The 67062-nt window shown below is 58.2% G+C and overlaps 5 protein-coding genes across 7 annotated transcripts; 2 read left to right on the forward strand and 3 right to left on the reverse strand.

Moving 5' to 3' along the window:
* Positions 1-249: 249 nt before the first annotated feature.
* CSK (C-terminal Src kinase) lies at positions 250-11509 on the reverse strand. Of its 2 annotated transcripts, none has more exons than XM_082291029.1 (13): positions 11353-11509; positions 5254-5329; positions 4923-5036; positions 4295-4407; positions 3430-3649; positions 3005-3098; positions 2862-2927; positions 2619-2718; positions 2379-2469; positions 1884-1957; positions 1589-1784; positions 1267-1353; positions 250-1172 (listed from the first exon to the last, which is right to left on the reverse strand). In XM_082291029.1, exons 2-13 carry the CDS (start codon positions 5266-5268, stop codon positions 990-992), a joined length of 1353 nt encoding a protein of 450 aa, XP_082147155.1. In that variant the 5' UTR covers positions 5269-5329; positions 11353-11509; the 3' UTR covers positions 250-989. The 2 variants fall into 2 exon arrangements, with proteins under 2 accessions (XP_082147155.1, XP_082147154.1); XM_082291028.1 differs by lacking the exon at positions 11353-11509 and adding an exon at positions 9971-10117.
* Positions 11510-18249: 6740 nt separating this feature from the next.
* Positions 18250-21497, reverse strand: LOC309578142 (cytochrome P450 1A5-like; the record flags this gene model as incomplete). The annotated part of the gene is made up of 6 exons (XM_082290553.1): positions 20634-21497; positions 19904-20030; positions 19302-19391; positions 19091-19214; positions 18810-18896; positions 18250-18556 (listed from the first exon to the last, which is right to left on the reverse strand). Exons 1-6 carry the CDS (start codon positions 21492-21494, stop codon positions 18250-18252), a joined length of 1596 nt encoding a protein of 531 aa, XP_082146679.1. The 5' UTR covers positions 21495-21497.
* Positions 21498-27193: 5696 nt separating this feature from the next.
* Positions 27194-31210, forward strand: LOC309578404 (cytochrome P450 1A4-like; the record flags this gene model as incomplete). The annotated part of the gene is made up of 6 exons (XM_082291027.1): positions 27194-28057; positions 28238-28364; positions 28591-28680; positions 28768-28891; positions 29328-29414; positions 30904-31210. Exons 1-6 carry the CDS (start codon positions 27197-27199, stop codon positions 31208-31210), a joined length of 1596 nt encoding a protein of 531 aa, XP_082147153.1. The 5' UTR covers positions 27194-27196.
* A 3214-nt stretch (positions 31211-34424) lies between these two features.
* EDC3 (enhancer of mRNA decapping 3) lies at positions 34425-54031 on the forward strand. Of its 2 annotated transcripts, none has more exons than XM_082290592.1 (7): positions 34425-34470; positions 37060-37263; positions 38469-38782; positions 42553-42888; positions 49648-49801; positions 51190-51407; positions 52641-54031. In XM_082290592.1, exons 2-7 carry the CDS (start codon positions 37100-37102, stop codon positions 52973-52975), a joined length of 1521 nt encoding a protein of 506 aa, XP_082146718.1. In that variant the 5' UTR covers positions 34425-34470; positions 37060-37099; the 3' UTR covers positions 52976-54031. The 2 variants fall into 2 exon arrangements, with proteins under 2 accessions (XP_082146718.1, XP_082146719.1); XM_082290593.1 differs by having other exon boundaries at positions 34444-34470; positions 37082-37263.
* A 2012-nt stretch (positions 54032-56043) lies between these two features.
* CLK3 (CDC like kinase 3) lies at positions 56044-64918 on the reverse strand. The gene is made up of 13 exons (XM_082290968.1): positions 64805-64918; positions 64434-64582; positions 62021-62228; positions 60002-60095; positions 59670-59736; positions 58643-58759; positions 58203-58369; positions 57977-58071; positions 57553-57682; positions 57261-57343; positions 56858-56937; positions 56649-56739; positions 56044-56446 (listed from the first exon to the last, which is right to left on the reverse strand). The coding sequence occupies exons 2-13, from the start codon at positions 64580-64582 to the stop codon at positions 56261-56263; spliced, it is 1467 nt and encodes a 488-aa protein (XP_082147094.1). The 5' UTR covers positions 64805-64918; the 3' UTR covers positions 56044-56260.
* Between the last annotated feature and the right edge of the window lie 2144 nt (positions 64919-67062).

A 67062-nucleotide genomic window follows, 5' to 3' on the forward strand; every position in this document is an offset into this window, starting at 1 on the left:
CATCAGAAAGTAAAGCCTGGACTAGAGGGCAGCTTTGGCGTCGCTTGGCAGTTTCACCGCTGTCACAGCCGTGCCAGTTCGCATAGGCAGGATGGAGCCAAGTGCTGCCCAAGCTACTCATCCCCACCGATTTGGGGACCCTGGGAGGAGGGAGGGGCCTGTCCCCCCTTCTTCCCCTGCCAGGGGGATCCCAGGACCCGCAGGGAGCAGCGCTGGCAACAGAGGGGGGCTGAGGCGGGATGTGCCGCGTCCGTATGGAATGGTTTTTTTATTACAGTTTTTTAATCTCACAGTCGGTAGCATTACATGAGAATAAAGCACTGGACAGGACTGGAAAAAAAGGCCTCTGGAGACAGCATGCAAACATTGCAACGAGTTTAAAGCAAAACAACCCAAAAAAAAAAAGCGTCTGGCGGGGACGCGGCCGCGCTCTCCCGACCGGGCGGCGAGTCCAGCGTCTCCCCGTCAACCATCACTTCTGTCGCTGGGGGTTTCCTTTTCATGTGTCCATTTCATTGGTTTATTTATTATTATTCTCCTTTTAGCAACCTTCTTCTCTCATTCTTTTTTCTTGTCTTTTTTTTTTTTTTTCTTCTTTTAATTACATTAAAAAATAAGATTCGTACTTTAGTAAAACGCCCAACACTCAGCTGGGCCCTGCTTGAAATAATAAAAAAACAACAACAACAACAAAAAAAACCCCCAAAACAATAAATGCCCCCCAAAACTGAGAAAACAACAAAAAAACACCCACAAAAATTAAAAAAAAAAAAGAGCTTGGGAGACCAAAACAAAAAACAACCCCAAACCTAGAAAATAAAAATAAAAACTGACAGATTTGGAAGTTTGGAAGCAACCGGGGGAACTGGGGTGGGGGGGACACACCCCCGGGGCTCCCTCCTGGTGCCGGGGCGGGGCAGGGGGGCTGCCCACGCCCTGGTCCCCCCCAGCGTGGGTCCCCTCCGGCTGTGGGGTGGCAGAGCCCCCCCTCACAGGTAGAGCTCCTTCTCTTTGATATGCACTAGCTGTTCTCGGAGCTGGTGGAAGGACGGCCGGTGGCCGGGGTCCAGGGTCCAGCACTTCTTCATCACCTCGTAGACGACGGCCGGACAACCGTCCGGAGCATCCATCTTATAGCCCTTCTCCACGCGGGGCACCACGTCCTTCAGGGGCTGGGGGGATTCGGGATGTGAGGGAAGGGCTCCCCCCACAAACAGGGGCTCAGCTCGCCCCAAACCCAGCCCCGAGGGGGTGCTCATCACTTACAATTCTCGGATAAGGCACTCGCCCGAAGGAGTAGATTTCCCAGAGGAGGATCCCGAAGCTCCACACGTCCGACTTGGTGGAGAATTTCTGCAGGGAGGGAGGGAGGGAGGGAGGGGAGAGAAGCCCCGTGAGCGGGCTCAGGCAGGGATGGCAGGCAGCAGATCTCCCCCACCCTCAGGGCAGCTGCTTTTGGGGTCAGACAGTGGGAAGCGGCGCTCAAGCGCCATGTCTGCATGGAAAATTTGGGGCAGCCTGGAATGTTCCTCCCCTCCTGCAGCTTCCACCGTATCCATGCGCTCCAGGGCCCCCTCTGCTCCCCCACCTTTTCTCTAAGTGCTTCTGGCGCCGTCCACTTGACCGGCAGCTTCCCCGTGTCCTGCGTGGAGGAGGCTTCCTTGGTGAGCCCGAAATCGCTGACCTTGGCGATGTTGTCCTCCGAGACCAGCACGTTCCTCGCCGCCAGGTCCCGGTGCACGAAGTTGTTGGCTTCCAGGTACTCCATGGCTTCACACACATCTCTGGGAGGGGTGGGGAGCACAAGGGGGGTTGGCAGGGCGGCCCCAAAATGCAGGTAGGGGTGGGCCAGGGTGGCGGGCATGGCTTTGCCCGGTACTTACAAGGAGAACTTGAGCAGGCAGTCTGCCCCGAGCACCGACCGCCCGCGCGACCGCAGGTAGTCTACTAGGCTGCCCTGGGCGCAGGGATGGAGAGAGAGATGGGGTCATCAGGGGCAGCAGCCCACCTGCTGCCCTCCCTCATGGGGCAGGACCCTCCTTGCAAAGGGATGATGTCCCTTTAAGATGGGACAGGACCCGGGGGATGTCCCTCCCTCATGGGGAAGATGTCCCTTTACCATGGGGCAGGACCTGGGGAAATGTCCTTTCAAAGGAGGGGCAGGACACAAGGAATCCCCTCCCTCAGGGGCGGATCCAGGGATGCCAACCCTCCCTGGAAGCCAGGATGGGACAGCAACCTCCAAGCCCCACTGTGGCTCCAGGGAGACGCCACCCGAGTTGGGATGACCCCGCTGGTCTGCCAGGGTGAAGCCCCAGGACTGTGGGGGGGACAAGGGGACAGAGTGGGGGGGCAGGTGGCCGGGGCGGGGGTCTCACCTTGGCCATGTACTCGGTGACGATGTAAAGGCCACTCTTCTCCTCCACAATCACCCCCAGCAGCTGCACCAGGTTGCTGTGTCGGAGCTGCCTGCGCGGCACAGGAGGGCTCAGGGCAGGGCTTTGGGGACAAGAGGGGCTCCCACGGTCCCCGTGGGGTATCAGGGAGCACCCCCCCAGCTCACAGGGACAGAGGTGCCCCCTCCCTCGCGCTGTGCCCCCGCTGGTGGTGACACTCACGTCATGACGGACGCCTCCGCCAGGAAGGCCTGCGCTGTGGCGTCGTTTTTAATGCACTTCACGGCGACTTTGTTCCCCCGGTAATCCCCCAGCATCACGTCTGCGGGCCAGGAGAGACGGGCACAGGAGGCACTGGGGAGCATCCCAGCCTCCTGGGGCCCCACCATCACCCTGGGGGGGGCTACAGAGAAGCCAACTCCCCCCCCACTTAGGGCCACCGCGGGCTGGGGACAGCGGGCTCACCTCCGAATTCCCCTTTGCCAATGATCTGTAGCAACTTGAGGTCCTTCATGTTGAGGGCCCAGCCGCCTGCACGGGGGACAAGGGGGAGTGAGGGGGTGCTGGTGGGGGTGCCCAGGGACCGGGGCTGGGGCACGGCCACTCACTGCGGGAGAACTCGTCCTGCGCTGCCACCGTCCCCTCCATCAGCTTCGGCTTGATGAGGCGGGTGCAGAGCCCGTCCGCGTCCGTGGTGTAATGCTGGGGGACACGGTGCGTGGGTCGGTGACAGCCTGGCCCGGGGGTCCCGCCAAGGCGGTGCCGGGCTCCGAGATCCCACCAGGTGGCAGCACGAGGCCACGGATGCGCCTGGTGGCGGACGAGGGTCCCCGTCCCTCCTCCTGCCGGTCCCTCTGTCACCTGCTCACCCCACCGCCGGCCCCAGGGGTCTGTCCCCAGCACCCCCACCCCAGGGGGTCAGCACAGAAGGTCCCAGCACCTCCCAAGCTCCAGGCCTGCAGCCCCCACAAGCTCTGATGTCCCCGTATGTCCCCCTGCTGGGGCTGGACAGAGAGGACAGCTGAGGCCTCACCTCCACCAGCTGCATGAGGTTCTCGAAGTAGACCTCCTCGTCGATGCTGAGCTTGCTGGAGGAGTAGATGATGCGGTAGTGCTCCACCTTGCCCTCGCAGCTGACGCACAGGGTGTAGTCCCCGGGGTAGTTGGTGCTCTCCCGCACCAGGAACAGCCCCGTCTCGGGGGGGTACAGCAGCCGCTCCGCCTGCTCCCGCGTGATCTTCCCGTGGAACCACCTGCAGTGGGGCACGGAGCAGGGGAAGGGCTGGGGATGTGCTGGCTGGGCCCCCGTGGGGCTGCGTTTGGACGTGGAACAGCTTTTGTCCCTGCCTGCACAGGGACGGCCTGTCCGAGCTCTGCCTTGCTGTCCCCACCCAGCCCACGACACAGCTCCTTCCACGGCATCCTGCTCCCCTCCTCCTGGCCCCGAACTGGGATTCAACCCCTCTCATACTCCTAGGAGGTTCCTCCCCTGGCTCCTCCAGGCTGGGAGTCACTGGCAGCTCTGGGATGCAGCAGGAACATCAAACCCATCCATCTCCCTTCCCTCCTGCACCCCATTCCAACCCTCCCTCTTCCTCCCAGAGCAATCTTTACAACCCCAGCTTTGGGTAAAAAAAAAACCCCAATTTAAAACGCAACCCAACCAGGCATCACCCTGCAGGCAGCTCCCAAAACACTCAGAGCTCTCCCCAGCAGCAAATGCCAATCCCAAATCCACGCTGCTGGGAAGCCCGAGCCGCTGCCCCTTGTGCCTTCCGACCTCGCTGCGCCCTGTGAGGAACGTCCCTCCTGCTGGGACACAGCTCTGGCCACACGGGTGCTCCAGCCTAAGCCACCTGCCCCCACCCACCTCGGCAGAGTCCTGCTTGGATACTCACGGCATGAGGCTGAGCTTGATCCCAGCTTTGACCCCTTCCCGCTTCTGGACGTAGTTAGCGGGAATGATGCCCTCCCGGCCCACCTTGTTCTTCGCCTTGTACCAGTTGGGATCCTGTGGGGACAGTGTCACGTCACCACGAGCCCGCGGCCTCTGGGCACGGCCGCATCCCACCCAAGGAGCCCAGGGTGGTGTCAGCGCTGCCCTGGGGGTTCCCCAGGCACCCCGGTACCCCCTTGCTGGCTGCAGGAAGGGTGGGATGAGCAGGGGATCGGGGTCGGTGCTGGGACCAGCAAACCCCAGTGCTGGTGGCCCCACAGGGCTCATTGTGATCCCTCTCCCAACCTGCCGGGCATCTTGGAGCCTCCCAAACCCACAGCCCTTCTTCTCCTGCCCCAGAGTGGAGCCCAGCACCGCTGCCTCTCCCATCCCTCCTCCACCTCCCGGGAGGCGCTTACATTTCAGAGAAACCTTAACTAACGAGGCCATGAATTAATTAACCGAGCGCGTGGCCCGATTCCCACCCAGCGGGACTGCCAGGACCAGGGGCTGCCGCCGGCCCGTGTCACGGGGTGCAGGGATGGCATCCCACGGAAATCCCGGCGCAGGGGGCGGCGGGGACACCTCACCTTGGTGACAGCGACAATGGTGAGGACGTCTCCTTTGCTGAAGGGCAGGTCCTGCTCGGCGGTACCGTGGAAGTTGTACTTGGCGATACATTCTGTACCGGACGGCCACACGGCCTGGCGGGGAACAGGGAATGCCATCAGAGCCTTGCACGGGGGTCTCACCCACCCCCGGCACTCCCTGACCCTCAGGGGATCCCCACCCCCTCACAGTGGGTCCCTCCGATGCGAACCCAAGTGGGATCTATTTAAACCAAGTGTACCCGGGTCCCTCCTGAGCGCTGGGGCCGCCTCTGGAGGGCTCCATCCCTGCCTCTCCTCAGCCAGAGCTCACCTGCATCCCTGACATCTTCTCAGGAGGTTGGGGCGCGAATCTCACAGGGGGGACGCGTCACTCGGTACCATGAGACCTGCACGGGAGAGAGGATGGCTGAGAACGGGGCAGGAATGGGGTGTGAGGAGGAGGCAGCGGGAGCAGCCCCCCATGAAGGACGTCTCGGGCCAGGTGAGTGTCTCTTCTCCCGCCAAGAACAGGTCCTGCCCGAGGTGCTGCTTCCAAAATACCCCCAGACTGAGGAGGAAGTGGGAGCTCCGGGCCTGCTCAGCCCCTGCAGTCAGGGGCGGGAGCAGCGCGGAGTGGCTCACCCGGATTAGGAGGCATTTGCACGGATACAGCTTCTTAAGGACGGAGTTTTGGAGTGCAGCATCTGCACCAAGGAAAAATCCAGCACGGTGTGGATGGATGGAGATGCCCAGAGAAGGGAAGGGAATGGAGATGACCTCCAGGAGGCCCATCCCACTCCTCTCCCAGGCTACACAGCCAGAGCCCTGCACTCCCTGGTGACCCACACATGGAAACATCCAGCCCTGAGAGCTTCCCAGGCCTGGGATCCAAAAGAAATAAACCAAAACTGCTCCCTGCAAGCTAAAAGCCACTGGGACTCTGGAACGTGCAGCTCCCAAACCCCAGGGGGATGCACTGACCGGGGGTGCCGTGCTCTGGGATGGGTGTGTGGGAGGGGAACAAACCCGGCTTTATTCCCGCTGCTCCAGCCCCCAGGAAGGGATGAAGTCACCGGCCCCAGAATCAAACCAGGCTTTCTTGGGCTGGGGCAGCAGGGTCGTGCCGGGCTGGGGGCACAGAGGGGGACACAGGCAGAGCAACCCCCGAAGCCCACCCCAATATTTATTAACTCATGTCATCCGCCGGGGCCATCGGCGGTCACTGCTGCCAGCCCCGCCGTCAGCAGCTCGGAGTATTTTGGGAAGGAGGAAGTGAAACAGGGGGGCAAGGCTGAGGGACGGGAGGAGGAAGGAGATAAGGGGCACAAGAGCGGGGAGGAAGAGCGCGGTGAGAACGTGGCCCTGGTTCCACCACGTGCCCGCAGCATTCCGGAAAAGGCGTCACGCTGCCACCGGCCACCTTCCTCACCTTCCCCCAGGGCAGGGACACGGCACGCGTCACTCTATTTTTGGCAGCAGAGAGGAGAAATCGAGGCTCGGATGTTCACCCCAAGGACAGAGTTCAGGGACCTGAGGGGTTTCCATCACCACAGCGTTGGGATGGTTTCCTTCCCAGCCAGCTCAGGAAAAGCCTCTGGAGATGGCACCCAAACCCAGCCTGATGGCACCCGTGAGCCTTGGGGACACTGCCACGGAGTGCTGGGACCCAGGGGAGGGCCGAGCCGGGCGCTGCCAGGCTGGGGAGCACCAGCTGGGAGTGCAGCCCCCCAGCACAGCTCCAGCTCCACCTCCCTGCCATTCCGAGCTGATTTTTGCTTCAATTCTGGATTTACACCTGACACGGAACAAAACCCTCAGCAACGGGTCTGGATCCCACCAGTCCGAAACGCAGCTCCAGAAAGCCAGGGAGGAAACGCCACTCTCTCAGGCCGTGGAGGGATTTAGGCGGAGCATGGAAGGAGCTTTGAGAAGGGAATTTCCCATCGCTGAGGCTTTCAGCCCTGTTCCCCATCCAGCGTCCCGCGGGGACTCCGAGCACAAGCCGGTTCCGGGTGTTGCTCAGGGAGAGCTCGGGCCCAAAGCCCTGAGTCAGCGCTTCCCACCGGCCAGGCCTTGTTTTCAAATACCCAAGAATCAGCAGGATGGAGGTTTCATCCCAGCTGTGACTCCAGCTGGAAAAGCCTGGAGCCAGGTGAGGATGCTGGGGATGCCCAGAGGTTCACCCACCACCACAGGCTGGAAGAGCCGTTTCCCACCCCGCGCAGGAGCTTAATCTTCCCAATCCCAAAGGCCGCTTGTTTGGGCTTTCAGCTCACGGATGTCACCAGCATTTATATTTGATAAATGCAGGGAGGATACAAAATTCATAGCCTGCCTTCATAAAGAGAATTTTTTTTCCCTGCTGAAGAGGAAACTGCCTCAGCAAACCCCACCAAGAACGCGCTCCAGCCAGTCCAGGCTTTTTTATCTTCCCGGATCGTGGATATTCATGGCACCGGACCGTGGCATTGTTATAATTGCACACAATGAATTTGCCTTTCAGTTTTGAAGAGGGAGGTGTTTACCACACCAGCGGCTGCCCCTCACCCCGACACAGACCTTCCTCCTCTGAGCCTCATTTTCTTTTCAATCGGTACCTCATTTCTGCCTCAAAGCCAAGACTTTCCGAGGAGGAGGAGGAGGAGGAGGAGGAGGAAACCACACGGGGCAGCTGCCAAGCAGCCCCCCGAAGGCCTCATGTGACAGCCAGCGGTTCCTGCCGCGCGTCACCCGGGCCAGCCCCAGCCTCGCGCCCGCTTCCGCCAGCCCCGCACGTCCCTGTGGGATGCTGGGCTGGGAGAAGGATGTGGAGATGCCGGTGGAGTGGATCCACAGCTTAAAAGCAGCATCCTGTGCCTTCCGGGAAAACATGGACATCGCCCCTTCTCTCCTCAAGGAGGATGTGCAGCAGCACATGAAAGAAATTAATAATAATTAACAAAATTAGCCAGGGAGCAGCCCGGCTGATTGGACAGAGCAGAGTGCTGGGTTTGGCCGTTTTCAGCCCGGCCAGGCGAGGGCTTGCTGCCTCTGGAAGCTCCCCATTCCCGAAGTGGGGCTCAGGAGGTGCTCAGGGGAACGCACCCCCTGCCAAAACCCACCTCCCTTTTTTCCCAGCAGAGCATCCCCGGAGCCGCTCAGCGCAGGAGCCCAGAGATGGATCTGAGCCCGACGCTGCGCCCGCGAGGTCCATCCCCGCCGCCTCCCCCACAGCCCTGCTCCTGCACTTCCCTGCGGGAAGGCCGGCCCGGCAGCCAGGAGCCGGGGCAGGCGGGCAGGGCAGGTACAGCCAACACCTCTGACAATCCAAAGGGCACCAGGGAAATGAGCCGTTCTTCTCATTAATCACCAGCCAAAATCGAGTTGTGCCAGACCCACGGGCAGGGTGGGAGAGGAATGTGGGACCCCCCCCGAGCGAATCCCACCTGAGGAGCACCATCACCGTGGGATGGGGTGGGTGAAAGATGCTGCATTTCCGTTTCGAACCCAGCCAGGGGCGGGGGGAGCACCTGCCCAGCACCAGGATGACTCTGTTCTAAATGAAGTTCAGTCGTTGATGGCAAAGAACCCTCATTCCCAACGGAAACAGGTGCGTGGGCGCCATCCACATCCACCCCCTTCCGCTCATCCATCTCCCAACGAAGCCCTTTAAACTTCAAAAAAAAAAAAATCCCAAACCAACCCCACACCAGACAACATCCTCCGTGCCTCTGAAAGATCTTATCTCCTGTTATTACAACGAACACCTACGATTACGCTAATCGAAAGAAAAATGTTCCTCCTCCATCTCACCCGCCAGCTCGCAGCGTTTCAGAGCTGCTGCCCCAAACCAGCCCCAGCCGGGTGCCCTGCTGCAAAAGAGGAGGAAAGGGGGGGGTCCTGCTTCTTTTTCAGAGATCTTTAATTTCTTTTAGAAGAGAAAGAGAAGATGCTGCTGGTCAGAGAGCTGGAGGCACACAGAGGACAGCTGGAGGCCTGGGGAGAAGCTGCTCCTGGCCCCCCGTTGTGGAGAGGTTTTCCTGGTCCTCCTTTATCCTACAAAAACCTCAGCAGGGCGATTTTCCACCCACAAATCACCCCAGTGTCCCCTTCCCAGTGCTGGAGCGTGTCAGGGCGTCCCCAGGGACGGGCACATGACGTGGAGTGGGGCATGGAAGCGGTTTTTTTTTGCAAACACTCACTCAAAACCGAAAAGGTTGGGGGAGGCAGCGGTCACAGGGCAAAGAGCACCCCAAAACTCCCCGGCTTTGCAGGGGTTATCCCACAGCTTCATCACTCCCGTCCCGCTGATGTTCCATGAAGGAGGATGGGGATGCTCCCAAAACGTCCCGCATCCCTCCAGGGACCTCTCTGGACACTCCCTGCCTTGCCAGGACGGGGCCGTGCTCCTGCGTGGCTCCACTGGGAACAAACCGCTGTCCCGGGAGGAAGGCTGCCATCCTCCTCCCGCCCCCTCGCCCTCACACCTTCCATTCCCCCTCCCCCTTTTTTTTTTTTTTTTGACTTTTTGCTCCTCGTTTTGATTTTTTTGGGACTTTTTTTTTCCGCCCGGCAGCACGGCCCCTTTCGCTCTCGCTACACCAACGAGCAACAGCCGCGGCTATAAATAACCCGCCGCCGCCTTATTGCCCAAAAGAGAAAAAAAAAAAAAAAAAAAAAAAAAAAGCCCCAAATTTTAAAACATTCAAACCAACAAAGCGCCGCCAAGCCCTCTGAGCAGCCGGGTGCCCCTCATGTCCCCGAACCCCCCGCTCCCGCGGGCCTTTGTACGGGATGGGGATGCAGCGGCAGGGGGAGGCGGTACCCCCGGCGGGGCTCGGGCGCGGCGGGACCCCGCCACAGCAAGGGGATGCTGCGGGGGTCCCTCTCCGCCTCCCCGCAGGATGGCGAGGGGGCTGAGGGGTCCCCGGGGACCGCGGCGGGGCGGGAGCGGCTGTGCCGGGGTCACCGGGGGTCAGGCGGGGCCGGACCCCCGCACCCCCCCCCCCCCCGCCGCCCCATTGTCCGCGCCCCGCTCGCCCCCCCCGCCCCGCGCCGCCGTCACTCACCTCCCTCCGGGCACGGGCTCAGCCCGCCGCCGGCTGCTCCATGCGGCGCCGCCGGGGCCTCCGGGCTCGGCTGGGCCGGCGGGGGGGCGCGGGGGGGGCGGAAGGGGCGGGGGAAGCCGGAGCCGCCGCCGCCGCCGGAGCGCGGCGGGGCCCAGCGCGGCGCGGGGGCCGCGGGGGGCGCGGGGCGGGCGGGGCGCGGGGGGTCCCGGGCGGCGGGGCCGGAGGGACGGACCGAGGGAGGGACGGACGGAGGGACGGAGGGAGCGGCGCCCGGAACCGGAGCGCCCCGAGCGCAGCGCGCATGCGCCGCGAGCACCGCGCCGGCAGCGGGGCGGGGGCACCGGGCGGCGCGCGGCGCCTCCTGGCGGCCACCGCCGGCAGCGCCACAAACCGGGGACAGCGGGGACAGCGGGGACAACGAGGGACAGCGGGGGACAGCGGGGACAGCGGGGATAGCGGGGACAGCGGGGACAACGGGGATAGAGGGGATAGCGGGGACAGCGGGGATAGCGGGGATAGCGGGGACAACGAGGGACAGCGGGGACAGCGGGGATAGCGGGGGACAGCGGGGACAGCGGAGGACAGCGGGGACAGCGGGGGACAGCGGGGGACAGCGGGGACAGCGGGGATAGCGAGGGACAGCGGGGATAGAGGGGATAGCGGGGGACAGCGGGGGACAGCGGGGGACAGCGGGGACAGCGGGGATAGCGAGGGACAGCGGGGATAGAGGGGATAGCGGGGGACAGCGGGGATAGAGGGGACAGCGGGGACAGCGGGGATAGCGGGGATAGCGGGGACAACGAGGGACAGCGGGGACAGCGGGGATAGCGGGGGACAGCGGGGACAGCGGGGATAGCGAGGGACAGCGGGGATAGAGGGGATAGAGGGGACAGCGGGGACAGCGGGGATAGAGGGGATAGCGGGGACAGCGGGGACAGCGGGGACAGCGGGGACAACGGGGATAGCGGGGATAGCGAGGGACAGCGGGGATAGAAGGGATAGCGGGGGACAGCGGGGATAGAGGGGATAGCGGGGACAGCGGGGACAGCGGGGATAGCGGGGATAGCGGGGACAGCGGGGACAGCGGGGACAGCGGGGATAGAGGGGATAGAGGGGACAGCGGGGGACAGCGGGGATAGCGGGGATAGCGGGGATAGAGGGGACAGCGGGGGACAGCGGGGATAGCGGGGACAGCGGGGATAGAGGGGGACAGCGGGGGACAGCGGGGACAACGGGGATAGCGGGGATAGCGAGGGACAGCGGGGATAGCGGGGATAGCGGGGATAGAGGGAATAGCGGGGACAGCGGGGGAACAGCGGGCACAACAGGGACAGCGGACACAGCGGGGACAGCGGGACCCGCACTGGGAACGGGACACGCACCGGCAGTGGGACCCTCACTGGGAACGGCAGCGGCAACAGCACTGGGACCGCACCAGTACTGGCACCCCACAGGCACCGGAACGGGGGCGGGACCTGCACCGGCAGTGGGAACGGCTGCCGCACCGGGAACGGGAATGGGAGTGGGACCGCACCGGGAACGGGAATGGGAGCGGGAGCGGCAGCTGGACCCGCACCGGCAACGGGACTGCCACCGGCGCCCGCATGGGGACCGGTAACGGGACCCGCACCAGCACCGGAACGACACCGACACCGGGACCCGCACTGGGAACGGGACGGGGACCCACACCAGTGGCAGCACTGGGACGCGGACTGACCCGCCGGTTCCTGCCCGGGCCGTGGGTGCCTGCTCGGTGTGTGCTCACGTGGGCGCAAAATAGTACTGAAATGGTGCTAAAATGCCAACAAAATAATAAAAATCATTACAAATATGGTAAATAACGATTAAATGGTCGAATGACAATGATTAGAATAGAATAGAATAGAATAGAATGGAATAGACCTTTAAGGTCCCTTCCGACCTAGCCCATTCTCTGATTCTGTGGTCCTAGAAGATATTATTATTGTTAATAATAAAAATGCAATATAATTGCTCAAATAACAAAGTAATAATCTATAACATGACATCAGATAAACATATCAGAGAGCAGAACATCATGATATGGCATCATAATATAGAATAGAGTGAACAGAATGAATAGGTCATCTTTAGGGTACCTTCCAACCCTACCCATTCCCTGATTTCTTGGTTCTATAATATAATATCAGCCACAAGAAAATAATGACAATGATAAAAATGATGCTGACGGGGGAGAGGGAGGGTCTGGCTGTAGCAAGGTGGGCAGAGAGCAGGGGGTTTGTCTTGGGGTCTCCCCTTGTATCTCCCACCCCGAGCTCTCCGAGGAGCCACAGGGATGGCATCACTCCGCTGCACCCTGCAAACCTTCCTTGGCTGCTCCAGGAGGGAGCAGGATGGAGAGAGGGATGGGAGGGAGGAAAGGGCCGTGGGGTGTCCCAGCACTGCTCCTCATCCACCACTCTGCTCCCTTGGCATGGTCAGGTATCGGCTGGGCCCTGGCGCAGCCGTGCCCTGGGAAGGGTGCAGGCCCATGGGTGTGTTTCCACTGTAACGCCGAGGCGACACAAGGTGACACCGAGGTGTTTGTCACTTCCTGCCCCCGTACTGGTACCTGCATCATGTATGTGAAGCAGGAAGTCTGGGTACCGGCCTACTGCTGGTTTTTGGCTGTGCCTTGCTTCTCCCCAGCCTTCGGCATCCCAACCAGAATGCCATGGCATGGGAAGAGGTTGTGACCGCTGAGAGTGACGCCCCATGGATGGATGTCCTGGTGGATAAGGGGTGAGGACTCAAAAACAAGTGCTCAGCCCTGGTCCTGTGTGGCTGGGACCTGGAGGGGATGAGGGGACTGGGGACAGGAGATGGAGATGGGTCTGAAGGGGGCAAAGGGACTGCAGGGGACAGGGAAAGTCAGGGTACAGAACCAGGGAGATCCCAGCAGCCACGGGAGCGGGCTGCAAAGCCCAGCTCATTTTTAGGAAGCACACCCTTGCTCCAAGAGCGTGCAGGAAACATCCAGGGACCCGCTGCTGGAGTCAGGCACCCCTTCACAGCCCCGAGTTCCCCCCGGGTCTGGGATGTTCCTTTGGCCTCGGGGAGGTGGGGAAGGGGCTCATCCTCTCCCAGCCTTCAGCAGAGCCGAGCAGGGAGGAACCGAAAGCAGCTCGTGCACCAGAAATACACCTGCAGTCACAAAGCCACGGACGCACGCCCCAGTGCCCCCACCCAGCTCTGCCCTGCCCGCTCTCGGCGTGTTTGGGGTGACTGTTGACCAGGATCCCACAAATACCCTCAGCACGGCACCGCGGGAGCCACGAGTCCCCTCCCCGGGGCTGGGGAGCAGCAGGAGGCTGGTGGGTCTCAGCTCTTGGAGGAAACACCAGGCACGAACCCAGCCTGGTGGGGAATCTTGCCCTGTGCCAGGTTTTCCCGGTCCATCTGACCTAGGAATAGGGAAACACTCTGCCATCGGGGTTTCTTCTTCCCCCTGAAGCCCCAGGACCATCGGCACCCCCAGGGATGGCTGGAAGGACGGTGCAGTGGTTTGGCTGCGGCTGGTCTGTGAAGGAGACACGGAGGGGAATCCTCCGGGCGCAGCTGCTGCCGTGTCCCGGCTGGAATTTTTCCCTGGAACTGTCTTGGTTTGAGGGTGGGTGGGCTCCTGGCTGGAAGGGAAAGATGGACCTGCTCACGGCGAGGCACGGATGGCCATCTCCCTGCCTTGCACCAGGAGAGGGGGCCCTTCAGCCGGCTGCGATCGGCAGGAAAACGGAAAATAAAAGAAAGGGGGGAAAAAATGCAGCAGAGGAGGAGCTGAGGGTGAAATCCCGAGGGAGTGAAGGATGGGAAACCGCCTGCCCTGTCGCTGTGCCGCTCCTCTGCATCCCCGGCTGGCTGGCTGGGTTAGTCCCTGTGGAGCAGCGGGCTTGGAGCCTCCGAGGGATTCCGGCAGCGCGGGCGGGATGAGAAGTGGTGGGCAGGGAAAGGAAAGCGTTCCTGCCTGGGATGTACGAGACGGCGCAGGATGCACAGGCGGAGGCTGGGAACATCCGAGTAAAGCCAGCGTGACAGCTCCCGGCTCATTCCAGCCCGGAGAATTCACCTTCCAGCTGAAACCCCCGAAGGGAGCCGGGTTTGGCTGGTTCTGCGGCTCCCGGGGCGCCGGGGGCCGTGAGGGGTGCGGGATGCTCTGCAGGAGGGTCCGTCTCCTACAGATGCCCCTCCCCAGATGTTCCTTCCCCCAAAAGTCTCCCAGCGGCGGCAAACCCCGGTGCCCAGCAGCCACGGGCAGCGGCGGAGCGGTGCCACAGGAGCCAGCGGAGGGCGGTCACGTCCCAGATGGCAGCGGGAGGGGACAACAGCGCTTCAGTGAATGAGGATCCTGCTCCCTCCACCCCAGAGCTGCCTCTCGGGGCGCTCTCCGGCCATGCCAACCCCAAAAGCCCCTCGGCTGTGGAGAGCAGCCTCATTCCAGGTCTGTCTCGGGCAGCCCTTGTTCCCAGCATGTTTTTAACTGAGGGGGAGCAGACTGGGCACACTGGCTCTCAGCGGGTGGCTTTTCACCTCTGCGGTGGGATCCCCCGCTCTGCCTGTGTCCCCCACCCTGACGGCACCAGCCCTGCTCTGCCCACCCTGCTGGGGTTCAGCGAGCTGATTTTAGGGGTGTGACAGCGGGGCAGACAAGTGGGACCTCTTGCTATGGGGCCAGGGAGCAGAGATGTGAGGGGGACACGAGAGCCTGTCCCTCTGTGTGACCCCACCAGCTACACTGCCACCAGGGCCAGCTTTGGGGACATAGAGGGGACAGCCAGCCCTGAACTCATCCCGGCTCTCCAGCCCAATCCCTGCTGCCAGGGCAGAGTTTGAGGAGCATCCACAGTCCCCGGGGCTTTTGGCTCACACTGCCAGTGCTTGTGGGACCGGGTGGTCCCCACCTTCACGGGGCCTGCTCCCATCTCTCACCCCACGGAAGATCCTGCCAGGGTGGGTGTACATTCAGGTTTGAGGGAATTCCTGGGACCCTGGAGCTTTTCCTGAGCAGAGCTTTGCGTGCAGGAAGGAGCTATCTCCGCATCTCTGCAGTTCCCTTGTCAGCCTGGGGACAAACTCCATCCTTACCCTGTGATTCACAGGTACCTTGTACCTCCAACAGTACAGGGCGATCAACCGGCCCAAATGTGGCCCCTTCCCGCCGGGAGGAGGGAGGGGGAAAAAGGGTTCACACTGATTTGGGAGCCCCACTGGAGCGGAGCCATGTGCCAGGTTTAATGTGCCCAGCTCCTTCAGGTCAAGCTCAGTTGCATCCACAGGTTCAACCAGCATGGATTGGCGAACCAGCATCTTCCTCACCCACCGCAGAGGGAAGGGGGAAGGTCCTCACCACTTTGCCCGGGGAAGGTCCCACCAGCTTGTGGAGGCTGAGCGGAGAATTTTTTTTTTCCCCAAAAAGACAGAAACCAACGTGGAACTCAAGGCATGGCAGAGCCCAGTGGGGATGCAAAGAGAAAGATGGTGTTGGGGGGTTTCCTTCTGTCACCAGTGCCGGGGACAACCAGCAAAAGTGAGACACACATCCATGGGGAGATGGCTCCTGATAATAGACCTCAAACAGCCAAAGGAACGCAATTAGAAATCAGATTCACTTTCAGTCAGGAGGGCCATTAAATATTAGTGCAACTCCTCTCTTCCAGCCATGAGGAAGAGACACAAATGGTCGTTCTGGCCTGTTCTGGGGCTGGGGACTGACTTTCCCAGCGAGGAGATGCCAGCAGCCAGGGTGTCTCAGCTAGGGGGAGAGGTGTGTGTGTGCCCAGACCTCGTCCTGCAGGAATGAGGGTGCTGGCAGCGTTGCCCCGCTTTGGAAGGGGAGCTGCAGCCCTGCTGCCATGGCTGGCCTCATGACTCATTCAAAACCGACCTTAACAGCAATTGGCCATGGAGTGATCAAAGCTCCCCTGGCTTATCACCACCCTATTCCAGTAACGAAATTCCAGCTCGCAGACTGCCCGGGGTGTAATTGGAGGGCTTAATTGAGGAAGGTCATTAGGGGCAGCAAAGATACGGGAACTGGAGCCTCTTACCCACTGTGAGCTACTGAGGCTTTCACGGATGTGATGGTGAAAAGGGGAGGTTCAGGTGGGATACCAAGGAAAGGTTCTTCCCCCAGAGGGTGGTGGGGCACTGAACAGGCCCCCCAGGCTGCCAGAGCTCCAGGAGCGTTTGGACAATGCTCTGAGGCACAGGGTGGGATTGTTGGGGTGTCTGTGCAGGGCTGGGAGCTGGACTCGATGATCCTTGGGGTCCTTTCCAGCTCAGGAGATTCTATTGTATGATTTTATGGACTCCAGCAGGAAAACTGGGGCCTCACGTGGGGTCTGGACTGCTGGACGAGATGTCCAAGGAGAGGTGAGTATGCAGGGACACCAGACCGAGGGCTCAGGGGTCCCTCCTGCCTTTGCAAAAGGCCTGGAAAGGTCTTACACAGCTCCGTGGGATGGTTCCATCAGCATCAAGAGAGGGAGAGGTGCTGAATGTAGATGGGGAGTTACAAAGTGGCTGCTCTGCCTCCGACCCCATGAGGAGAAGGGAAGGAAAAGTGCCTGCCCATTCCTCTCCCCTCCAGCCTCTTCCCTTCCCCTGCTCCATCCTGACACAGAGGTGACTTCAGCCCTTGATGAATGGATCTTGGGGAGACCTTCCACCAGCAAGAGGCTGTTCCACCCCACTAATGTTAATATTAAGCTGCTTATCTGCCCCGGGGCTATAAAACTCTCATCTCCAAAGGGGGAAAAAAATTCCTGCTGTCATTTATATCTGCTCCTGCTTATTGCAGCCTTATCAGCACGCCCAGCCAGCCTGCAGGGCAAGGGAGTCACGCAATGGCTGCAGCAAACGAGGCCTGTGGTCCCACAGCGGGCCCAGCACCGCGTGTCCTTGCTGCAGCGGAGTCGCCGGGCCAAGTCCACCCCACGGGGACAGCGTGGCACCGAGGAGTCCCTGGCAGTCCCACTGCTCCTCTGAGCCACCAAGTGAGGCACTGAGATCCATCTCCAGGGGATGGTCCAGTTTCCCCTGCAGCAGGTGAATGCTGGCTTTGGGATGTCCCTTGTGGGAAGTGGATTTGTGACTCTGTTGCATTGCTCTGTGTCCTTTTTGTAGTTGGTGGAGCTGTTATTTGTCTGGTGAACCTCGTGGGTTGTCCTAAAGCAGGACCTGGACACACAAAGCCAATCCTTTTCCCCCAGGCTGGTTTAGCGGGTCTGGACAAGCCGGAATCTCCCTGAAGTCTTGGGCAATCGACTTCCCCATTCTCATCCCCACCACGCTTTAATTTCTGCCTCTTCTGGGAAGTTTTTGTGCAACGTGCGATGAGTGATCGGCATTCGGACATCGCGGGAGCTCTGGTTGGAGCCGCACTGCTCGGGGTCTGGGGCTGGGGGGCAGAATCCTCCCTGGGATATGGGTTCAGGAGCAGAGCGTGCTGCGCCGGGGGCTGTGCTCGTTCCCGTGCCATCGCTGCCGGGCTGGCTGGCTGGGTGGCTCTGCGTGCAAGCTGCAGAGAAGGAGGCATCTGCCTCTGCTGGCATGGGCTGACTGGCGGCCAATGTAAACTCTTGGGTTTGAGCTGGAGCAATTCCTGTTCTCATTCTCCTCCTGCCATGAAAACACCTTTGTTCCAGCCCGGAAGAGCAGCAGCTTGGCTTTCTCAGCAGCAAGGGCTGAAGGTGTCCTTCCTGGTGTCCTTCAAGTGACCTTCCTTGTGTCCTTCAGGACCAGCACTGACTGTGGTGAAGGAGGTGGTTGAAGGCTCAGGTTCCACCTAGGGAGGTTTTGGATATTGGGGAAATTTCTTCACCCTAAAGGCAGTCAGTGGTGGAGTCACCATCCCTGGGGGTGTTAAAACATGTGGATGTGGCACATGGGGACACGGGTTAGTGGTGGCCTTGGCAGTGCTGGGCTTGATGATGTTAAAGCCTTTTCCAACCTGAAGAGTTCTGTGATTCTGTGATTCTGACACACTGATGGGGGCTGTGGGGTTACGGCCTGGGTTGGCTGTCCTTCACCTGCCCGAGAGCCGTTCCGAAAGGATACAGTCTGAGACTAGATGTGGTGGAATGGCCAACATTTAATGGAATATCCAACACTAGGAACACCGGGAAACAAAAAAGGCAAGAATTGCTACAAAACGAAGCAGATAAAACAGGAGTCCCGATGGTTTCAGTTTATTACATTGCCCCCACAAATTTGTTCCAGACCCAGCTCTGCCGCAAGGACACCCTGGAGATGTCTGCTCCCACCGCTCAGCTCCTGCTCTTCACAGGGAAGCGCTGCCTGACCTGGAAGTGCTCACACCTCTTGTGCTTCAGGGCCAGGCCGTAGAGCGGGGTCATGTCCACCTCGGTGCCCTCACAGACGCTGAACTCCAGCTGCTGGAGCAGGGTGGCCAGGAAGAGGAACACCTGCCACCTGGCGATGGTCTCCCCAATGCACTTCCTCTTCCCCAGCCCGAACATCAGCACCTTCTCCCCGTCCTCTTTGTTCACCTTGGTCCCGTCAGCACTGAGGAAACGCTCAGGATTGAAGGTTTCTGGGTCTTTCCAAAGCTTCCTGGAAGGGAAAACATCAGGTGTTGAGATGGTTTCTCCTGGTCATGGGTGTAGGGGGGACACTGGAAGGAGGGAACTGGCAGGAAGAGCATCCCTGAATTCAACAGGGCCCTCAGTTTGCTGCCTTTTCTCTGCAGGCAGGCTGACCCCACTCCTGCCCAGGAAGAGAATTGTGTGGGAAGGGACCTGTTTGTGACTGCAGGAAGGGACCTGCTTGTCACCGCAGGAGGGGTGGTGCCTCACAAGGGACTTACTCGTCGTGGTTCACTTGCCACTGGTTGATGAACACGCAGCGACCCTTTGGGATGTAGAACCCGTTCAACACCGTGTCCTGGGTCGTGCTGGGGAGAGAAAAGACAGAGAGCTGGGCAAGGCCAAAGGTTCTCCTGCATCCTCAGGGGACTGCCAGGCTGCTCCTGACGCTGCTGAGGGAAGGGTGTGACCCACGGGGGTGGTTTTGAGTCCTTCACGAGCCTTAACAAGGTGCCTCAAGGCCACCTCGTCCCTGGAGCAGCTCTGCCAGCCCAGCCCGTACCTGTGTGGGATGGCGAAGGGCACGAAGGAGGAATGCCTGAACATCTCCAGGATAAAGGCTTCTGTGTAGGGCAGCGTGCCCCGGTCCGACAGCCGCGGCCGCCTCTCCCGCCCGATGGTCTGGTCTGGGGGAGGTGGAGAGCGGGAAGAGGGTCAGGATCAGGGCTGACCAGAGAGGTTTGGCCCTGTAGGAAGGTGGTTCATGGGCTCACCGAGCTCTTCCTGGATCCTCTTCTGGATGCTGGGGTCCGACACGAGATACATGAGGCTCCAGGACAGGGCCGTGGCCACAGTGTCGAAGCCTGGGCAAAGAGGACAGGGTGTGGGTGAGCTCAGTGCAACGCCCACCCTGGCCCACGGGCTGACCATCACACGGGGCAGTCTGGAGTGGCTGAGGAGGCAGGGGACATCCCGGACATGCAGCGAGGCTTGGGGCTTTATTCTGCCACAGAAAACTTGGGTAAAATACCCTGCTCTGTCAACCAGTCTCGCTGCTGGGTTGTGTCAGGTTCGTGCAACTCCTCCAGAATTGGGGGAATTTCCACAGCAAGGTGAATCAGCCCACAGACATCTCCCTCAGCCAGGAACCCTGGCTTGTGAGGCTTGGCTGAGCTATAACCCTCGCCCTTCACTTTTCCCAGAGCTGATGTCCCAGACTGGTCCCTAGAGGTATCCCTGGAAGGTCCAGTGAGCAGGAGAGCGAGTGCTTAGACGCACACCAGCTGCCAGGTGTTGGAAAAGGAAGGCTCAGACAGGAGGAGCCAGAGAAAACCTGAGAGCGTCTGCCACAGCTGAGGAAAGGTGGAAAGGATACCTGCTCCAAAGAGGTCATTCACGAGGTTGACGATCTTCTCCTTAGGGATCTGCGCGGCCGCGTTCGTTTCCACTTTTTTGTCCAGGCACTGCTGAATGAGGGAGTCGGTGATGTCCCGGATGTTGTTCTGAGAGGAAGGGGAGACAAGGTCATGGCAGCAGGACTGGCAGAGGAGTGGGTGGGAGTTCCTGAGCAGCCCCACCCGGTGCTGGGGGAGTCCCTCAGCTCCCGTGGCCCCCATGGAAACAAGGAGAGAGTTCTCCGAGGAACATGAGCACAGAGCAGATGTTCAACCACTGGACTGGCTACATCACACAGGGAATGCAGGAGAAGATGAGAGGCTCATGAAACTGAGTCAGGGGAGGTTCAGGTTGGATACCGGAAAAAAGGTTCTTCCCCCAGTGGGTGGCTGGCACTGAACAGGCTCCCCAGGGAATGGGCACAACCCCAAGGCTGCCAGAGCTCCAGGAGCGTTTGGACAATGCTCTGAGGCACAGGGTGGGATTGTTGAGGTGTCTGTGCAGGGCCAGGAGCTAGACTCAATGATCCTGGAGCCCCTTCCAGCTTAGGAAATCCCATGATTGTACAATATTCTATGATTCTGTGAGGAGGACTGGGGAGAGACAATGGCCACTGCTGCTTGGCTGCAAGAACAAAAACACCTGCTGATAGAGACGGGAGGAGAGCAGGGACGCACCTTGGTGCAGGTGAGGGACCTGCAAGCCCTTACCTCGTTGTAGGTCTCGTAGTGCTCCTTGACCCTCTTCTGCAGGAAGCTGAGCAAGTACCTGTTGAAGTCTATAAACAATTTCATGCTGCGGCTGGGGAGGTACTGGAGCAGGGGGATGAAGTCAGCAGGGTTGCCAGCAGCAGCCACATCAGTGAACTCCTGAGCTGAATTCACCAGGCTGAGCAGCTCCTGGTCGTCGTGCTCGTAGCGCTTGCCGAAGCACATGGCACAGATGACATTGGCCACCGACACCACCAGGTACCGGTGGGGGTCAAACCTCTTCTCCTCCTCCATCAGCTGCAGGAACTTGGTGACCAGGTACTCGGCCTCCTTGGACACGTGCTCCTCCAGCAGGCACGTGGAGGACGAGGTGGGGCTGGGGGCGATGGAGAAGCTCTTCAGGGCGCTCTGGGCCAGCTTCCTGCGCGCTTTCCACACCTCCCCGGAGTCGGGGCTGAACGTCAGGCTCTGCCCGTTGGAGATGTAGTGGAAACTGGGCAGGTCCGGGCGGCCCATGAAGTCCTCTCCTTGCTTGACCAGGGCTTGCCTGATGGTGTCCAGCCCGCTGAGCACCAGCACGGGCCGCGTGCCGATCCGCACCTCCATCACGTCCCCGTACTGCCGGCTCAGCCGCGTCAGCGCCAGGTGCGTGTCCTTGCGCAGCTCCAGCACGTTCCCCACCATGGGATACCCTCGGGGGCCCGGCGGCCTCTGCAGCCCCTTGGGCACGGGCTGCTGCTGCTGCTGCAGCCGCTGGAGCAGCAGGAACACAAGGCAGAACGCGGCAGCCACCAGCAGCACCTCGCTGGCCGACACCGCACCGTGGCTCCCCGCCGCCAGCGACATCGCAGCCTTCAGCATCGCCGCCGGTGCTTTAGGGAGCCGCCCTAAAGGAGGCAAGCAGAGCGAGGGGAAGGGCCCGCATCAGCGAGGGGCTGCGTGCTCTGGGTGCTCCTGACACCGGCACGGGCAGCGACAGCCCTTGAGCAGCTCACCGGGGCTTTCCAGGGGCACAGCTGGAGACCTGAAGAGACTCCGAATACACCCACCCATCCCCTAAGGGGCTCATCGACTCCCTGGGCCTTCAGTGACACCCCTCTCCCCATAGAAGACTCAAGCCCCCAGTGGCGCAGCCGTGCCTCCTGCCCTTGTCTCGTGAAACAAGGCATGGAAAACTGCAGCTCAGCAAATCCCAGGGAAGCAGGAGGAGAGGAACAGCGGCTCCTCTGTGAATGTGGTTCCAGGACTACCAAACCCATGAGGAGTCACAGCCACGAGGATGGACCTGCCTGGGGGACACGGGGAGCAGGGGTGCCGCAGGGCTGCTCTGTGAGAGCACACAGCTCACTGGGTGAGCAGGGAGACCCAGACATGGCCTTCCCGGTCCTGTATCCATGTTCTACCCCCCCCCCCCCCCACACACAGGCTGTCTCCTACCTGCAGGTCCTTGGGTTGGTTTCACTGCCCAGGGCTCCCAGCACAGATTGGCAGAGAGTGCCTGGCACTGCGAGCAGGGGGGATTCTCCTCTGTCTCCTGAGCCTTCTTGTCCTGTCACTTTATTCTCCTCTGCCTGGCCCTTCTTCTGTCACCTGGAAGTCCACGACTCTCCAAGCTCTCCCCTCACTGCACCGCTGGGTATTTATCTCCAGAGGGGCTGCAGAAGCCCTTGGGAATAGCTACCCATTAACAAATGGGGCCGAGCCTGGCTGGAGCCTGCCCAAGAAGCCAGGGAGGAGCCTTTCTCCTCTCCAACAGGCTCTGGGGCATGAATGGTGACTTCTCCTCCTGCCCAGGGCCCTAGAGCCTGCAGGGGGGAGGCAGAAGGGGGTCCCTAGGACAGGGCGGAAGAAGGGGGTCCCTAAGCCCTGCCTTGGGGAGGATGTAGGACATGCTCTCAGCATCGCATCCCTATGGAATGTGGGTGCCAGCATTTCCCCAAAAAACTTTTCTGGGCTGGCCAGACTGTTCCCAGCAGCCAGAGAGGGCTGTCACCTCCATGGCCACTCTGGAGGTGCTGGGAGCTGCAGGCTGTGAGTGAGGGGAGGCGTTTGCAGCAAGGCATCCCCAGCCCTCCCCATCCATCCCTGGGGAATCATCCGGCAGCTCCCACGTCCCGGTAGCGGTGGCAGCAGGATCATCCGGGCCGGGGGCAGAGCCAGGGCCAGGTTAACGATTGCCCAGGTTTGCGTGAGAAGGCGGCTGGCTCGCTTCCCCCGGCTCCTCCGGGGCAAACAGGCAGCGAGGAGGAGGAGTGGCGGGGCAGAGGGGAGGAGGTGAGCCCGGCAGATAGGAGAGGTGAAGGGGCAGCACGGGGCAAGGCTGGGGCAGTTCATCCCCCCGAAAGCACTGGGTGACACCCGATGGGGAAATGCTCGAGCCAGCGGGGCTGTGGCTCTTGCCTGGGCAAAATTCAGGGGAGTTTGGCAAGTGCAGCTGGGATGAGCAGGAATGAGCCAAAGCTTTTGGGGTTTGGCCCGAAGTTGCACTCAATCTCTGAAAATTCCAGTGGGAATTTGGCCCAGGTAAAAGCTGAGCTAATATTTAATAAAGGCTTTCAACATCTGGTCTAATCGGGCTCGTTAATAGCAATGACGCCGTTCATTAATGTTTGTCAGGAACAGTTACAAAACCTCCGCTGCTCATATTCCTGCTGATAACTCCCAGTAACGCTGCAGCCCTCCCTTGGGAACGCTTTTGGGGAGGCAGGCTGCAGGAGCAGGGCTTGCCTGGCAAGCTGGATCCAGCCGGCGTCTCCCATCCCCGTGGATCTACCCTGATCCATGGGGCTGGGGGTGGAGGGGCTGGGTGAGTCCCCCAGCAGCATTTCAGACCTTGGTGGCCCTTGTGCTGATGCTGAACCCACCGACTCCCCATCCATCATATCCCAAAGCTCTGGAGAAGCTGGGGAGGGTCCCGGCGAGGTTCTCCAGGACCCACCTGCCCCTCCTTCTCCCCTTCCCAGCCCTCCCCGGCTCCTCGGTGGCTGCCAAGCCCTGCGAGGGCAGGGTGCCTCCTGATGGGAACAGCGTTAAGAGCGGCTGCCTTGCGTGCCAGGCAGCCTCACACCCCAAAAACACCCCCTCACCCCGGCTGCCGCCCCTCGCCGAGCCCGCGGATCCCTGGAGCCGCCTGGCAGCAGCCGCGGGGACGCTGCCGGCCCCCTGCCCCTGGTGGGTCTTGCGCTCCCGTCCGTGGGCCACCATCCGGCGGCACCGGCCGTGCCAGGCTGTGCGTGCAAGGACAGGCGGCAGCGGGACGGTGACGGTGCCCGCGCACGAGGGACACGGACCTGTGGGGGACACGGAGGGTGCGGGCATCCCGGAGCGCGTCCCCGCACACGGATGCGGCTCCGTGCGTGCAAGGCGCGTGTGCAGCCTGTCCGTGCGCAGGGACAGCGGGCGGGCGCTCGCACCGGCGCCGGAGGGACGTGGGGACACTGGCACAAGCACACAGCGTGCCCACGCGCGTTGTACGAGGTGCCTCGGTGCCAGAGACATCCCCGGCCGGGGTTTAGGGACACCCTGACGCGTGTCCCGAGCCGTGGGGCACGTTTGTGACACTTGTGGTCAGCCCTGCAGTGTGGGGCACCGGTCAGTGTGGCCTTGGGCTGCGAGGGGACGTTTCAGGTGGCACGACTGGCACCTCCCCGCTTTGCACTCCCCTCTATCCCACTCGTGGCTGGTAAGGGCTGGGATGACATTGTCCTGTCGAGGGGACACAAATGACAGGGGCACTGCTGTCCTCTTGCGGGTCATGCCGCATCCTGTGGCAGAGGGCACCCCTCTTAACCCCGACGATGTCCCCGGGGCTGGGGACCCCTCACAGCCTCCTCAGCACCCAGCCAGCCGGGGGGGAAACTGATCCTGAGCTGATCCTGAGCTGCTCCGGCGCCGCTTTGACCCCGGGCCAGGCTCCTGGACGTGAGGCCACCGCCCTGGTCCTTTAAAAACCATTTCCCCCCCACACACCCATAGCGTGACTGCGAGTGACCGGGGCGGCCCTCCCGGGTCTGGCCGGAGCCCCTTCGCACGCGATGTCCCTAATGTCACCTCTGAGACCCCCCGGCGGGGCGGGACCCCCTGGCCTATCTCCCGCCTCGCGGCAGCTGGGCTGGGAGCAACGATGCGGACGGAGGGGGGCAGGATTTGGGAGCGAGCTGGTTCCCCTTGTCCTCCTTGAAGGGCAGGACCCGGCCTGTCACCCCGTGGGGACCGAGGTTGGGGGCTGCAAACTCTGCCTGAGCCCCCATTTGGACACCGAACATCACCCCCTGACGTGCCCCCCGTCCCTTCGGCTGCACCCTCTGCCCCATCCCAGCCCCACCTCGCCCCTCGAGTCGCCCTGTCCCCAGGGAACAGAGGTGACAGAGGGCACGGCGGCTTCTCACGCGAACCTGGACAATCTTTAACCGGGCCGGGGCAGCCAGGACCGTGACCCCCGGGGCTACCCCGCCGCTCACGTCCCCACGGGGACCCTATGGAGTCTGTGGGGTGGTCCCGCAGCGTGAGGCGGGGGGACACGCTCGGAGCCGGTGGCCCCCGCTCTGCTTTACCGGGCGCACCGGCGGCGGGATGGCCAAAGCCCCCGCGGAGCTGTGCGATGGCTTCGGCCCCGCGGCGGCTGCTCCACGCTCATCCCCGCGTGTACGCGGAGCCCCGCGGGGGCTGCATGCCCCGGTCTCCCCCTCCTGCCCGGCACCGCGCGCCCCGGGGCGCTTTTCCCACGCTCCCGCTGTCCCCACGGCTCCGGACACCGCGGATGTCCCGGGGCTGCGGGCACCGGGGCGGGGGGCGCGGCTGGGGGTGTATGGAACCCTCCGGGGCTGGGGGGGAGCAGGGCAGCCGGGGCACCCCCCGGGGGGGTCCTGGGGAGCAGCGGGGCGCGGGACCGGCGCCTTTAAGATCCTGCCGGTAGCGTGACTGGAGTGACCGGGGCGGTGCGGGTTTGCCCAAACATCCCGCCCGCTTCGCACGCGATGCCCGCCCCGGGCTGGAACCCACGGGCGGCACCGATACCACCCCCCCACCCCCGCACCCCACGCCACGACCTCTCGGGACCCCCCTCCCTCCCTCCCTAAGCCTCGCCCCGCCCGCCTCGCAGCCTCCCCTCAGGGGGATGCGCGGGGGTCCCGCAGCCCACGCGTGGGGGGAGCCCCGGGGAAGGGGGGGACCGGCCGTGGGGGGGTCTGGGGGGGGGGGGGGGGGGGTCCGGGGTGTTCTTGGGGAGTTGTGGGTCACGTGACGGGAGGCGGCCGGGCCAATCAGCGCGCGGGGCGATGCATATAAAGCAGGAGCCGCGGGGAGCGGGCACCTGCCGCGGGATCGGGCCCCTCCCGCCGCTCCGAGCCGAGCCGAGCCGAGCCGAGCCGAGCCGAGGTGAGTACCGGACGCGGACAGGGCCCGGGGGGCACTTCCAGCTCGCCCAGGGCACCGCCGAGGGCCCCACCCCCTTTCCGAGCAGCAGCATCCTTCCCCCACCTGTTGGAAGGTGGCTTCTGGGGGGTGCCGGGAGTAATTCTCCCCTCATGGGTCTTCCCGCTGCTGAGCGCTGGGAAAGGGTCCCAGCTGGGCTGCAGCCACTGCGGTGCAAGGTCCCAACAGCCCCCCAGAATCCTCCCGCTAGGGGTGTCCTGTGGGGGGCTGTGGCACCCCGCCAAACCTAAGGGGGTGTGGGATTTGGCAGCCAACCTCCTCCCACCGCTGCTCGGGGTTTTCTGAAGGATTTAGTGCTATGAGGAGCTGGGAGCTGGACCCGATGATCCTTATGAGTCTCCTCCAACTTGAGGGACTCTATGATCCCCTGGTTCCTGGCAGAGCTGGGAGCGGGGAGCACCCATCCCGCTGGCCCCCGCTGCAGCCGGGGTTATTTCTCACAGCCATCGATCTTTGGGACGATTCCTGGCACTGCTGTGTTCAGCTTGCTGGCGAGTGGTGGCTCGGTGACTCGAATCAGGATCAGCTCTCCTCTAGTCATGCACTCCGGAAAAGACTTCGAGGAGAAAAGAGAGGTCCTGGGGTTAAGAGATCACCTTTGCTTCCCTGGCACGCATAGAAAAAGTTGGGGGACCTATTCCTCCCAGTCCTGGCTAGCAAAAAGCCTGCTTTTTAGTGCAAGGAGTTTTCCAAAGTGCAGAAAAGTGTGGCAAGTGTGGATCAGAAGTGAAGCCCAGCTCTGCTGCTATCCTGTCCTGCACTGCCGCTGCTCCGAGTGTCTCAGCCCAGAGACCTGCCCCAGTTCCTAATGCCTCTTTGGTTTATTCCTGAGGGCTCTGCGTGCCAGTCTAAGGATCTGCTGCGGGGAAAGGGGTGTCACTAAGCCTCTGGGGGGCTGATGAGCCCCTTAGGGGATGGGTGGGTGTATTCGGAGTCTCTTCAGGTCTCCAGCTGTGCCCCTGGAAAGCCCCGGTGCTGCAGGGGCAGCTCCAGCCGCTGAGCTGCTCAAGGGCTGTCGCTGCCCGTGCCGGTGTCAGGAGCACCCAGAGCACACAGCCCCTCGCTGATGCGGGCCCTTCCCCTCGCTCTGCTTGCCTCCTTTAGGGCGGTTCCCTAAAGCACCGGCGGCGATGCTGAAGGCTGCGATGTCGCTGGCGGCGGGGAGCCACGGTGCGGTGTCGGCCAGCGAGGTGCTGCTGGTGGCTGCCGCGTTCTGCCTGGTGTTCCTGCTGCTCCAGCGGCTGCAGCAGCAGCAGCAGCCCGTGCCCAAGGGGCTGCAGAGGCCGCCGGGCCCCCGAGGGTATCCCATGGTGGGGAACGTGCTGGAGCTGCGCAAGGACACGCACCTGGCGCTGACGCGGCTGAGCCGGCAGTACGGGGACGTGATGGAGGTGCGGATCGGCACGCGGCCCGTGCTGGTGCTCAGCGGGCTGGACACCATCAGGCAAGCCCTGGTCAAGCAAGGAGAGGACTTCATGGGCCGCCCGGACCTGCCCAGTTTCCACTACATCTCCAACGGGCAGAGCCTGACGTTCAGCCCCGACTCCGGGGAGGTGTGGAAAGCGCGCAGGAAGCTGGCCCAGAGCGCCCTGAAGAGCTTCTCCATCGCCCCCAGCCCCACCTCGTCCTCCACCTGTCTGCTGGAGGAGCACGTGTCCAAGGAGGCCGAGTACCTGATCACCAAGTTCCTGCAGCTGATGGAGGAGGAGAAGAGGTTCGACCTGAACCAGTACCTGGTGGTGTCGGTGGCCAATGTCATCTGTGCCATGTGCTTCGGCAAGCGCTACGAGCACGACGACCAGGAGCTGCTCAGCGTGGTGCACCTCAGCAATGAATTTGGGGAGGTGGCTGGGGGCGGCCACCCCGCCGACTTCATCCCCCTGCTCCGGTACCTCCCCAGCCGCACCATGGAGCTCTTCAAGGACATCAACAGGCGCTTCAACGCCTTTGTGCAGAAAATTGTGCAGGAGCATTACACCAGCTTTGATAAGGTAAGGGCTTGGGTGCTCTGGGATGTGGGTGGAGATGTTTGCAAGTCCCCCTGCCTGGCCCGGTAAAGGCCCTTGGAGCGCTCCGAGCTGCGGTTATTCCCCCCAAGCCAGCACTATCTAGGGCAGGTTTCCCCGTCCCTGTGTGTCCGTGGTGTCCCTGAGCTGCTGCCTCTTCCCCAGGAGCACATCCGGGACATCACAGACTCGCTAATCGGGCACTGCCAGGAGAAGAGCGTCGGGGAGGATGCCCACGTCCAGCTCTCCAACGAGAAGATCATCCACATCGTCAACGACCTCTTTGGGGCAGGTGGGAATGGTTCTGAGGGCACAGCTGGAGGCTGGGAGGGGACATGGAGCTGCTGGCGTTGGCCACGTTTGGGCGTGTGGAGCTGCTGTTGGGCGCCCTCCTGAGAAGTGACCGGAGCTTTCTGGTGGCAGCTGATGGGGGAACAAACATCTGGGGTGGTGAAATCTGAAACACCCCCTCACCTGTGCTCTTGTGGTAACTAAATGCCTTGTCCATGCCCATCCAGGCTTCGACACTGTGGCCACGGCCCTGTCCTGGAGCCTCATGTACGTTGCCTTGTACCCCGACATCCAGAAGAGGATCCAGGAAGAGCTCGGTGAGCCCATGAACCACCTTCCTACAGGGCCAAACCTCTCTGGTCAGCCCTGATCCTGACCCTCTTCCCGCTCTCCACCTCCCCCAGACCAGACCATCGGGCGGGAGAGGCGGCCGCGGCTGTCGGACCGGGGCACGCTGCCCTACACAGAAGCCTTTATCCTGGAGATGTTCAGGCATTCCTCCTTCGTGCCCTTCACCATCCCACACAGGTACGGGCTGGAGCAGCTGACACCTTATTTGGGGGTTTTTTTGGAGTGGTTTTCTGGGAGGTGCCATTTTGGCAGGGAATCGATCCCTGTGAGGGGGAAATATTCCAGCTTGTTGCCCTTTTGTTTTGAGGGTGGTTTCACCCCAAAAATCTTTGCTGGCAGAATGCCCCTGGGTTTATATTTCTTCCTGCCTGGGCAGAAACCACATCACAACTCCTCTGGAATGAGCTGTGAAATGAAACTGGAATTTTTCTGCTGGAGGAAAGTGTAACCAAGACTATTTAATCTCCCGAATATAATCTGGGGTATTTCCTAGCCAGTCCTAAGGGCACAAATAGGGCTTGGAAGCTGAAACCCTGGCAGGACTCGCCAGGCTTCGACTTGTCACGGAGCTGTGGTCTCCTCTAACGTCCCTTTCCTCCTGCGTCTCCTTCAGCACGACAAAAGCCACGGTGCTGAATGGCTACTACATCCCCAAGGACACCTGCGTGTTCATCAACCAGTGGCAAGTGAACCACGATGAGTGAGTATTCCAACCCCCCCTGCTCATCTGGGCTGCCCTGGGTTCTCTTGGCACTCAGATCACGCTGATCCTTGTGCCAAAAAATGACTGGATCATGTAGGAAAAGGCAGGTTGGACCAAAACCAGTATGGGTTTGAGGCTGAGCTCAGCCTTGGCTCTCCTGGGCATGGAGCTGGTCCAGCTTGACTTGGCCCCCTGTTCAGCAGCTCCCCAACAGCAGGGCTTACCCACTTTATGTGGAAGCTCAGGCTGCTGGATAGTCAGGGATCAGTCGATCCTGCTGCCAAGCAGGTCCTGTGATCTGAGCTGGCAGCTCTGGATGTGCTCAATGGGAATTGCTTGGTTCCCTTTTGAAGGGAGAAAAACGTTGTGACGTGACCCTGTTCCACTCGATGGGCTCATGTTGTGATTGCTGATAATCAGCTTTGGGAATGATGGGGGGGGGGGGGGCTGGAAAGCAGAGCCCCATCCTGCCCCTCCACCGCTCCCCAGCAGAGACATTCCAGGGGGAAGTAAGTTAAGGCTTGGTCCAGGAGGTGATTCCCAGATGGGGTATTTGGATCAAAGCTCATGATATTCATATCCAAATACCCCAAGAGGCTGGAAAGCTTCCAATATTCCTTCTGCTCCTGCAGGAGCATGGAGTGGGAATGCTGTCCTTGGGGCAGAGAGGATTCCACACATCCAAGCAGAAATTCCCCGCTCAGCCACTGTTAAATCCCTCCTGGCACCTCCCAGCAGCCCATCTGGGACAGGTTGGGCAGTTCTGCCGAGAGGATTCAAAAAGGGAAAGCCCTCTGGTCTCGGTTTCTCCTCTCTGAAGGGCTGCTGGCTGATCCCTGTGCTGAAGCTGCAGCTTCTCTGGCTGTTGTACACGGAATTAAATCCACCTCCGGTGCCTGCCCAGACAAACACAGCCTGAGCCTGAATCAGAGGTTTCAATAGGCTGAGCTGATGGAGTCTGACACGGAGTTGGCATTTCAGATCAGGGAGGGAGCTTGCCAAGGGCTGTTTGGGATGGTGGAGTGGGGCAGTGCTGCATGGCTTCTCCCTGCAAGGACAGGCTTTGTCACCGACCCCATTGCAGGGGGTCAGAACTGTCACACTGCCCGAGGGCTGGAGCCCCTCTGCTCTGGAGCCAGGACCTGGGGAGGCCTCAGAGCCCCTTCCAGGGCCTAAAGGGGCTCCAAGAGAGCTGGAGAGGGACTGGGGACAATAAGTACCAGCACAAGGAAGAATGGCTTCCCACTGCAGAAGGCAGGGTTAGATGGGATATTGGGAATAAATTGCTCCCCGTGAGGGTGGGGAGGCCCTGGCACAGGGTGCCCAGAGCAGCTGTGGCTGCCCCTGGATCCCTGGAAGCGTGTGGAAGTGGAAGGTGTCCCTGCCCATGGCAGGGGGTGGGATTGGACAAGCTTTTATGTCCCCAAACCATTCTGCGATCCTGTGACCAAACAGCTCCCTCAGGAGTGTCTCCTCTCTGCCCCAGGACCCTCTGGAAGGACCCCTCAGCCTTCAACCCCGAGCGGTTCCTGAACCCCACGGGGACAGAGCTGAGCCGGACAGAGAGCGAGAAGGTGCTGTCCTTTGGCCTGGGCAAGAGGCGCTGCATCGGGGAGGCCATCGGCCGCTGGGAGATCTTCCTCTTCCTCACCACGCTGCTGCAGCAGCTGCACTTCAGCCTGCGGCCCGGCGAGCAGGTGGACGTCACCCCCCAGTACGGACTGACCATGAAGTACAAGAAGTGCGAGTCCTTCCAGATCAAGCAGCGTTTTCCCATGAAAAGCTCTCCGTAAGCTGCTGAGGAAGCGATCCTGGCAGAGGGGATCGCCCTGGAAGCCGGACACTCGGCCTTGCTTTTGCTGAGGCACAGCCCCGCCTCGTGTGGCTTCACTGGAGGCTCGTTCCTCTCCTGGGACTGGGAGCTGGGAGGGATAAAGTTGGCTTTGTGGGGCTCTTCCTGTCCCTGGAGCCAGCTCCATCACCCCTTCCCACGTGGATGCTCACCAGAGGTCTCTTGGAGAGATCCAGGGGATGTTGGAAGGTGGGATGTGGTGGGATGTCCTCCATCCACCACGGACAACCCCCTCCATCCAACCATAAATAAAGCTGCAGGTTCCTCCTGCCTGCCCAGCCTTATCCCACAGGCTCAGAGCCTCTTTTCCAAAGCCTCCAGCTCCTTGTGCCAAGGGGAACAGATGCTTCCCGCTGCCTTCGGAAGGGCTCTTGAGGCTGCACCAGCACCCACCTCGAGGGGACCCGTGCTGGGTGCACCCACACACCCCAACTCCTTGAATGCAAACTCATGGAATGAACTCCTGGGTGCTCCTACCAATAAAAAAACCCCCAAAATTCCACCAGCAGTGCCACTCACAAACTGAGACCTTAAATCCATCCCTACCATGAAGCCTCCTGGAAAATATCAAAGGACTGGGAAAAAGGGGCAGGGGCCAGCAGGACACTCCTGGCTTTCAGACTAACTGCGTATTTGCTGCCTTTTTTAATATCAGGGTTTGTTTTATTTTACCTTATCAAGCAATAGATTTCTATACCCAGACCGGTTAAGGGAACAAGGGTTTGAGGACTGCAGGAGGTGCCTTTTGCTGCATTCAGCTTTAGCCAGTGGGAAGGTGAATGGAGCAGCAATTCCTGCCTGTTTGTGCCTGTGTGGAATGCAGCCGTGTGCTGGGATGGAAACCACACAATATTTCTAACCCAATAAATACTTACATGAAAATTTCTTAAGTCTCTTTCTGGTCTTATTCCACTGGGAAATGATTTTTTTTTTTTTTGGGGGGGGGGTGGTAAAAACACCCTACGCCTCCCTATCGTCCTTAAAAATCTGCCTTGGTGTGTTGGATTGGGGTTTTTCCTGTGGGAAATGAGAGGGCTGTGACACCAGCGGCATTGGGGGAAGTTTTTTGTCCCAAGGGGAGTTGATTCTGGTCCTTCTCCTGTGCAAAGTCTCAGCTGGGATCGGCAGAAAGGTGATGCCAAGCTCTGGATCAGTTCAGGGCTTCACTAAAAATCAGGAGTAGCTTTCTATCCCTGAAAAAATGGAAGCAACAGGTCAAACCCAGCCTTCCAGGGAGCGAGCTGTGGGGGGATGTTTCATGCCATCCATCACCTGCTTCACTCATCCCCATCTCACAGCACAATTAAATCTGAAGCTTTGCACAACTTCCCTTAAAAAACCAACGAAAAAGGCAATAAACATCAATTTCCCACAGAAATGACGAGGGAGTATACGGAAAGTTGGAGTCTGCTCATCCCTACGTGGCATCCCTGCAGGGATCAGCCCTCCAGGCTTTCCAGCGCTGCCGGAGCACGGAGTTATTGTTAATTTTGGTGTTGTGGCGTGGAAAGCGGCCATGGAGCAGAGGACCTCGCTCACCTCCGGGTTATTTCTAGCGGCTGCCATCGGAATTATTCCGTTTTTAATTGGTGTCCGCAGCCCAGCCCGTATTCCCAGCCTCGGGAAGGTCAGCGGCACAAGGATCCTCCCGGCGATGAGCGAAAGAGCCCGGTGCTCACGGAGCCCGGGAGAAAGCGGGAGCTGGACGCGTCCGTGTGTCCGACGGTGGGCTGGAGGGAGGGGGGGAGGAGGTGGGGGTGATGGGGGTGATGTGGAGGTGTGGCACAGGGGATTAGGAGGACATGGAGGGAACGAAGAGGGTGGAGCTGATGGAGGGGATGGAAAGCTGACAGAGGGGATGGAGGTGCGACAAGTGCTGGAGGCATGATGGAGGAATGGAGCAGGGGACGGGATGGAGGGGATGAAGGGAATGGAAGGCGTGAAAAGGTGCCAGAGGTGATGGAGGTGTGACAGAGTGACAGAGGCACGATGGAGATGACGGAGGGGATGGAGGTGGGATGGAGGGATGGAGGGACAGAGGTGGCAGGTGTGTGACAGGTGTGTGATACAGCTGGGATACGTGTGGGACACGGCTGGGACAGGGGTGGGACACGGTTGGGATACAGCTGGGACACGGGTGTGACACGGGTGGGACTCGGGTGTGACACGGGTGGGACACGGCTGGGATACAGCTGGGACAGGGGTGTGACACGGCTGGGACACGGCTGGGATACAGCTGGGACAGGGGTGTGACACGGGTGGGACTCGGCTGGGACACGGGTGTGACACGGCTGGGACAGGGGTGTGACACGGGTGGGACACGGCTGGGATACAGCTGGGACACGGGTGTGACACGGGTGGGACTCGGGTGTGACACGGGTGTGACACGGCTGGGATACAGCTGGGACACGGGTGTGACACGGGTGTGACACGGCTGGGATACAGCTGGGACACGGGTGTGACACGGCTGGGACACGGGTGGGACACGGCTGGGATACAGCTGGGACTCGGCTGGGACACGGGTGGGACTCGGGTGGGACACGGCTGGGACAGGGATGTGACACGGGTGTGACACGGGTGGGACTCGGCTGGGACACGGGTGGGACACGGGTGGGACACGGGTGGGACACGGCTGGGATACAGCTGGGACACGGGTGTGACACGGGTGTGACACGGGTGGGACACGGCTGGGATACAGCTGGGACACGGCTGGGACACGGGTGGGACTCGGGTGGGACACGGCTGGGACAGGGATGTGACACGGGTGTGACACGGGTGGGACACGGCTGGGACAGGGATGTGACACGGGTGTGACACGGGTGGGACTCGGCTGGGACAGGGATGTGACACGGCTGGGACACGGCTGGGACTCGGGTGGGACACGGGTGGGACAGGTATGTGACACGGGTGGGACACGGGTGGGACACGGCTGGGACACGAGTCGGACTCGGCTGGGACTCGGCTGGGACTCGGCTGGGACTCGGCTGGGACTCGGCTGGGACTCGGGTGCCGGAGGGCCCGGGCTCCCTCCCGCGGCGGGCGCTGCGCATGCGCGCAGCGCGGCTCCCACGCCATCTCTATGGCCCCGCCGGCGGCCGGAGCGCCGCACGCGGGGGGCGGGGCCGGAAGTGGCGCCAGGCCGAGCGTCGCTGAGGCGGAGGGGCCGCGGTGAGGCGGGAGCGGCGGCGGCGGCGGCGGCGGGTGAGGGCCACGGGGGAAACGGGGGGTCCCGGCCCGGCGCCCTGGGAGTTCGGAGGGAGCGGGCTGGGCCGGCATGGGGCCATCGCAGGGGGCTGGGCCTCTCTTGGGCTCCCGTGAAGCGCGGCCGCGGCGCCAGGCCCTGCCCGGCCTGAACGGGCCGTCGTGGGGAGGTGGGGCCGGGGGAGCCGCGGAGGGTGGGAGGCCTGTGGGGCGCCTGTGTTTAACTTGTGGTCCCCACGCTTACCTGAGGGGGCCCTGTGTTTACCTATGGGGGCTGTACTTATTTACGGGGGGCCTGTGTTTACCTGTGGGGCTCCATGTGTTTACGTGTTGGGGGGCCTGTGTGTACCTGTGGAGATGCCCTGTGTTTATCCATGGGGAGGGGGGGGGGGGTCTGTGTTTATCCATGGGGAGGGGTCTGTGTTTATCCATGGGGGGGGTCTGTGTTTATCTGCGGGGGGGTCTGTGTTTATCCATGGGGAGGGGTCTGTGTTTATCCATGGGGGGGGTGTCTGTGTTTATCCATGGGGGGGGGGGTCTGTGTTTATCCATGGGGGGGGGGGTCTGTGTTTATCCATGGGGAGGGGTCTGTGTTTATCCATGGGGGGGGGTCTGTGTTTATCCATGGGGGGGGGGGTCTGTGTTTATCCATGGGGGGGGGGGGTCTGTGTTTATCTGGGGGGGGGTCTGTGTTTATCCATGGGGAGGGGTCTGTGTTTATCCATGGGGAGGGGTCTGTGTTTATCCATGGGGGGGTCTGTGTTTATCCATGGGGAGGGGTCTGTGTTTATCCATGGGGGGGGGGGGGGTGTCTGTGTTTATCCATGGGGGGGGGGGGGGGGTCTGTGTTTATCCATGGGGGGGGGGGGGGGTCTGTGTTTATCCATGGGGGGGGGGGGGTCTGTGTTTATCCATGGGGGGGGGTCTGTGTTTATCCATGGGGGGGGGGGGGTCTGTGTTTATCCTTCGGGAGGGTCTGTGTTTATCCATGGGGGGGGGGGGGGTCTGTGTTTATCCATGGGGAGGGTCTGTGTTTACCTGTGGTGGGAGCTCTGTGTTCACCTATTGGGGATCCCCCTTTTTACCTTGGGGGGCCCATGTGTTTACCCTTTGGGGTGTGTACCTATGGGGGGGCTTGCATTTACCTGTGGGAGCTCCACGTGTTTACCTGTGGGGTGCCCTGTGTTTTCCTACAAGATCAGGCTGGACACAGCCCCCCTCTGATCCAACCCTGGGATAGTTTCATTTATATTTGCACGCAAACATAGATTTATTGGTTTTTTTTTTTGTTTTGCTCAAAGGCAGCTCTTATTTTTAGAAAGAATCTGTGGAAGGTGGGGATGTGTGCTGAGCTCTTTCACGCGTTTCCTAAGGGAGATTAAAAAGAAAACAGGAAAGGGAATGAAGTTTCAGTTTTCCTGTGGATACCCAGGGATGTGTTATCTGTGTTTTGAGAGTGCTTTTTATCAGCCATCTCCTTGGAATGCAGACATTGTCATCATGGGTTAATACAAACACACATCCACAGGAAGGAGAGGAGGCTGCTCCTGATGGATTTATGGCTTAGTGACCGAATTTCGTGTTTTCTTCCCTTTGAAGCATCCCCTGTTTTCATTCCTGTGAAAGTTGGGGGAAGTGAGATTTTTTTTTTTCCCTGATCCAGGTTTGTTTTTTTTCCTTCCATCTATTTCCAAAAGGCTGGGCTTGCAGAGAATCCAACTGCCTCTCCCAGAAACGTGATTTATATGTGGATGTTGTTCTCCCTGGGCTGTCTCCTGTGTTTCTCTGTGCTGCTCACAGTAAATATCAAACATTCCCCCTCTTTGATTGCAGCATGAAAGGCAAATCTATACATTTAGGAGCTTGTCACGGCTCTCGCTCTCTGTGATGCTCGTGAGCCTGTCACTAGGAAATCTCAGATCAAAGGAGCTGTTTAGCTGCTTCCAGGAGCGTTGGAAACATGTGTCTAAACAAATTGGAGTCTTTCCTCCCTGATTCTGACAGAACTCGAGTGCTGGGAAGGAGAGCAACTGTCTCTTAATTAATTGATCTAATTGTGACAGTGATGCTAACCCTGTCTCTGCAGAGCGTGGGTGCTTTTGTCCTGGACTCCAGTGTTTGGGATTCTCCCCCCTTCTGTGTTTCTCTGTTCCTTTAGAGGTGTTGGCTGGGGTTCCCCTCCCGCCCTGTGTCTCTGTTCCCTGAAAGGTTTTGGTTTTCATTTGCACGTGCAGAGATCATTCCTCTCACTGCTGAATGTTCACTGGAGCTGTTCTGCCCCGGCGTCCATATGCCCAAACTAAATTCCCAGTTTGAAATCCCAGGGAGAACATCCACAGGCAGGACGCAGTGCTAAATATTTCTCTTGGAAGCATCAGCCAGACAAAGATCTGCTGCTCAACGGGAAAGGCAAAGGCCCATCCAGGGATTTCCACTCCCGCTGGGATCGGTGGTGTCCGTAGGGATGTTATTTCCTCCCCACAAAGCGGAGAGGAGCTGACAAAGCCGCAGCCTGGGAGGGAGCCAGGGCTGTGGGCCGGGGGTGCGCTGATGCTGATTCAGGTTGTCACTTTGTGCATCTTGTTACAGCCAGGCCTGTGTCTCTTCACAGCAGCTCCGTGCCAGAAATATGGCTACGGACTGGCTGGGCAGCATCGTGTCAATTAACTGTGGAGAGAGCTTGGGAGTCTACCAAGGCCGAGTGTCTGCTGTGGATCAGGTCAGCCAGACCATCTCCCTGACGCGGCCCTTCCACAACGGGGTCAAATGCCTCGTGCCAGAAGTCACCTTCAGGTTAGTGCCTGCCTTTTCTCCCCCTGCCTTGGCCCATGCAAGGGCTGGGGGTGCTTTGGATGGGGGTTTTTATTCCCTCAGACGTGACCTCTTTGCCCTAAATTTCCTTGCTGCTGCTGAGTGCCTCTGGTGTTTGTGTTAGTTTGTGTGCAGGAGATTAATTCCTGGCTCGGATCCTGGAGTTGGAGGCGGGTAGCTCAGGCTCGGGGGTTATTTTGGGGTCAGACTGCGTGTATATATACACAAATATATATTTATCTATTATTGTGTGTGTACAGTCTGTTGTTGGGGTTTTAGGGGGCTGAAATACTTTTTTAAAGCTTTGCCCTCTCAGCAGTTCTTTCCCACCGACAACTCTGTGCTTAAAAAATAGAAATAAGAGTCACTCATCACTGGACATTTTCCTGTTCCCTAGAATGTTGTTGTTAAGGCTCTGAGTCACTCATTTTTCAATAGGATTGACTCCACAAAGTCAATACTCTTAATTTATTTGTTTTCTCTTGGATTTTCAAGAGAGACAGTGGGGGAGGACAACAGCCACATCCTTCCAGGGGATGTGTGGAAGTCTCTCTGCTTTCATATCCCACTTGAACAAATGCTGAGTCAGAACTAGAAGAGCCTAATTCCTGATGTATTTCTTGCAGTCAGTGCAAATGGAGGTCTTTATAATCACTCCTTTGTTTCCTTTTGGCTTGTACCCAGTGCTAGATTAGGTTTCTTTATCCTTTTTTTCTGTGGAAGTGGGAAGTACCGTCCTTGTCTGAGCATGAACTGCACTTGTCTGAGGGTAGCTGTCTGCAGAAACGGATTAAAAGTAACAGTAGCCTCGAGGTTGAGAGCAATTAATTAGCTAGAAACTGTTAAATTAATGCAGATTTCTGCAAAGGTCTGGGCCAGTTGCTTCCATTTTTTGCTCGACTGATTCCTGTTTCAGCTGGAGACAGAACCTTTCAAACAAAATCCAGGTGCAGTGTAGGAATACTGGTTATTTTGAAGATTTGCCATTTCAGTTTAACATTTTGCTGCCTGTGGAAACGCCCTGTGTGTTTGAGTATTAAAATCCTTTTATTCCCTTGTTCCTATTGATAACGGCATCGGAACAGTCCCACTGGACAACGCTGGATGTTTTTCCTCAGGAGTTTTTTTTTTTTTGCCAGGGTGTGTGCTAAACTCCTGACTGTGGGGTTTTCTTGTGCTGCTTTTAGGGCAGGTGACATTACTGAGCTGAAGATTCTGGAGATCCCGGGGCCGGGGGACAGCAGACAATGTGGGGACTTGCAGCAGATGGAAACGGGAATCCCCGGGGTCGGCTGCCAGGTGGGGCCCAGCCAGAATGGCACTGGGAAAGTCCTAAAGAAGCCAATGTCCAGCAGTGCCCCACAGAACATCCCGAGGAGGACAGATGTGAAGGGCCAGGACATTGTCATCTCCCCACAGCAGCAGTGCTCCAAGAGCTACATGGATCGACACATGGAAACGCTGACCCAGTCCAAAGGCTTCCGTCGGAGGCACAATTCCTGTGAGTATGGGGACATCCCAGAGCTTTCCTGCTCCAGCATCTTCCCTTCTTCAGCAAGAGCTTTGCCAGCAGGGCTGGAAACTTCCCCTGTGCCACCTGTGTGTTATTCTGACACAGGATGTATTTCTGTCTGCATAGACAATGTCTAATGCCAAAGATTTCTTCAGTTTGCTGTATTTCCTATTCGAAGATTGCCCAGCTTCCAGCCTTTTCCTCTAAAAGGAGCTGCAAGCAAACTGCAATATTATCAAGCTTTTCTATTTAAGGCTTGTGTACCATAACCTATTACAGCAGCACCCCATACAGAATTACAAATGGGGTCTGGCTGTGTTGTTGAAAATACAGATTAATGAGGGTGATGTAGGATACAGTCAGAGCATCCCAAAGTCAAACAGCCATTACTTTTATTTCTCTTGATAAAAATCTTCAAAACTGGGCCAAACCTGCCTTTGTTCACTTTTTTTTCCTCAGAGCTATCTTCCTTTGCAGATCTTCATAATCCAACTCCTGAAATGTCAGTGTGTGTCCAGCACATTTCCATGACTTCACTGTTGAAGCCTCAGTATGCATCCCTCGTAATTCCATGACTTCGTTTTTTCCCTCCTTGCAGTCAGAAAAGAAACAACCTGAGGTGGGCCAGGCCAGTTAAACAGGTCTAAGGCTGTGGTTTTGGGGAGAAATTCCTAGACCTCTGGAATTCTTTCTCACCCACCAACAGCTGGGTTATTTTCACCCCTTTTGGGGTGTTTGGCAGATCTGGGGTGAGCAGAGAGTGCTTCAATCCACAAACAACTCGTGTTGGGTTCACATGAGCACAGCAGGTCACTTTTACAGCCTTTCAGGCAGGTTGAGCGAGGTCCTTGGTGTGGATTGTTAGCTTGGGTTTCTTTTGGGATGAAGGAGGTGCAGAAATGGTGTAAAATGTGTATATTTGGAGCGTAGGGTAAGTGCTGTGTGAGTTTTGGGAGGGGGATGGAGTTGGGCCTGGCTTTGTGCAGGTGGTGGGTGCAGGAGTCCAGGGAAGAATGGGCTGAGATGTCATCCAGAACTTCAGTCCTACAGCTGGAAGTCGACCTCTTGTTGGCCTCTAGCGTGCCAAGTCGGGGCCAGAATTCCCCTTTGGAGCACTGCTGTGACAGGAATCAATAAACAACAAACACCAGCGCAGGTTTCCCAACAATGGCTCCAGTGCTGTGCTGGCAGCGGGCTCGTCGTGCCAGGGCTGGCAGCACACACTCCCACAGGGATCTCTCAGGAAGGCAGCCAGCTCGCTGGAGACTGTGTTTGCTTGCGTGCTGTACGTGAAAGGGTTTTTATTCCTCAGAAATGAAAAAAGCCCGGGAAGGATTGTTTATCTTGTGAGGGAGGTGCTTTTCTGTGCGCCTGAGGAGCTGCTCCCCTCAACAAGCTCCATGCAGGGCAGAGGCACTGGAAGTTGTGATCCAAAAGCAGCTGGAATAGGAGATCTGACTTTGCTTTCCTCCCCTTGCCCTTTTTTTGGCTCTCCTCTTTCCCCTGAGCAGAACCAGCTGTCATTTTTCCTGTCTCGAAGGCGGTGCTTGAAGAGGAACAACTCCTAACTTTGCTCCCAGCTTGCGGGAGGCCTGTGCCATGTTCTGTGCAGCCTCCGTTGGGGGGCTGTGGGGCAGGCAGGGCAGAGCTGTGGGGTCAGCAGTATTCCAGAGCTGGCACCCCTCAGGAGGGATTAGGGAGCTGCCCACCACAGTGCCAGTGGGGCTCATTTTGATGAGGTAGGCTCCTGGCTCCCTTTGTTTGTGGCTGCAGGGAGCTTTCCAGCCATTGTTCTCCAGCTCTTCTGGTGCAGCTCTTTATTCCATCAGCATTTACACACTGCTCACATCAGCTGCTCCTGTCCTGCTGCACGGCAGTGTCTGGCCTCACATTCTGAGTCTCAGGGCAGCTGAGGGGAGTGTGGAGTTGTTTGCAGAGGGATCTGGCAGGGAGTGTGACAGGAACAGCTTGAGCTGGCCAAGCACTTGACACTGACACAAGGAGCAGGCCTGGTTTGCCTTTGTGGCAGTGCAGGCTCCGGCTTGTTCATCTGAACCCTGAGAGTCCCCTGGCTTCTGCTTGACCTGCAGTTCCTGGGTGTTGGGAGAACTCGACCTGTTGTGTTTCCATTCCTCATCTTCCTCCTTCATAGCTGCAGCTGTGGCTGTGATTCCCTCAGCAGTGGCAGTTTAGTTCCAAACCAAGTCCCGTCCCGCTTTGGAGTGGTTTAAGTGTCATCTTTGGTTTGGGAACCCTTTATCTGGGACAGAGAGGAAGTTGTTACCAAAAAGCTTTCAAAACTATGCACAGAAATGAGTGTGCCTACTGAAATTATCCTTCCTGGGAAGCCTTACCCTTTTCTCTCTCCTAAACCCTGTTTTGTCACCAAAATTCTGGAATTCTGCTGTCTGTCCTTCTGAGACAAACGGTGCATTATCATAGACCCTTCTCACTTGAGAAGGGTGTTTGGGGTTTTTTCTTAATGGGAAATTAATGCAAAGCCTGGAAGATTTAGGATGTTGCTGTGGGAACTGGGAAAGCTTTTGGGTTAGTCATCAACCGGTTCTCCAGAAAAACCAAGTCCCACAGTGTCTGAAATGAATCCTTGCTGAGACAATGCATCCCTGACTGGGAATAAACCAAGTTCACATCCTCAGCAAGTCGCCTTTCAGCATGGCTGAAGGTGGACGTGCTGAAACTGGACCTGTCTGCACTTAGAGAGGGGACAGCTGACTTGAGGGGTGCTTGTGGAGTCTGTGCTATTGCAAATCTTTCGGGATGTTTGCTGAGTCTCCTTGGATGGCTTGAAATTCCTTGTTCCTGTGTTATCAAACGGATTCTCTCAAACTCGTTTGTGTGAATCCCTCACAAAGGGGATTATCTTCAACAACAGGAAATAGTTCAGTAGAGCAAGCAGTTCTGGCTTGAGAACTTACTCCATCTGTTGGCCGCTGTAGGTGATTCCTGTAACTGCAGAAATTGGCATGAAATATTTTCTAGTAATTGCAAATGTAACACTGGGAATGACAAATTAATACTGTCTGGACCTGAAGAATAATGGAAGAAATAAGCAACTAGAGGATAAGGTGACCTCGTAATTGTATATTTGGATCAGTTCTTAATCTCCAGCCCTAAGCAGGAGATGTTCATCAGTCTCACTCCAGAGAATTTGGGTTTTCCCAGTGACTTGTGATTGGAAAGAAGTGTATTCCAACGTACAAGGTGATGGATAAGGAGGAGAATGAAACAGGAATGAGAAATCGTATCAAGGGTGAGGAAAAAGAGATCCTTTACATTCAGGGTTTGAAGTTCTCCCTTAAAGACCATTAATATGGAAGAAAACACCTACAGTAGTTTCTGAAATCTAGGGAAATTCCAGAGAGTGGCTTGGGTCACGCTCCTGTCTGAACACGAGCTCGGGATAGGAGAGCTCCTGGGTCACAGCTGATAACCTTGGTGCTGATGTGACACTGGCTGGGGTTAAACAAAACATGGAGAAGCAGCTCCTCTGCTGCCGTGGACAAGCTTGTTTTTCTAACCTTGCTGGTGGGAAGTCCCCAGAAGTCTCTTTGCTGCTGCTCTTGTCCTGTTCTCTGCTGGCTCAGCTGAGCATGAGTAAAGCCAGGGATGAGTTCCATGGCGAGTATCCCTTGAGCAAGGGCACTGTAAGGAGGAGCTCCCCTCTCCCCCAAAATTTGCTGAGAAAGTGCCTTTTTCCATTTAGGACACGCTCTCAACTTGCTTTTCTTTTGGCTTAGGGTCGTCCAGCAGCCGCCACCCGAACCAGGTGACCCCGAAGAAGAGTGGGCTGAAGAACGGGCAGATGAAGAGCAAGGACGACGAGTGCTTTGGGGACGACATTGACGAAATCCCAGACACTGATTTTGATTTCGAGGGCAACCTGGCCCTTTTTGACAAGGCAGCTGTGTTTGAAGAGATCGAGACTTACGAGAGGAGGAGCGGCACCCGCTCCCGAGGGACCCCTAACGAGAAACCTGCTCGCTACCGGCACGACGAGAACATCCTGGAGTCGGAGCCCATCGTCTACAGAAGGATTGTGGTACCCCAGAACCCTCACAAGGAATTCTGCACGGGTATGCCACCTCCCTTCCTCATAAGGACCCAAACTGCTGCTTTTTGGGGGGGCACACACGGTGGATTTTTGCTCCAAGGGGTGTCTGTCAGCTTAATGTGGTCCAAGCAAGGGCAGTGTTCACGTAAGGTTGGATTTGTGAGTCTACACAGAGCCTTTATTTGCAGTGTTTCTGAGATAACAAATACTCAGAGAGGCCAGCAAGGTAAGGGTTGCTCCAGTAGGGAACAAAGCTGATGGTTGGGAACTGAGTAAGAGGTGTTTGAATCCTTGCTTGGATTTCAGTAGCCTGGCGAACCCACGTGGACTTGATTGCTGGCTCTGCAGAGGGATGGAGGGATGGTCTCAGGATTTGTGCTTTCATGGTTTCAGGAGATTTTCTGTGCTTCTGGCACTCTTTGGGTCGTAGTTCTCCCTTTCTGCGTGGGTTTAAATACAGTTCATGTTAAAAGAACTGATGGCACATTTAGCTCCAAATTCCAGGTAACTGTAGCCTCCTTGGGATATCTTGCCTTTGATTTTAAGCACTTGCAAAATGTAGGAGTGAAGGAAATCTGGCATTCCAGGAACGTTTCTTTTCCACATCAGAATAAACTCAGATTTCAGCTCTTCTTGCAGGGACTCAAACCAACTGATATCCTGGTGGCCTGAGCAGAAGTGTGAGCAGCTCCTTGGGCTGTCATTCATCCTCTGCCTGGAAACTCCATCTGGGGTGTGAAACGCTTCAGGGGAAGAAGCTGATGGATTTGTAATGATCTGCTGCTTTTCAGTTTTGAAAAGTCCTTTTTTTTTTAGTGGCTCTGGGATATGACAATGTCCTAGTTCTCCATTTCTGTCATTCCTCTTCCTATTGTTCCATTCTGCTCTCGAGTGAGAGGAAAACACAGTGGGTTGTAGCAGCTCTGTGTTGTGTTTCCAAGGATCCTCAAGGAAAAGTGAGAGAAACGTGCAGTGAGACTTTCCTTCACTGCTTTGTCTTTCACAATTTTAAGACTTCCTGAGGCAGCAGTGAGAGTTCAGTATTAATGGTGCTTTTTTCTGCTTAATTTAACCTCTTGCTTTCTAAATCTCCCCAAGCTTTCAGCATCTCTGTGGAAGAAGCTGCACTGATTGCCCGTGTGCTGTGGGAATAAGCACTTCTTCATTTTCTGTGTGATTTCCTATCTATTTTGTGTTTTTTTTCAAATTTCTTCCTTGTCAATCCATCTTCCAGCTGGCTTGTTTGAGAGGAGATGGGGCCTCTGTGGATGTCTAGTCTGAAACAAAAGCTAAGCCACTGTTGGCAGCCAGTCTGAGCAGGATGGCTGGTAGGGGATTCTAGCAGTAGAATTCCTGGGAGGAAAACTGCCATGCAATGAGCAGCAGTGAGTAAATCCAGGCATGAAAACACAATCCTGTTTGCTGCATTCCATCATCCTTCCCTCTGGGATCCTGGCTGTGCTGAGGGGAGCCCGGCGAAAGGAAAAGTGTCTTGTTTTGCCCTTGGCAGGGCTGCCCAGGGAGGGTGGTCAGCGACTCCCCTCGGGCCTTGCAGGGTCTTGCTGGCCTCATTAGCTGCTGTTGGCTGATTGGTGTCCCCTGGGCATTGTAGGTTTGTTTGGAAGAAAGGCTGGCGTGTCACACCGGGGGCAGTGCCCGTCGGCCGCCTGCGCCGAGCCGGGCACGTCCACAAGCCCGGCAGTGAGGAGAGAGGTGTCCAGGGATGTTTCCCACAGAGGGTGCCTGCCTTTGTGGCCACGGAGGAAGTCTCCTCTTGCCTAGGGAGTGCTGCTGGCTGTCCAGCAGAGGCTCTGGTAAACAGCTGTAGCTTGCCCGCCGTCCCTGGCAGCCAGAGGGACATTGTGCCTGGAGTAATGATGGACTTCTCGTGGAAAGAAACCCACCCCAATCCCTTTGTTTAGCAGCTGGAAGGAGGGTGCTGAGCTGTAGGCAGCCTGCCTCTTAGCAGCTCAAAGAGCAGCTGCTATGATTAAATGAGTGCCAAGAGCTCCAAAAGCCTTGATTTTGGATGTGTCTGTGGCAGGATTCTCCCTCCAGACTTTGTTCTCCTAAGGAAAGCTCTCCTTGCACAAAGCACTTCCTAGTTCTGACAAAGCACTTCTTTCTGCTATTTTTTTTTACCCTGGGCCAGTCTGAGAGATGATTGTGTTAATAGAGCCCTGACTGAGACAGAGATTCTCTGCTGCAGCAGCACAAAACTGGTGCTGGAGATTGGCAGGGAGGTAATATCCAGCTCTTGTCACTGTGGGATCCCTGTCTCTGGATCAATGCCTGCTTTTTGGTGCCATGGAGGCAGGGAATAACCAGGATGGTGCAGAGGTAAAACTTGAGCTGCTGATGTCAGTTTTGAGTCAGTCTTCTGAGTTCCCCAAAAGACTCATCTGCAGGACTTCCAGCCTGGGATTTTATTGCTGACTGGAGTGAGTTGGAATGTGTAGGATGAACACTTCTGTCCACTGGGATGCTTTGCTGAGAGCTGGTTTTGTGGAGCCAGGCTGTCAGGAAGGCACAACCGTGTGGTTTGGAAGTAAGCAGGGAATGAAGAAGGTGGGAATCTGTTCCAGCCAGAAGTGAAAACCTGGAGCTAATGGAGCTCACCGGGTCTGTGGTTGTGGCTGAGCCGAGTCCACCGCTGGGACTCCACATGTGAATCCCTCCTAAACACACCATTAGTCTTCACTGGTTTGGGCTGACTGCTGTTGGTCTGTCTCTTTATTTACTGGGAAATGTAATTGTTTAGCAAAAACTGCCTCTTTGGAAAGGATGATTTTTGCACGAGGTGTGAGCTGCCTTTTTGTACTTCCAGAGCTGTGCAGCTGGAGAATTTAAATTGTGTTGGCTCAGGTCTGTCTCTGTTTGTTCTGTTGGCACTACAGCTCCTGTGTTTGAACATCTCTGTGTTTTGAGGCCGGGTCCTTTAGCAAAGCCAACGTTCTGCAGGAGTGTTGGAGCTCAGAGGAGTTTGCAGCAGGGTCTGTCCTTCAAACAACCCTTCTTCTTCACAATAAGGAGATGGTGGAAGAAAACAGGAGCAGGCAGAGCTTTGTGCCAGGATCAGAGCTCAGAACCAAGGCTGGGTGTGTTCTGTGAGGTGATGCCAAGAGTGTGGCTGTTCCTTTGGAGTGCCCTGTTCTTGACTGACTTTTCTCCTCTCTGCAGCTTTTAGCTCTTCGGTGGCTGGATGAGTGCCCTGTGTATATTGAATGTGTGAAGTGTTCTGGGCTGGCTTGAGGAGAGTGCAAATGAAGTTCTCTTTAGCCATCCACAGGAGCAAACAAAGTGGTCATGGGGCAGAGTCCCTTTGTCCCTCTGGCAGTTCTTTGCTCAGCTGGAGGGAATTGTGCACTAATGCTGGGGGAGGCTCCCACTGGAAGGTCAGCCAGAACTCCCGCAGGATTTGCCGTAATTAAAAATAATGATGATTAACAAAAGCAGCCCTTAAGGTTGTGGAGAAAATCACTGGTGTTTGAGGGGCAGTAAATGTGTTTTGCTGAGTCTGCAGGCAGGTGGTTCCAGCTTTGCAACCGGCAGAAGGCAGCAGGGAATGTCCCGTGTGCCTGGTGTGGATGAGAGTTACAGAGCGTGTGGGACTGCCACACCGTAAGGCTCTGGGACCTGGGGTTATTCCTTGCCAAAGGAGAGCGTTAACGATGCTAGGACAGCTTGCAGGAGATCCTGAGTCTAATTCTGTCTGACCCATTCCTGTGCCTTGCCTGGGTTTATTTTAGCAGAGAACTGGAGCTGGAGAGCAGCTGCAATAGCCAAGGGAAAAAGATGGGACTCAACCCCTTAGCACTGAGCTCCTCTAGCATCAACCCTTTCCTTTTTCCCTGCCACTGCAAGCTTGGGAAGCATTTGGGCATCCCAGCAGCACTACAGGGCTTGTTGGGGGAAAACCTCATAATTATTTAGCTTCTGGAGAGTTAGCTCAGCCCTTCTGCTGGCACAGGCCGTTTTCATCCACCCAGTGTCACTCTTCGTGTCACAAAACTGTTTAGTCTATATCTGCCTTGTGAGTTGGTGTTTTTTTTCTTTTCCCAGGCAGCTGTAAAATACATTTATTTAATATTAAAAGGCCTGGGCTAATTTATTTTATTGCCTTCATTAGCAAACAATAAAGATGCCCTGTCCAACCCAAACATAATTAAAGTTGGCAGGGCTTCCGTTTTGTGGCAGTGGTGTTATTGTTTGTGGGTTTACACATCGCCTCCTTGATTGCTCTCTGCCAGAGTTTATTTAACTCCCTGGGCCTGCTTTTGATGAGCCAGTCTGACTGGTTGGACCTTGCGTGAGGGCGAAGAAGGGAAGTTCTCTTGGCGTTTCAGCCTGCTCCTGAGAGGGAGCAATTAGGACAGACTGGCGTGCTAAATGCCAGTTCATCACTGCTTCCCAGTAACCCCCTCACATTAACCCACTGGTGGCAGCCAGCCCGTGGCAAATGCAGTTTTCCTAAAGCTGCTGGTTGAGGGAAGGATGTGGATGGGGATGGAGAAGATCTGTGCTAAATTGGGTGCATACAGAGTGTAGATTGTCCGTCTAGTTTGGGGAGTTGGTGCAGAATTGAAGCAGGGGATTTGGGAGTGGTTCAGATGCAGCAAAAGTAGAGTTCGGGAGCTGCCTTTTTTGGGGTTAGCAGATGATGTTGGGAGAGATCCTGACCTCGGGTCACTCATTCCAGATCTTCCCTGAAGCTTGAAAAACAAGATGCAGTGGCAGAGCCGTGAATGGGAGCGTGGCAGAGCGGGGCTTGCGTGACTCGGGCGTGCGGGCGCGGGGCAGGTGCGTGACTGCTGCGGGCACGGGGCAGGGCGTGCCCGCTGGGACAGCCCCGCCGTTATTACTGCTTGGGCTGCAGTGCTCAGGGCTGCTATCAGCACTCGGGGGTGACTGATAACAGGATGGCTGCTGGCCTGGCCCGGGAGCCTGGGAGCGGAGGTGACCTCATCGGCGCTTCGCGTGCGGGGTCAAGCGCTGGGACACGTTGGGCCCTCTCTGTCTGCGAAGGCCCCGCCGGTGAGGCCAGGAATGAAGTGCAGGAGGCCGCAGCAGTGTCTGCTCTGCTGCATTTTGCTGTCACCCTGCAGGAACACCTCTGGGCCCACTGTGAAAACCCCGGGGTGTGCTAAACCCCCCCGTTTCCGCCAGAGCTTGACTTGGTGATCGGTGACTGGGGCGCCCTGGGGAAGTACAGCAGCGCACGTCATTCCTCACAGCTCTGATCCACACCGCTCTTCTTATTTGCATGCGGCCCTTGCTCGTTAGAGCTGGTTCTCGTCACGTTTGCTGTGTGCAGAGGAGCCCAAGCCCACGAGTAACGGCCGGGTTTCCTCCCGGGGCGGACGTGCGAGCGGTGCCTGTTCCCCTCGGAGCCTTTCCACCGGGCCGTGTCACCCTCCCACGGCTCTCCCCCAGCAGCACAGCACGGGCAGCCCCAGCCCAGCTAGGCTGCCAAGGGCACCCTGGGGGCTGCTGTCACCCCCAGTTCAGAGGCAGAGGGGCTGGGGGGAGCATGAGGGTGACCCAGGGCTGCTGAGCACGGGGGAAGCTGAGAGGAGAGGAGCTGGTGCAGGGACCGAGTTCACACTTTTTGACCTGATGTTTGCTGTAGCAGGCACTGCTTTTAATCCTGGACCTTTTTGCTCCGTGGTGCCTGACTCCTGTGCACCTCCTCTGCCTGTCCCAGAGTGGGAGCTGGCTGCTGAGGTCAGCTGGGATTCCTTGTGTAGCTGAGAGCTTCTCCTGCTGCAGCTGTGCTCCAGCTCTGGCCATCCCATAAGGGAATTAATCTGTGCTGCTGCTTAGCTGGGAGGTAGCTAAGGACACCCAGGCCTTGCAGGATGCTTCAAGAGAAGAACAGAGTATGTTCTGATTCCACATAGTGACAGTCCTAAACACAGTGAAGGGCTGTCTTTGGAGAAAAGTTAGAATGAAGAGGCTGGTTGCTGTGGCTGGAGGCACTCTGGGATGTGTTGTTTGGATTAGATATCAGGAGGGAATCCTTCCCTGGGAGGGTGGGCAGGCCCTGGCACAGGGTGCCCAGAGAAGCTGTGGCTGCCCCTGGATCCCTGGCAGTGTCCAAGGCCAGGCTGGACAGTTCTCAGCACTTCACAAAACCTCTCTTGTTCCTTTTCTCTTGATCCAAATGCTGGAGCATTTCCCAGCTCGCTAGCCCAGGCTCTCCAAAGCACCTGGGAAGTGTTTTTCTGCTGAGTTTGTTCTTTGATCGTTTCCCTGCTGCTTCAGTGTGCTGTGATCCAGCTGTTGGGTCTGGAGCAGCCCTTCTGGCATGGGAACACCTACCAGCAGACGTGGGATGTCTTGTTTTACTGTGGTCTCTGGGATTGTGGGGACCAGTGTCGGGAAGCGTAACACATCCAAGCTTTTTGGTGGGAAATCCACTTCACAGCTGCTCTCCTGACTTTCACAGTGCTCAGGAGTACTTTGTGGTGGGTTAAAGCACTGCTGGCCTGGAGACCAGTAACAAAAACCTTGATATTCCATCTGTAAGTCACAAAAGCCTTCTCACTCCATGTGTTGCTAAAATTGCCTGCTGAATTTTTGTGGAAGTGTTATTTTAAGCCAGCAGTTGTGTTTAGCTGTCTCTGCTTCACTGAGAATAATTTGGATTCCTTTGATGGCCTCGGAAGGAGCGTGGGTGAAGCAAAGCCTTGGTAACAGCTAACAAGCCTTTTCGCTGCCGCTATTTCTGGGTCTCTGATCGTCCCCATTTGTGCCTCCCTCCCCTGTTTCTGACCCCTAGACTCGGGGCTGGTGGTCCCCAGCGTGTCCTACGAGCTGCACAAGAAGCTGCTGTCGGTGGCCGAGAAGCACGGGCTGACCCTGGAGCGGAGGCTGGAGATGACAGGGGTGTGTGCCAGCCAGATGGCCCTGAGCCTCCTCGGGGGGCCCAACAGGTACCAGAGGTGCCTCTGGGGGGGAGGGAGGGGGCTCACAAGGCCCTCTCAGGTCACTGCTGCCAAAGGGCTTCCTTTTGGCTGCTGCACCCCGTGAGTGCCCCATGTCTCACAGACAAAGCAGAGGTGAGATGTTCCTGCCCCTCACTGGGAGCTTTTCAGGGAGCTTGGCTTCGCACAGGTGCTGCCTGAGGTGGGTGAAGGCGCTGCAGAACACATTAATGAGCTCGTCCTTTCAGCCCATGAATGAGCCTTCCCTCTGCTGTCTTGGCACATTACAATTTCACCACGTCAATAAAAGCAGGAGGCAGCCCACGGAAACAAAGCGCTGCGTGGATTTTTGCAAGGCTAGCTCAGCTTTGAGGCGTCTGCAGCTCACCTGAGCACATCCTGCTCCTTGGAGGGCTGTTTGCAGCAGCCCCGGAGTGCACTCGGTGCTTTCTGCAGGGGCATTTGTGCTGACTCTTACCGAGCTCTGCTCCCTGCCTGCGCTTCCGTAGCTGCCCATGTGGGCAGGAACTGCACCTGTATTTTTGTGGTGTTCATAGCTGCTCCATAATAATTGCTCTCGAAATGAAAGGTGGTAACCCTGCAGTCTCCATCTGCTTATTCAGGAGCACTTTACCAGGACCCGATCTCTTGATGGAGAGCACTAAGGGGTGACACACAGGCAGCTGAAATTCCTGATGGCTTCCAGGCCAACTGAACTTTATCGTGTGGTTGAAGCTTAGGGAGTAGAAATTATTTTTCTTCATTTTTAGTTGTGACTCTTCTGATGAGGAAGCTCACCCCAGATTTTTAGCTTTCTTTTACAGTCAGAGATCTTGGGACCTTGTGCTCTCAGCTGTGGGTACAGGGAAGTCTTGAAGGGAAGGAGAAGGTTGGAGCAACCTTCAAGTATCTGAAGGGGCCTGTGAAGAAACTAGAAGAGGGACCCTTCATCAGGAACTTAAAAAGGGGAAATTTAGGTTAAATATGTGGAAGAAATTCTTCCCTATGGGGATGGGGAGGTCCTGGCACAGGGTGCCCAGAGCAGCTGTGGCTGCCCCTGGATCCCTGGCAGTGTCCAAGGCCAGGCTGGACATTGGGGCTTGGAGCACCCTGGTCCTCTGGAAGGTGTCCCTGCCCATGTCAGGGGTGGAACTGGATGACCTTTAGGGTCCTTTCAACCCAAACCAGTCTGTGATTCTCTGAACCTGCAAGCGGAGCAGCGTCAGCACCACAAAAGGATGTGGGTTGCTTCTCGAGAGCGATGGCAGATTTGCAGAACACCTGGCAATTTGCATCGTACTGATTTTTTTTTTTTTTTAATTTATTTTTTCTTCTCACGCAGGAAGAAGGTAAGAGACTTTGGGGTTAACTCACAGTCCCTTTTGCCTGTGTTTCAGACTGAACCCCAAGAACGTGCACCAGCGGCCCACGGTCGCACTGCTGTGCGGCCCCCACGTGAAGGGGGCCCAGGGCATCAGCTGCGGCCGGCACCTGTCCAACCACGATGTCCACGTCATCCTCTTCCTCCCCAACTTCGTCAAGATGCTGGAGTCCATCACCAACGAGCTGAACCTTTTCAGCAAGACACAAGGCCAGCAGGTGTCCAGCGTCAAAGGTGAGTGGCCGAGGAGGCCTGGGTTCTCCGGGGAGGAGGGCTGGCTTCTCCAGCACGGCTTCCCGCCGCCTGCCCGCTCCCCTGGCACCATCTAGTGGCACTGGCACGCCTGGGTGGCTGCCCGGAGGCTGCAGGGACAGCAGGCACTCAGAGCCACAACAGAGGAGCAGTTGTGCTGCCGCAGATGTTTCCGGTGGGAACAAATCCGGAAGAGCTGCCGTATGGAACTGTTCTTGTAGGATAAGGGGCTGCCTTGTTCAGCATGTTGGAACTGGGAGGGAATGAGTGTCCAGCTGCTGTTGCAAAGCAGCAGCCAGCTCTGCTGAGCCACTTCCAGCAGCTGTCAGGATTCCCATCTCGGTATTCCCTAGGATAAATAGCTCCTGTGAGAGTGCTGGCTTCTGCTTGGCATTTCACCAGTCGTTTTCTAACCTGCTTCATTTAAACTTCTGGGGAGAAACAAACCTGGCAGTTAGGGCTGTGCTCTGCTGCCAGCGCTGCTTGCCTACTATAAAACATTCTAAAAGGTTGGAACAGGTTTTCCAGAGCAGCTGTGGCTGCCCCTGGATCCCTGGAAGTGTTTCAGGCCAGGTTGGACGGGGCTTGGAGCAACCTGGGATAGCGGGAGGTGTCCCTGCCCATGGCAGGGGGTGGAATGAGATGAACTTTCAGGTCCCTTCTAACCCAAACCATTCCATGATTTTGCACCAAGGACTTTGTGGTCCAGCGGGTGAGGAGGATGCAGCGGGTGAGGAGGATGCAGCGGGTGAGGGGATGCAGCGGGTGAGGAGGATGCAGCAGGTGAGGGGGGATGCAGCGGGTGAGGAGGATGCAGCGGGTGAGGGGATGCAGCGGGTGAGAGCGACAGAGCTCAGTGGGGCAGGCAGCAGTGCAGCACAGTTGCTGTGTTCCAGAAAACCAGCTGTATGTTCACCTTGTGGAATAGAAAATGGTCCTTTCTGATGGAAAGAGAGCCCCGCTGCTCCCCTGGACTGCCTGGCCTGGTGAGCTCAGTGGCACTGGGGCTGCTCACGTGCTGGCCACTGAGGGAGGTTCTGGCCCCAGAGTGCTGCAGAGCTGTTCGGTGTTGGTCTGTTTGGGGGAAGGATGGCCAGGACAGGAGGCAAGGCCGGGCTGTGCAGTGAGAGTGGAGGCCAAACCCCACATGTGCTGGCAGTGCAGCCTCAGCCGGGGGTTGCAGCTGGTTCTGAGCCGTGTCTGTGTTTCTTTCAGACCTCCCAGACACCCCCGTTGACCTAGTGATCAACTGCCTGGATTGTCACGAAAATGCCTTTCTGAGAGACCAGCCTTGGTACAAAGCCGTGGTGGACTGGGCCAACCAGAACCGGGCCCCCGTGCTGAGCATAGACCCCCCCATCAGCGAGATGGAGCTGGGCATCGACGCCAAGTGGTCGCTGGCCCTGGGGCTACCGCTGCCGCTGGGCGAGCGTGCGGGCCGCGTGTACCTCTGTGACATTGGCATCCCCCAGAAGGTCTTTCAGGAGGTGGGCATCAACTACCACTCGCCCTTTGGCTGCAAATTCGTCATCCCCCTGCACTCCACTTAGAGCCCGTGCAGCCACCCCGGCTCTGAAGGGAGAGGGGAGGAGCTCTGTGAAACCAAGCTGTCCAGTGGATCCCGGCTGGACGCCTCGTGACGCCTTAACAAGGATGTGAAGTTCTGGAGGGTTCGCCTTCCAGAGGAAACGCTGTGTATTTAATAAGAAAAAATAGAATAATCATAAAAGGAAGCAAAAAAAAAAAAAAACCCAAACAAAACAAAACAAAAAAAAAAATAAGGAGGAAGAGAATGTTCCTGCGAAGCCGTTTTCATTCTCTCGTGCCGTGGGATGAAGGAGCGTGCAGGACGATGGTGTCTGTCCCTGGCGAAGGTGGCTGCTGCTGCCCAGCCCCGGCCGGCACGTGGTACAAAAAAGGGTGGTTTGGTGCTTTGAGATGTGTTTCTGGTCCTTCTGGTTGGATATTCCCAGCAAGGACATCCTGGTGGGAACAGCACCCCTTGATTGTGTAGAAATCCCTTGTGTTGAGGGGAAATCTCGTTCGGTTCCAATGTTGTTTTTGACTGCCTCGTCCCCTGTTTTGTGTTCCGGAAGGCAGTTGTAGCTCCCTCTCCTTCCCAGCCCCTCACGGAGAGGGTTCCCTGTTTGGAAAGCTTGTGTCAGGAGCTGGAGGCTCACACATGCTCTGGGAACGCCGATGTCCCTCCTCAGCTGGGCCTCATTGCATACATACTGTTGGCTTTTCTTTGTTTGCTTCATGGGTGAAGCCCAGGCCTCTGGGATGGAGGCCTGGTATGGAAAAGAACTTTTCCAGGATACTCATGGGGTTTGGGGTTGTTTTCTTTTGTTCTTTCTTTGTCTGGCCCAGCGAGTGGCTGAACCAGGGATGGGGGAGTGAAGCAGGGCAGGGTTGCTCTGGGTTTGTTGGACAGTGCATGGTGCAGGGGATATTTGGGGTGAGTTCCCCCGTCCTTCCAGTATCCCTGCAGCATTTGGTATGGTTTGGGAAATAGCTCACGGATCTGTTCATTCCCTTTGGAATCCAAGCCTGCGTGCGGGTGGGCTTGTGTGCGTGTTGGGAATCGGCCTGAGGAGGGGCTGGTTCCTGTTTGCTGGCAGGAGAGGGCGTGGGGAGAGCTGCTGTGCTCCTGGAGGGCTGTGGCAGGGGTCCTGGGTGGAATTTCCGTGGGAAACCTGCTCTGGTGCTGAGTGCTGTCCCGTGCCCTGCCAGAAGTGTTGGATTATCCTTTCCTGTGCTCGTCGTGTTGGCCTTGGTGCAGTGCCTGGAGCAGGGGCGAGCTGAGGAACCACCAGCTGGCTTCGGGGATCAGCTTGGGTCCCACCGAGCTGGCTCTGTGTGCCCTGGAGGGCTTTGTGCCCCGCAGCCGAGCCAGGGAGCGCTGCCGCAGCAGGAGGTGCTGGAAGGCCGAGCTGCTCCTTGGGAGGAGCTGGGAGTGTGGCAGTGCTGGGAGCTCTGCTGCTCCTCTCACACCTTTCCCCCCCCAGGGCTCCTGCAGGCACCTGCGCCTCGCACAGCCCCTGCTCTGGCACGTGGGAGAGCTCCAGGCGCTGCCTTTGTCGAGGGCAGCCGGATCCCTTTGGAGGCTGAAGCACAGGGACCAGTCCAGTGTGGCTCCAATCCCCCTCACCAGCCCCACGGGCCCGCTGGTGCCCCAAGCTGGGGCTTTAGTCAGGCACTTGTCTTTCCCTTTCCTCTGTTAGGACAAAGGCCAGGGCTCTCAAACGAGGAGGGAAAAGAAGCATTACTGAGTCTGGCCGGGGAGCGTGGAGCGCCGGGGAGGGCCCAGGAGGCTGCTGAGCACGGGGCTCACCCCGAGGTCTCCCCCCTGCACGTTGCCATATCTACCTCAGCAGGACCAGGGCTCTGCCCTGGCTGGCTGCAGCCCTGGTTCCCCTCTGCTGCTCTCCGTAGTGCTGGGGTGGGGGCTCAGCCCTCGATCCTGGGGGCAGGGCGGGCTGTGCCCCACGGTGCAGCCCCAGCTGCGGTGGCATGGACCAGCCTGTGGTTCTGACTGGGACAGGACAGCAGCGTGGTGGTCTTTCACAACACAAACACAACGATTCCCTCTGCCTTTCTTGTTTTTTCGGCTGGTGCCTCGGATCTTTTTCCGGGAGCAGCAGCGGGTTGAAAAGGTTGTTGCTGTAGTCAGTGTTAGCTTTAGTCCCCTTATTTTCACTCTCTTTGCTCGAGACACTCAGTAGGAGACTTGCTGTTTCAATTTGTGCTTTCTGCAGGTTTTTCCTGCCCTTTCTGGGTTTGGCTGTTGAACTGTAGCTTGTACACACAGAGCAGGGCAGGAATAGTCCAGGGGTGAAGCTGCCCTGCCTGGAGGGCACAGAAGCAGGTGATGGTGTTTTTGCAGGGATGGGGCTCTGGGAAGCACTGAGGCCCTGCGTGGTGCCAGCCTTGAACTGGTTCCCCACGTTGAAGCAAAAAATGAACAGTGTTGCACACCAGCAGGGTTCACGCCCTGGTGTAGGGAACGGGTGTTCAGGGCACAGCAGGCAGCGCGGCGCTGTGCTCACCGTCTGGCAGATCGGGGTATTTGGCTGTACCTCCCCTCACAGGCAGCTGTTTCTTGAGGAAGCACCGGCTTCACACCCTGGAATGTGAGGTGTCAGCACTTCTGGAGCACTTGGAGACCCAGAAAGGGGTCTGGGTCTCCTCCTCCCCGTCCCCCACGGTGCCAGAGTTAATTCCAAGCGTGGAGCACTGCTGTAGCTGTGTTTGGGATAGCTCCTACACCCACCTGCCCCAGGACCACAGGAAGGGCCCCCGGGTGCTGCTGTGGGCCCGCACAGGTGGCGAGCGCTGCTGTGGCACTGCTTGGTAACCCCGTTTGTGACCTGATGTTTGTAACGACCAATTCCTGCCACTGCGGGGGAGGATGCCCTGAAATAAAGTGCAACTCTTCATGTGTGCTCTTGTGTGCAGTTTTTATTTGTCTGCTCTCCTCCTAGAACCTTCCTGCTGCCAGGGCACACACGGGGCCACTCCCCCTCAGTGATTCCAGGGGATTTTTCACCATCTCCCTCTCACTTTACAGCAAAGGCAAAGCTGGGACAACACCACCCTACGCCTGCCTACAAGGGAATTATCAAACAATAAGAAACACTTTATTTTAACTTTACAACATATAAATAGACAAATCTGTGCTTTCCAATGGAGCTTTCCTTCCCCCTCCCATCCCCAGGGTCCTTGTGGCAGTGCCCTGTGGGCTCGGGGAGGAGAGCAGGGCCAAGCTGCAGAGGCCAGCCGGATCCACCCCGAAGGATCCATCCTGACGGATCCATCCCGAAGGATCCCAGCCGTCATCTGCTCAGGTCCCGGCTGGCGCTGCGCCCGCACAGCATCCGCTCCTCTGCCGAGAGCCCGGCAAAGAAGGGGTGCAGGAGGGCTTCCGAGAACGTGATCCGCTGCGAGGGGTCGAACTCCAGCATCCTCCTCATCAGGTCAAAGAGCTGCGCGTGCTCCAGCGAGTCGTGCAGCATGTACGTCTGGAAGGGACACGGGGCCTCAGCCGGGGCCAGGGCTGCCTCCCATCCCAAATACAGCACCCCCCTTCCCCTCATCTCCATCCTGCTTTAGCCAGACGGGGATCACTGCAGCTGAGAGCTTGGGGGTCCCTACCAACCAGTTAGCACAGAAATTCCCATCCCTCAGGCCCACAGCCCCATGCAAGAAGGGGGCAGCACTTACCCGCAGGGGCTTGCAGTTCTCCTGGACGTATCGCCCATCGGACGTGTTCTCATCCCACACCAGGTTGCCATTGTGGAAGTATTTTTGCTTCCTGCACAGGGAAGGTGGAGATCAGGCAGGATCTCTCCCTCCCTTGCAGGTGAGGGCAGAGGATTGGTGTTCTGAGCCGCAGCCAGGTGCCTAGGCTGAGCTCAGGACCAGGCTCTTACCGAGTTTTGTGGACCATGTGAGATGGAAGCGGCCCCAGGATTTTTTCCATCATGACAAGATGCTCACGGTTCTCATGGGTCTGCAGAGGACCAGAGCAGTGCTGGGTTAGTCAGAGCTTGGGGAGCCGGTGCCAAAAGGTTTGGCACCTCTGCAGGGACAGGGGAGAAAGCATTCCACTCTTCATCTCTTGCTTTTCCCTCTCTTCAGAGAGTAGAAATAACCTCAACCTAGAAGCGAGCTGAAGCCTATCCTTCCAGCAAGGCACTCCTCAAACCAGCCTTTTTCCAGGGCTCATTTTCACACTCAGCTTCTGATTTTTAGTGCCTCATGTGTGTTTCCCTCCCCCTCACCTCATTCTGAGCCCTTCTGGACATTAAGGTTCTCAGGAAACAAGAATCCTACCTGGAAGAGCGTGAAGCCACGGTAATACTCAAACAGAATGCAGCCAGTGCTCCAGACATCACATGGCTGTGCCCAGCCCAGCTCTGCAAAGAAAAATCAAATTAACTCTGTGTCCCAACAAACCCCACCACGTCTCTCCTTGTTGAAACCACAGGGACTCCACTCAGAGCTAGAAATTCTCTCTCCAAGAGCTGGAGCGCTCCCAGGCTGGTTGTCCTCCAGCCAGCATCATGCTGGGCCAGCTGCTCCCCTGTGCCCCGCCCTGAGACTCCCCAAAACGTGCAGTTCTCACCCAGAATCACTTCTGGGGGACGGTAGTGCCGGGTGGCCACGATGGTGGTGTGGTGCTCGTGGTCGAAGGTGGCGCTGCCGAAGTCGGCCACGCGGATGCTCGTGTTGCGGATGGATTTCTCCTCGCAGCTCTGCAGGCAAAGCACAGGGCAGGGGCAGGTGTGAGAGGAGCCCCAGTGCTGCCGTGGCTGCAGCTCCTCACACGGACCACACTGTGGAGTTCTGAGCTCTCGACACCCCAGAGCAGCGTTCTGGAAAAGCCCCAAACACTGCAGGCAGCCTTAAGGCTCTTAGGAGGCCTGCCAGGAGGAAGAGGCCTGAGTTCCAGTTTGTCCCGCTACCCAGAGCGGGGAAGATGCAATTCCTGCAGGGAGGGGAAGGCAAGCCATTCCTGATGCAGCTGCTGCTCCCTGGGACAAACCCACCTTGTTCTCGTTGTACAGGGTGTCAAAATCCGAGTTGACAAACAGGATGTTCTCTGGCTTGAGGTCGGTGTGAGTCAGCTGGTTGTCGTGTAGAACTGCACAGAGGGAAGAGGACAGAGAAATAAACCTCTCCAAGAACCAGAGAGAAGCACCCCACAGCTTTGCCCAGCGCAGTGCCAAGGCAGCTCCTCCCCAGCTCCCTGGAAGCCCGTTGTGGGTCACTCACATCTCAGGGCGTGGCAGAGCTGGTAGGCCATGTGCCGGATCTGCGGGAGGGGGTACGGCTGGAAGTTGTTCTCCTTCAGGAACTCGAACGTGTTCTTGCCCAGAAGCTCGAAGGCAATGCACATGTGGCCGTGGAAGTTGAACCAGTCCGACATGAGGACGCACAGGCTGGGCAGGGAGAGAGGCAGGGGTTAACCACCCTCCAGGGATCCCAGGACAGCCACTAGCCCTGCTCCTGGCCAGTTCAGGAGTGGCTGGTGAGCAGAGCTCTGAGCCAGCTGACTCAGGAGCATGGGGAGACACTTCCTGCTTTGCTCAGCCACCTTCAGAGAGAGCCCCCCAGTTCCTGAGGGACAAGGCAGCAGAGCAATGGGACCACTTCCCCTGAGCACAGGAGGCACATCCTCAGCCCTGTGTTGCTTCGTGGTACTGGGAACTTACAACTTGTTCTCCTTGTCCTTCTCTTTGATTTTTTTCAGGACGTTGATTTCCAGCCTGGCAGCCTCTCGGTATTTCCCAACGTTCTTGATGATTTTCAGTGCCACCTGTGATTTGCCTCTGTAAGGGAGGAGACACAAGGACAGAGTCAGACACAAAACCCGTGCTCAGCCCACAGGGAGAGGCACATCCCATTACTCCAGGCACGTTGTTCTCATGCGTCCTTTGCCCTAACGAAGCTCTGCTGGCCATTGATGCTGCTCGGGCAGTGGCTAATGGGAAGTGGAGGGTTACTGCTGGGTAACACTCCCACTCCTGCCACAGCAGTCCCTCACCCAGCTCTCTGTGACTCCAGCAGCCACCTGCCCTCTCCAACCGTGCCAGCGATTCCCAAGGAGGCAGGAGAGCCCCGCGGCTCCTGCAGCAAACTGACCCCAGGGCTCGGAGCCAGACGAGAGGTCAGGAGGGCACCGGGATCAAATGGAACCACGGGGGAGGTCACAGGGGAGAATGGAGGAGTGCCCTGGCAGATTAGGAGGTCACAGGGCCCACCCCTCAGCGGGAGCTCACTGCAGCACAACCTTCCACGGCTGGGGCAGGGAGGCTCAGGCTGGAGATCAGGGAAAAGCTCTTCTCCAGAGGGTGCTGGGCACTGCCCAGGCTCCCCAGGGAATGGGCACGGCCCCGAGGCTGCCAGAGCTCCAGGAGCGTTTGGACAGCGCTGCCAGGGATGCCCAGGGTGGGGCTGTTGGGATGTCACACAGGGCCAGCAGCTGGACTTGGATGATTTGTGTGGGTCCCTCCCAACTTGGGATATTCCATGATTCTACTCTCCGAGCACCTGCTTCCCTTAACACATCAGCCTGTAAATTTTGGAGGGGGCTGAGGTTTGGCCCCCTCCCCTTGCTCTGAGGAATGCAGTGACACATGGAAGGTGACAAGTTTGGTCCCGTGGAGCCCATGTGGAACTGGGCTCGTGAGCAGCTGGGCTTGATGCTCGAGGGCCAAGAGGTGCAGGAAAGGTGCCCACCTGGCATGGTCCACACACTCCACCACTTTTCCAAAAGTGCCTTCGCCAAGGCTGCCGACGATTTCATCTAGGAGAGAAAACAGCAGCGGGTGTGAACCTGGGGGGCTCGGCCAGAGCTGGGCTCCTGCAACTCCACAGCAATAAAACATCAAAGCAAACAAAAGAATTGTCTCTCACTGCTACACTCTTTAAAACTCAAGTGTCTAAGCTCTGCCTCAGGCAAGTTACTGGTCAGTAAATAAAACACTAGAGACCCCTCCAGTACAGGACGAGAGATCTGGGCTAACCCGGGGGTAAAAGTAGAGGTAAAGTTTTACGAAAGGTGGCTGTACATCGCTCTTGAAGCCAATCGCCGATCCTGCACACCAGGTGACCTTCCTTGTCATCTTCCACGCTCCTGCTGCGCTTACTGCTCTGTTGGCTTCTCTGCACACACCGCCCCCCGGGACGGCAATCAGAGCGGTCATTCAAAGGTGGAGGACGACGGGGCGCCGGTGGGTGGATTTTCCAGATCCCAGCATTTCATAAGGCACACAGCATATATAACGATAGGGATATTGCAAGGGACACGTCAAGACACAAACTAACTTCAAAACAGAAAAGTCATCAACAGCTACAGGTATGGCAAGAAAACTTCTCTCATTAGCTACGGCCTCTGGCGCCGCTGCTGCCGCTCGGGCAGGAAGGGCCCCCCTCTTCCAGGATGGCAAGAGACAGCGGGAAGGTGGCTCGGCGTGGCACCACCAGTCCCCACAGAGGTGCTGCCAGAGGCACGGGACAAGGAGGCCTTGGCCAGCTGAAGGTCACTTCTCTGCTGGCAAGCGTGGCGAGCGCTCGCTTTGGACAGGCTGCCCAGTAGAAGCCACAGTAGCAGTTTTCCCTCTGCGCATCCTGCTCTTTGTGCCTCGGCAAAAGCAGCTCCAGCTCCCCAGAGCTGTGTCCTGCCCTGGCTGTGACCCAGCCCTTCCCCTCCTGACAGAAGCAGCTGCCACGCTGATCCTAAATCCACGTGCCCGGCTGGCTGCACACAGACCCGCTGGGGCACATCGGTCTTGGGGGCCTTGTTAAGGTTCCCCAGGGAACGCTTCAGGCAAGCTCTGAGGTGGCGTTCACCCCCTGCTACTGGCAAGCTTCTACTGGAAAACCAGCCCAACATTCCTGCAAGGAGCCGGGGTCCACAAAGCCAGCTGCCCTAATTCCTCACCTGGTTCTAGTCTGCTTTAAAAATAGTTACAATCCCTGCAGCGGAAGGAATTCATGGAAACCTTGACATTTCCATGCCTGAGCTTCTAGCAGGCTTCTCTTCTGTGCCCCTCTTCCCCCCCAGCTGGTCCAAAATAATGAGCTAAGATCAAAACTCCCCAAAAAGTCAGCTGCAACAGAGGAGGAGGTGGAAGGAGAGCTGGGACAGCTGTGAGGTGTCAGAGGACTGAGCTCCTGGCAGCCCAGACCCGCTCAGCGTCCCCACCGCACACCCCCCGCGCCGCAGCGCTTCCGTCACAGCCCTGGCTCCCTCAACACCGGAATTCCAAAGTCAGCTGGAAAGGAACCAGGAGGAGGAGCTCAGGGGTTCCCAGCCGTGCAGGTTATCCAGCTGCCGGGATCAGAGCCGCTCCTTCAGTTGTGATAACATTTCAGGTGGGAGGGGAGTGTTCCTCACAGGAGGGAAGTGCTGAAGTGCTGTCTGACACCTCACACCACTTCCAGGGTATTCCTGGGACCAGCCCCCCCACCCAGCTCCAAATATTCCCGGTTAATCCTTGGAAGGAATGCTACGTCGTAACAACACGCTTGTGAAGTTTGCAAGAAGCTGAAATGCAAGCGGGAACAGGGAGAGAGGACACACATGTGCCCTCGGAAGGTGGGACTCTCTCTGACAACTAAAACAACTCCGGAGCCCCGGGCTGATGGATCCCACCTGGAAGGGGATCCAGGCACGAAGCCAAACCGAGGAATGCTGCACACCAAACCCCCCCAGAAGCAGCAGCAGCCGTAGGCAGAAGCAAATCCCTGGCTGTGGATAAAGGCAAGCTGTACGGATCCCTGGGAGCAGGGCTGGCCCTCGGCCAGGGCTCTCCCTCGTCAGCCGTCACGTGAGTGCCACTGGAAGCTCTCCCTGATCCCTTCCCCGGCCCTGAAGAACACGGCTTAGTTCCCTCACGCATTAAGGCTACGGGGGCTGGCCCAGTAAAACCCAACGGCTACGAACGCTCCCCGCTGACCACGACACAGATTCGGGACTTTACATTCCACAAACACAGAAACGGGGTTCGAGGTACTCACCCAGAGCGCTCGGAGCTGGAAGGAGGCAAGAACAGTTAAACCCTGAGCTCGCTGTGGATGCTACTCACCGAGGAGGCACTGCTACAAGACCTGCTCCTGCGTCTCCGGCAGTGGTGCTGGTATCTCTTGGGCCGGTGCTGCTCCCTGCCCCTGGAGCGCCGCCAGTTCCGCGGGCGTGCCGGGTAATATTCCTCCCCGAAGGACGGGCTGCGCTCCTCGAACCTGTAGGCATCGCTGTCCCGCCGGCATCTGCGGTGGTAAGGCATCCTCTCATGGCTGCAGCACACAGAACAGCGCCCTTAGCAGCCCGGCAGCGCCGCTGAACCGCACCGTGCTCGGCTCAAAGGGACTCGGGAACCACCAAGGCCCGACTCCCGCGTGGGGCACCCCAACGATCCCACTCTGCGCCTGGGAGCCTGTTCAGTGCCTGATTCACCCTCTGGAGAAACGCAGCTTTTCCTAAGATCTGACCGAAACCTCCCTGACGCAGCTCCCTGCTGTTCCCTCATGTCCTGTCGCTGATCACCACAGAGAAACCCTCCTGCTCCCACCCGCTGTGGCAAGAGCTTCAAACCTTTCTGCACCTCAAACTCTGACCATGAAGGAGAAGTTTTTGAGAGGAAATAGTGTGGCACTCCCACATTTTAAGGAGCCGAGGGAAAAACACCCTCTGAGAGCTCCCGCTGGGCTGCGGGCCTCGTTGTGCACTGCCATCCCTGGCAGTGCCCAAGGCCAGGTTGGACGGGGCTTGGAACAACCTGGGACAATGGAAGATGTCCCTGCCCATGGCAGGGGGTGGCACTGGGAGAGCTTTAAGGTCCTTTCCACCCCCTCAACGCTCTATGATTTCACGTCACCTGAGCCAATGGTGCCACCACACACAGGTGTTTGTCATCGTCCCTCCCCCTCGGGAAGGTGTCTCATTAGTTCTTAAACAAACGAGAAGCAGCAGCAGGGCTCTGGTTGTCACCCCAGGGGACACTGGAGGTCCCAAAGCCCCAAGCCCTTGGTGTGCACACACACACAGCAGCTCCATGGATCCTCAGCAAGAGCCAGAAGGAAAACCTGTAACCGAGCTCCTGCCCCTCGAGCAACAACCTCCCAGGACATCAGGAAAACTTTAGGCCAAACTCTGCACCAGGAAGGACCAGGAGACCTGAGACCAAGCTCAGCTGTGTTGCTATTTACACACAGGTGTCACACACGAGGTTTTGGGTACGGTGTGGGCATATCAATGATGAGAGCAGCTCTCCCTGCCCCAAAACACCAACCAGATTTCATGGGAGTCTTGCTTCACACCCTGCTGAGAAAGGAGCTGTGTTTTAGGTAGCAGATGTTGCAATAAAAGCAGCGCTCCAGGCCAGGTCGATGCCATCACCCAGCCAAGACCTTCAGCCTGGAAAGGGGAATTGCTGCTGTTTGCACCCCTCGGCCCTGTCAACAACAGCTCCGCTGCTGGCAGCTCAATGGGGCGCCCGGGGGGCTCATCCCAGAGTGGGTCAGAATTCCAGACCGTGCCAGGGCAGCTGTGGCTCTTGGTCGCTGCTGAAGTACCCAAACCACAACCCCACGGCTCTGTCCAGCATCGATCCAGACACACCTCGGTGCAGCTCTGCTGGGTGCTTTGGACGGACACAGGAAGCAGAAATAATGAGCTGAAGGACTCAAGTGCTCAGGTCTCCTCAAAGAGGCTGAGACTAAAGGGACAAGACTGTTTTCACCCAACAAAAGCCTGGTTTTGCCCAAATCTGTCCCAAACTACCCATCAGATGAAAAAAAAATAGAAAAGCCTGTTGCGTGCGCCAGCTCTATTTCACAATCCACCTCCTTCAAGTAAACAAAAGCCAGGCTGGGGAGAGAAATTAATCCGGAGAGCATTTCAGGAATTTAAAGATGAGCTCAGCTCCTGCCTGGCTGCACCTGCCCAGTCCAACCAGTGGAACCACACCAGCGCCAGCACCACCACCAGCCCACTGCGGCCACACGGCTCCGGCCTCTGTTCCAGAACCCTCCTCTTATCAGAGGCCTTATCCCGCTTCCAGCACCTAATTGTCCCTGTGGAAACGCTGAACAAAGAGAGGATCAAAGGTAAAATCCTGAACCGAAGCAGGAAAGATCGGTCAGTGGTCAGAATGTTTAGCTGAGATCCTTTCTGAGGTGAGGAAGCAGTGCTGTTGCTTTAAATCTGATTTTAATCCTGTCAGAGAGAAGCAGGTTGTCAGGAAAGACTTTAATGCCTCCACAGCATGGAAACGTGATTCCGGGGCAGGCTGCTCCCTCGTTAATACGAAAGCCGTGGCTTTGGGAAGAACTTTAGCGTGGCAGGGAACACACACACACACACACACACACACACAAGTAAGCCCTTCGCTTCCATCCCCGGGATTTACAGCTTTTCCGCTGATCTGCGCCAGCTGGGGAAGGCCCGCGGGCTCGGCCCGGGGGTTCAGGGGCTGATCACCCTGCCCGCAGCGCTCCCACCTCCTGGATCGCGATCGCCGGGAGAGGTCCCTGCGGGGCGGGTACCGCAGCCTGCCCTCGTACTCCCTGCTCCGCGACCGCCGCCGCTTCCACCGGTGCCCCAGCTCGCCGTCCTGCTCCGGCGACCGGAACCTCCTGCAGTGATGCATCTGCGGGCACAAAGAGCACCCCGGCGCTCAGAGCGGAGCCCCCGGAGCGCGGGGCCCCCGCCGCGGCCAGGCCGGCCCGCGGCTCCCGGGGCTTGTGGGGCCGCTGCCCCGGGAGCCGCCCGGGCCGGCCCGTTCGGCGCCCGCCGCCCCTCGCGTCCCCGCCCCGCTCCCTCGGCTGTCCCGTCCCCGCCCCGCTCCCTCGGCTGTCCCCGCCGCTCTCACCGCCGCCCCTGCGGCCGCGCTCGGCGGGTGCGGCCCGGCCCGGCCTGGCCCGGCCCCTGCGGCCCCGCAGCGCCGCCGCTTCCGCTTCCCGCACGGGGTTAAACCCGCCCCGGAGGGACGGGCCGGGGTTAAACCCGCCCCGACGGCACGGGCCGGGGTTAAACCCGCCCCGGAGGGACGGCGCTGAGGTTAAACCGGGACCGGGAGGAGCGAGAGCGGCCGTAATGCACGGCCGGCGTCACCCCGTCCTTCCTCACCGCCATCCTCACCGCCATCCTCACCCTCAGCACGGCCTCCTCTCCTGCTCCGGCTCACCGTGCTCGTCAGGGCCATCCTCGCCACAGCCTTCCTCTCCATGGCCATCCTCACCTTCCTCGCCACGGTCTTCCTCCTCGCAAGTCTGCCTCACCACTGCCTTCCTCTCCATGACCTTCCTCACCAGAGTCGGCCTTCACCATGGCAAGCCTCTCACTCAGCATGGTCTTCTTCCCTTCTGCATCTGCCTCACCGTGGTCTGCCTTGCCGTGGTCATCCTCACCACGATGACCCTTCACCGTGATGACCCCCACAGTGACAACCCTCACCACGGCCTTCCTCCCCATGGTGACCCTCCCATGGCCTTCATCATGGTGGCCCGTGGACAGGAGAGAGAGCTCCACACACGTGGATCATTCCCAACCCCTTTATTTATTTATCAACTACTCATCAGGGCCAGCAATCAATTAAAAAAGCCGATGGACACCTTTATCACCAGGTGATATTGGCATGTCCTTGGTGTCCTCAGGTGTGTCCCAGCCCGGGGGGTGGCGATGGTGGGGTGGGAGGGGCAGGAGATGCCACCACCGTGGTGACCACAGGGATCCCAGCTGGGTGATTTTCCCTCCCAGCTCCTCCACAGCCAAGATTCCGGGTGCAGCCTCTGAGCCGGGGGCAGTGGATGGAGCAGACACAGCTCCTCTTCTCTCCCCCGAGGCTGAGGCCACCTCAGATGGGCTCGGTCCCCTCTGGAGCTGTTCAGGATGGGCTTGTGCTGGCCACCACTGATCTCCAGCCCTGGAGATGGAGCCCAGACTTCTCCCCCGACGGTGTGTGGGTGACACCTCCCCTCTCCACAGCTCGGACACCCCTTTGGCTCACTGGCCCGAGTCCTGGGCAAGCCCTGCCCGCGGGCTGTGGCCAGATCAGGGTCCGGGCGCGTCGGGCAGGATGCGGTGCCAGCGCTCCGACTCCAGCGGTGCCTGGGTGCACATGTCCCTCCAGTGCAGCATCCCGGTGCCAGGGGCACCTGGCCCCACCTGGACACGGCCCAGCGCGGAGCCGCGGCTGTGGAGCCGAGCCTGGGGCAGGACAGGGCACGGGGACATGGCTGGTGGCCTTCCCTTATCCCGAGAGCAGCCATCCCACCCCAGAAACCTCACAGGGATGGCAGGAATCAGCTCCTGCGGGGGCTGAGCCTGCCAGGGGCAGGAGCACAGGCGAGCCAGGCCACCTCCTCAGCCACAGTCACCTCCTCAGCCACAGTCACCTCCTCAGCCACGGTCACCTCACCTGCATGACAATGAACTCCAAGGCCAGCTCGTGCTGCTGGATGTCCCCCGCAGGGATGCTGAAGAGGAAGGGCGAGTTCCACACGGGGTTGTAGCCGCTGCTGGACTTGCTCTCCTTGGTGTCGATGATGTGGCCGTCATGGTAGAGATGGATGATGACGTAGTGGCCTGGAAATGGAGACAGAGCCCTGGAGAGAGGGAGCTGCTCTGGCCACCCCCAGGGAGGGAGGCCGGGAGGCAGGAGTGGTGCCTGGGGGGCTGCAGGACCCCCACGGGGCTCTGTGGAGCTGTGGGGAGAGCATGGAGCTCCTGGGCTTTCACCCACCCCTCCCTTCTTGAGAGCAGGGACCTCCAAAGCTCTCAGCTCACATCCCTGCCCACATCCCAGAGAGCAGGGAGAGCCAGAGGTGACAGCAGCCAGCAGGACAGGAGGCTGCATGCTGATTTTTGACCATAAATAAATGTATTTCAAGCACTTTGGGGCCATGGTGGAGATACCTAGAGCCGAATTACACTCCCTGTGCTCGTTTTCATACCGTCAAAGGATCACAGAGCGGTTTGGTTTGGAAGGGACCTCAAAGATCATCTCATTCCAGCCCTCTCCCATGCTTGGAGAGAGAAGTTTGAGAGGAATAAGAGAATCTGGCAAGCAAAAGGAGGGGAAGGTGTTCCCTGTGCCCACCTGGGCATGTCCTGTTCCCTGTGCCCTAC

This window comes from Coloeus monedula (assembly GCF_965178545.1).
Source record: "Coloeus monedula genome assembly, chromosome: 14".
NCBI lineage: Eukaryota > Metazoa > Chordata > Aves > Passeriformes > Corvidae > Coloeus > Coloeus monedula.

Bases quoted from the DNA above. Each gene is read 5' to 3' on its own strand.
- EDC3 (XM_082290592.1), top strand. From the start codon at position 37,100: ATGGCTACGGACTGGCTGGGCAGCATCGTGTCAATTAACTGTGGAGAG. The intron at 37,264-38,468 runs GTTAGTGCCTGC...TGCTGCTTTTAG, and splicing joins GTGCCAGAAGTCACCTTCAG to GGCAGGTGACATTACTGAGC. The intron at 49,802-51,189 runs GTACCAGAGGTG...CCTGTGTTTCAG, and splicing joins CTCCTCGGGGGGCCCAACAG to ACTGAACCCCAAGAACGTGC.
- CSK (XM_082291029.1), bottom strand. The intron at 1,958-2,378 runs GTGAGACCCCCG...CCCTGCGCCCAG, and splicing joins TCACCGAGTACATGGCCAAG to GGCAGCCTAGTAGACTACCT. The intron at 1,785-1,883 runs GTAAGTACCGGG...CACCCCTCCCAG, and splicing joins TGCCTGCTCAAGTTCTCCTT to AGATGTGTGTGAAGCCATGG.
- CLK3 (XM_082290968.1), bottom strand. From the start codon at position 64,582: ATGCATCACTGCAGGAGGTTCCGGTCGCCGGAGCAGGACGGCGAGCTG. The intron at 62,229-64,433 runs GTGGGAGCGCTG...TGTGTGCTGCAG, and splicing joins CGGCGATCGCGATCCAGGAG to CCATGAGAGGATGCCTTACC. The intron at 57,683-57,976 runs GTGGGTTTGTCC...CTTTGCCTGCAG, and splicing joins CCCTGTACAACGAGAACAAG to AGCTGCGAGGAGAAATCCAT.